Raw genomic sequence first — 72,089 nt, forward strand, 5'->3', positions numbered from 1 at the left:
ATAACATATGCATTTAATTTTATATTAAATGCATCATTTCATGCAGTGTATGTATTGAGAGGAAAAAGGTTAAGATAATACTTACTTTCTAGCTGTCTGGGTTATCGGCAATATGAATATATTGTTTTGTTTTATTATAGCCTATGTATTGAGGGGGAAAAGGTTAAGATAATACTTACTTTCTAGCTGTCTGGGTTATCGGCAATATGAATATATTGTTTTGTTTCATTATAGCCTATGTATTGAGGGAAAAAAGGTTAAGATAATACTTACTTTCTAGCTGTCTGGGTTATCGGCAATATGAATATATTGCTTTGTTTTATTATAGCCTATGTATTGAGGGGGAAAAGGTTAAAATAATACTTACTTTCTAGCTGTTTGGGTTAACGGCAATATGAATATATTGTTTTGTTTTATTATAGCCTATGTATTGAGGGGAAAAAGGTTAAGATAATACTTACTTTCTAGCTGTCTAGGCTATCAGCAATATGAATATATGGTTTTGTTTTATTATAGCCTATGTATTGAGGGGGAAAAGGTTACGATACTACTTACATTCTAGCTGTCTGGGCTATCAGCAATATGCATATATTGTTTTGTTTTATTATAGCCTATGAATTTAAGGGAACAAGGTTAAGGTAATACCAAATTAATGACCGGTCCACATCATAACAAGTAAAAGGGTAGGGAGAAAATATCAGATATGTTAAGTTCATTATTTTGCAATAACGAATAAAAATTTGTCAACCAAAGTTTTGTTATATTTTCATAAACATATCGTTTCATATTGATATAATTTTTGGATCTTTCATTTGTGTATTTAAGGCAATAGAAAGTTTGGGCTTCAAAGTCTACATTATTATTGACTTTATACAGAAAATTCGCCCTTTTAAAACATTAAATGTTTCAACAATAATACGTGACCACAAAGTAAAATCATTTTTAAAACAATGCAAAAAAAAAAAATTACAAAAAATATTCAGATTAGTATGGTTGCATTTCCATAAAAGAGGGACGAAAGATACCAAAGGGACAGTAATACTCATAAATCTAAAACAAACTGACAACGCCATAAAGTGCATTGAAATGATCAGTGGTATAGCAAACATCGAATCCCCTCACAAAATGTTATCACATACTACTATATATAGTTATGCTTGAAAAAATTAAAGAATTCAAATACTAATTTGAAGTTAGTATGTCATAGTACTGTAAAGCGGGTGTAAAATTTCGCGATTAAGGGGCAACAAAGTATTTTGGCGAATGCTTTAGTCCCAATTAAGTACTCTGTCGTACAATAAAATTGTTGCAGTAAACAATTGTACAAATTGACAAACAAGTGTCTTCATAGTTAAATGATTGTTTTTCCTGTATGAAGTCATCTTTATTGATTATATATTAGATACAATGCAAAGATACATGTAACAAAGAAACGGGCCGGTAACAACCATTGCCGAAAAGTTTGTATGCAGTAATAGTCAGGTGAGTTCGATAATCGAGGACTTTGACCTTACAACGAGTGCAGACAAACTATACGGCAGTTATTTCCTTCCTGTTTTGTTGTTACCTTTGTTTTGTATCTGATTTGTACGACATTTCAAGAAAGAATTCGAAGCTGTACATTTTTCATTTAAAAGAGGTATCAAAATTAAACAGATTAGAAACTTAAATGACCAAATACCGGTTAATTAATGAGTGGCTATTATTTATTTTGAATTTATTGAACCATATTATTAATGTTTGACTCTTCACATTGAATAATCCGTAAATGGTTCTATCAATTCAAAATAAATTATTTCCATTCATTATAAATAAATTTCTATCAAAAATAAGGCTGAAAGAACTTTTTATAATGTTTATATTATTAACAATAACAACGTACACACATGTTGGCGTATGAATACACAACATCAGAGTTGGCGTGTCGCCATCAAAATTGCCAACATTGAAAATACAAGTAATACTTTTAACCAATCAGAAGACAGTATATACACCAAATTTATTTATTGTAAGTTACAGTTTAAACAAACTTACGTTCACCTCCCTTCAGTCTATAGTTTTTTCTCAATAAATTCAAGAATAAAATAATTGCATAAAAAAACAACATATGAAGTAAAAGATGAATATCGTACACATATGAGATATTTAAAATGCAACTTCGCACGTAAGTAATTTATGAGAAAAAAAAAATCAGAAGTAACTTCATGCTTATAGGTTTTAATATATGTTTCTAATAGTGATGGTGAATATCAAACAAATGTAAAAATATGATCAAATCGCAGGTTACCGTCCAAAATAGAGGTATTTCTATAGAACAGAATGTTTGATGGTTTGAAATATAATGATAGAAAATTGAAAAGATGCGCAAACAGTTGTATATAGAGACTGTTTGTATTTCTTCAAATTAGTGAAACAAAAAATACTTTAATTTGTCATAAAATACATTTTTGTATTTAAATTTTTAACATGTAATTTAAAGATCGCAAAATACATGCATATTAACAATAGGACAGTATACAAATCATGCGTTATGTTTTATATTTGAATGATACAGATTAAAAACGGAAGGAGAATGCATTTTCGGTAGGATATTTTTCAGAGTATGAGGGAAATACATTTTCTCCTCAGGAGATAAGTACGTGTGATGGATTCAATATTATTCACGGAATACTTATTTTCGTTGATTTCGTTGGTATATATATGTTGTGTACAAGATGTAAGTTTGTACAAATTATAATTTGTACAGGATTTTTTAACACCTACCTTCTTGTAACAGGTGATACAGGTTTAACTTATAAAATGTACCAGTGTAATGTTTTAAATTAAAAAAAAAAAAATATACGTCAACCTAACATTTAGTGCTATTCTCCTTGCCTTCAAACTGGAAATGAGGATACCTGAATGGTTTAAATTTAAATTTTATCTTTTTCCTTATACCATATTCATATCTATACAAAATCTTTGTGAGGTCTTATAATGTTTTTGTATCAATGCTCAGTATTAGACTGTATCATGAAGTTGTGAAAAATTGACAGAAATATGCGGAGCAAAAGACTGTGTGCTTACATCATCCATTTTTGTTCACCAGATCATAAAACACTGATAACTTGTACAAAAAATCTGTACAAATTATAATTTGTACAACATTACAACTTGTACACAACATATATAAACGACCAATATAAAATTAAAGTTGAACGAAGTACGAAAATCTATTTCTTCTTAATCAACGAAAATTTATAAATCGACAGTGTGTGATTTTGTTATATTTCATTATAAGCTTCAACCAAGGCTAGGCTTCTATTTGACCTTTTCCCAACTTTAGTCAAGTCAAATTTATTTCGTCATGAGATAGGGGTTCGTTGGACTTCTATTCTATCATAGATAAATATTCTGTACTTGACTTTTATCACTCTATCCAGCTCTTTATAACATCGCATAACACTTCTTTATGTAAAAGTGTAATCCCGTTGCAAATGTTTGCACCTGTCCTTAGTCAGGAATCTGATGTTCAGTAGTTATCGTCTGTTTAATATGTAGTTCATACGTGTTTCTCGTTTCTCGTTTTTATATAGATTAGATCGTTCAGTATCCCGTTTGAATGCTTTTACACTAGTAATTTATTTGGCCCTATTATAGCTTGCAGTTCGGTGTGAGCCAAGGCTCCGAGTTGAAGATCGTACCTTGATCTATAACGGTTTACTTTTATAAATTGTATAAATAGTAGGCAACACTTCGATGTTGACATGAATATCTATAATGTATAAAAAAGAAGATGTGGTATGATTGCCAATGAGACAACTATCCACAAAAAACCAAAATGACACAGACATTAACAACTATAGGTCACCATACGGCCTTCAACAATGAGCAAATCCCATACCTCATAGTCAGCTATAAAAGGCCCCGATAAGACAATGTAAAACAATTCAAACGAGAAAACTAACAACCTTATTTATGTAAAAAAATGAACGAAAAACAAATATGTAACACAAAAACAAACAACAACCACTGAATTACAGGCTCCTGACTTGTGACAGTCACATACATAAATAATGTGGCGGGGTTAAACATGTTAGCGGGATCCCAACCTGGGAGAGTGGTATAACCGTACAACATAAGAACGAACTATAAAAATCAGTTGAAAAAGGCTTAACTCATCAGATGGACAAAAATGCAAGTGGACGTGGCCGGGTACTTATACATCCCGACACAAAAAGACACAATGCCCAGATCTGAGAGTACTCGCAGTTATCTGACAGCTAGTTCAAAGCCACTAACAACTAATAAAAAAATTATGCATCTAAGACTAACCAATCAATCCTTACACATCCAACATTTAATGGATTTAGTGTAAAGACGTCAAAAACAGCCAGAGAAAAATATGACCTTGTGCAATGCCAATTTACAGGTATCGACAGATTGTAGATCCATGAATATGTATATGCATATAACATACTAGTAATATTTAGTTGGCTCTTAATTTACTGATAACAAAATCAATATTTATACCAATAAAAACAATATTCAATGATCTTATTACAGTGTTGAATAGATAACCTTTTAGAATAAGTTTATTTAAAGGCGCGACAACTTTACATGGATCATTTCTAAATTTCCGGGCACGGTTAATAACATTTCCGTAAAAATGAGGATATGCTATCCCGTTTGAAATAAGTTTTCTACAGGTACAACCAAACTTCAAACCCAAATCTTTGTATCTATGGAAAAATTTAGTAAAAGTTTTAAGTAATTTATGGTAACGATATCCCTGGTTTAATAATTTACCAGTAATACATAGGTTGCGTTCGTTAAAATCAAAAACGTCACAACAGACACGTGCATAGCGAACAAGTTGTGAAATATAAACACCGTAAGATGGTGCCAAAGGAACATCACCATCTTAAAATGGAAAATTAACAATAGGGAACGAAAAATCGTCTCTTTTGTCGTAAATTTTAGTGTGGAGTTTCCCGTTTAAAACCGAAATATCTAAATCCAGTAAAGGACAGTTATTATCGAATAAATTCGATTTATTTAAAGTAAGTTCCTTAGGGTAAATTTCAGCAGTATTTTGAGAACATTCTTGATTATTTAACGAAAAAATTTCATCCAGATAACAGTAAGGGTTGTTGAATTTATCAACTAAATGCAATTTCCACGGGTCTTTACTGAGTTTAGTCATAAACTGTGATTCGTAACAGTACAAAAATAAGTCTGCTATTAAAGGGGCACAATTAGTGCCCATGGGGATACCTACAAACTGTCGATAAACTTTGTGGCCGTGGTCATTTTAATAAATTTCCTGTTACAAAACTTTGAATTTTTCGAAAAACTTAGGATTTTCTTACCCAAGGCATAGATTACATTAGCCTTATTTGGCACAACTTTTTGGAATTTTGGATCCTCAATGCTCTTCATCTTTGTACTTGTTTGGCTTTATAAATATTTTGATATGAGCGTCACTGATGAGTCTTATGAAGACGAAACGTGCGTCTGGCGTACTAAATTATAATCCTGGTACCTTTGATAACTATTCACATTCGAGGAAAAAAGAAGTGCAGTATGTACTATTGAGTAGAATAGAAACTGTTTATGGGTGCATACATGTTAATATTCCATGAGATACGAAATTGTCGAGGTACGAAATGGTCACGGTAAGAAATGGTTTTTGCCAGGGTACGAAATGGTTAGGATAAAACATGACTATAATTCTCCTTTTCAATATTCTATCACCTTATAAAATATTGTTGGTGTCTTTGTTAAATTCTTTATCAACACACACCTCTTTTTTGTTGGCATCTTTATTTCTTTGAATCATATACTTGAAAGAACTTTGTTATCTGTTGTTATGTATGTTTACACAGGTTTGACTGCTGGATCTCAATTATTGTCACATTCACCTGGTATGTCTGTTTGGTTACTTAACACATTTTATCAATATGATGAAATTATAAACAACTGTCAATTTACAATTATCTGCATAAGGAAATGTCTGTTCCATCACATAAATATTCGTTTGTTTTGGTTGGAATTTGAATTTGTCATTAATAAGGGCTTTTCCTTGGACATAATGTTGAAATTCGTTAAGTTTTCTTTTTTTTATAAAATATTTTACAACAATTGACACATGTCCACCATTATATAGGAAACATATAGCGTTCTTTAATCAGCTACCCTATATCAAGGAAATCATGTTCGGAAATTCAAGCTCTTGTGATTAGTTTTTCGTATCAGCTCGAAGAATATACTCAATGTTTAGGCCCTGTCGGAATGTTGCTTTTAAACATAGAAAAATTCCTAATTGATGTACTGAATCACCTCTTTGTTCTGAACCGATTCACAATTTCAAGACATAAGTAGGAAGACTAAACTATGTCTGTGGTATTCTTTTTTCAATTTGGATGGACTAAATAAGTTTAAACTTTGACTTATTTGGTGAGTGGGTATAATTTAGATGATATACTTGTATCTGTGTATAGCAATGATTTGTCAAACGCGTATAAAGGTCGAAGTTTTATTGATAATGACATAGTGGATCGTGTATAACCTCATCTTTATAATGTTAAAGATAAAAATAGAATCATTAATTAAACGTTCGAATTGCAGTATATCACAAGAATGTGTCCATATTACACGGAGATATCATTTTATATGTTCCGTGGACTGTGAATATGGGGTAAAAGATCATATCACTGGGAACATGAGTACTAAGTTAAAAATTGATTGGACTTCAACTTCATAAACAACTACCTCGACCAAAAGCTTCAACCTTAAGCGAGACAAACGGACGAACAGACGGAAGCAGAAACAAACGAACGGACGCACTGACCAGAAACTATAATTTTTATAAATGGTGGATACTTGTATCTGTGTATAGCTGTGTTTTGTTAAACGCGTACAACGGACGAAGTTTTATTGATAATGATGTAGTGGACCGTTGGTTTTCCCGTTTGAACGCTTTTACACTAGTAATTTTTGAGCCCTTTATACATGTTATAGCTTGTTGTTCGGTGCGAGCCAAGGCTCTGTATTGTATGTTGATATCTATAGTGAGCTGTATTATATGTTGATATCTATAGTGCATGTAGTGTTCTGTATGATATGTGGATATCTATAGTGAGCTGTATTATATGTTGATATCTATAGTGAGCTGTATTATATGTTGATATCTATAGTGAGCTGTATTATATGTTGATATCTATTGTGAGCTGTATGATATGTTGATATCTATATTGTTCTGTATTATTTATATGTTGATATCTACAGTGTTCTGTATGATATGTTGATATCTATTGTGAGCTGTATAATATGTTGATATCTATAGTGTTCTGTATTGTATGTTGATATCTATAGTAAGCTGTATTATATGTTGATATCTATAGTGCATGTAGTGTTCTGTATGATATGTGGATATCTATTGTGAGCTGTATTATATGTTGATATCTGTAGTGTTCTGTATTATATGTTGATATCTATAGTGTTCTGTATGATATGTTGATATCTATAGTGTTCTGTATGATATGTTGATATCTATTGTGAGCTGTATTATATGTTGATATCTGTAGTGTTCTGTATTGTATGTTGATATCTATAGTGAGCTGTATTATATGTTGATATCTATAGTGTTCTGTATTATATGTTGATATCTACAGTGTTCTGTATTGTATGTTGATATCTATAGTGAGCTGTATTATATGTTGATATCTATAGTGTTTTGTATTGTATGTTGATATCTATAGTGAGCTGTATTATATGTTGATATCTATAATGTTGTGTATTATATGTTGATATCTATAGTGAGCTCTAGTATATATTGATATCTAAAGTGTTCTGTATTGTATGTTGATATCTATAGTGAGCTGTATTATATGTTGATATCTATAGTTAGTTGTATTATATGTTGATATCTATAGTTAGCTGTATTATATGTTGATATCTATAGTGTTGTGTATTAGATGTTGATATCTATAGTTAGCTGTATTATATGTTGATATCTGTAGTGTTCTGTATTATATGTTGATATCTATAGTGTTCTGTATTATATGTTGATATCTATAGTGCATGTAGTGTTCTGTATGATATGTTGATATCTATTGTGAGCTGTATTATATGTTGATATCTATTGTGAGCTGTATTATATGTTGATATCTATAGTGTTCTGTATTATATGTTGATATCTATAGTGTTCTGTATGATATGTTGATATCTATAGTGTTCTGTATGATATGTTGATATCTATTGTGAGCTGTATTATATGTTGATATCTATAGTGAGCTGTATTATATGTTGATATCTATAGTGTTCTGTATTGTATGTTGATATCTATAGTGAGCTGTATTATATGTTGATATCTATAATGTTGTGTATTATATGTTGATATCTATAGTGAGCTGTAGTATATATTGATATCTAAAGTGTTCTGTATTGTATGTTGATATCTATTGTGAGCTGTATTATATGTTGATATCTATAGTTAGTTGTATTATATGTTGATATCTATAGTTAGCTGTATTATATGTTGATATCTATAGTTAGTTGTATTATATGTTGATATCTACAGTGAGCTGTGTTATATGTTGATATCTATAGTGTTCTGTATGATATGTTGATATCTATTGTGAGCTGTATTATATGTTGATATCTTTAGTGTTCTGTATTATATGTTGATATATATAGTGTTCTGTATGATATATTGATATCTATAGTGTTCTGTATTATATGTTGATATCTATTGTGAGCTGTATTATATGTTGATATCTTTAGTGTTCTGTGTTATATGTTGATATCTATAGTGTTCTGTATGATATGTTGATATCTATAGTGTTCTGTATTATATGTTGATATCTTTAGTGTTCTGTATTATATGTTGATATCTATAGTGTTGTGTATTATATATTGATATTGTTGATTGTCTTGTCGTCTTCTTTATTTCATTGTAATGGTGTTGACTGTTTTTTTAAGAACTTGTTTTGATATTGACCCTGAAAAATCTGTTTTAACGAATTAAGAGTTGTATTGTCTAATCATGGATTGCCATAAAATTATGACAGTTTGTAATACATGTAACTATTTCAAAGCCCATACATGAAACATATTCAGCCCTTATCACTTTGAATTCATCTTTGTTTTATATCTGTTTTTTGTTTCGTAGGTTCTTATATATAACTAAGATTGAGTGCTGTGTTTTCATGAACATGATGAATAAAATTGAGAATGGAAATGGGGAATGTGACAAAGAGGCAACAACCCGATCATAGAGGAGACAACTGCCGAAAGTCACCAATAGGTATTTAATGCAGCGAGAAACTCCCGCACCAGGAGTCGTCCTTCAGCTGGCCCCTTAACAAATGTGTAAACTAGTTCAGTGAAAATGGACGTAATACTAAACTCCGAATTATACACAAGAAACCAAAAGTTTAAATCATAAGACTAACAAAGGCCAGAGGCTCCTGACTTGGGACAGGCGCAAAAATTGTGGCGGGGTTAAACAGGGTTTTTGAGATCCCAAACAGCTATTTAAAAACATGTGTCTTATATGTAGATGCCTGATTTCAGTTTCATAGATATTTACAATTTTGAACATGACACGATGATGAGTAATACTAGAGAGCATTTGATCAACAAGTGAAAATATAACTAATTGAAATTTTATAAATCTTTAATAGGATACAAATTTGCAAAAAAAATAATTATAAAAAATAAAACATGTATAATATGCAATTTTGATTTGCATCTAATGAACACACACAATATTCCAGTTTGGGAACCACTTATATATACTTTAAAAGACGATTGGTAGATCAACTACAAAACAGTCAAATACTTTGAAATGATAGTTGTTCCAAACCTGTTGTGTCGTACATAAGAACATACAAAACAAACCTAAGAAGTCGTCTCTTTTTTCCCTTAAAATAAAATTTTGTCTTAAATTTCCTTTTTAGATGCTTGATTTCAATTTCAACCAATACACATTGATGGTAATACATAAACTTAAAATATGATTTATCAAATAATATAATATTCAATATATCCTATATAAGATAATTGTTATTAATTTAAAGTAGACGGTTTATAAAACATAAAACAGATTCTATAGATATATGTAGTCCAAACCACATGGCCAATCAATGACCATTTTTTCAAATGGTCAAAACTGGTAAAACTGTTGAAAGAATATTGATAAATGTCTAAAAACAGACCAGCACAACGACTAAATACAAGTAAATCATGTAAATATTAAAGAGAAAAAAAAAACTAACAGAACAGCTATATCGTAACAAAAAACTAATTAAGGGGCTCGAGGGTATAAATCTATTTTTTAAGATATAGGATTTCGCTATTTTTTCTTCTATAAATGAATTTGATCATGCATTTACTAATTTGAAAAATAACATACAAAATGGGGATACTGTTCATTTAACTTTAATCTGTCTTCGAAAAAAGCTACCGTTTTTGTACTTTTTTCTGATGAACTCATAGGAGAAATAGAGGTAATCGCAGAGAAAAAAAATATGCAGAAATCGCTTAAATTTTACAACTATTTAGTTTAAGTACAGCTTAATTAAAACAAATAATAAAGACTATAAGTCACCGACGAGTGAAAAAAAGATATTTCGAATTCAATGCCAAAATATGACATTTTTGCACCAAAGGGAGATAATCTAGAGCTTTTTCAATGATATAAACATAAAGCATGGGGAGAAAACGAATTGGTTTTTAGGTTGATTTATGTAACATATTATAAAATTAAACTACTAGTGTAATAAATAAAATGTGTAGTGTAAAACAAAATCTGAAATTTTTGTACCCTCGAGCTTCTTCTAGAATTATAAAAAAGACATCAAGAATTATATTCCATCATTCTGTTCATTTGTTTGTAATGCTTAAAACAGTTTACATTTAATAAATTCTATTTCAACAGCATCAGACACAATAATAACTGATTATTAGTTTATCAAGCCAAAAATATGTTTACGACCACATCTGTATGGATGTGAGTAAAACATATTCAACATGAGAACATTAAAAACATGAAATGAAAGAGTCTTGCATATTGTATGTATTTCATGCAATTTTCACTGTATATCATTTGATTAATGTATAATTAACTTCATACCTTCGTATGCACATTTGATATTGAATTCAGCTCTATACAATTTATATTCAAAAATCAGATTTTTATAAAAGAACCCCAAAAGAACGTCAAATTGACGTATGTTCACTATAAACCTTTATTTACGAAAAGTTCAATTGTACTACTATTTTGACTTATTATATATAAGTTTGGATCAATCTAGTCTATAAAAAGAGGGGAACAATATCACTGAAATGTGGTCTGTATATTGTCTGCATTGCATTTACTACATAAACTACTACTTTTAAAAACTTATGTATAGAGTACCAACATGACTTAGTTCAATAAAACAACAAACATACAGCACTCCCCAAAAAGCACATTTTAAAATACAAAACCCTTAAGATAGTTTATGACATAAAATTTTGTTTTAAATAAGAAAATGATGTTTAAGTTTAAAAACAACATGTTAATAGAACAACATTGTTCATTGTTGTTCTTAGCATTTCAACACCTTTCACAAAATGAATGAAGGTACAAAACGATCATTAAAAATTACTATCAGTTATTAACGACGATAATCTTATCGCGACCGAATCTAATAGATAGATAGATAGATAGATACATAGATATATAGATATTAAGTTTACTTGTTGGTAGATTCTTATATGCTCTAGATATAAAAATAGATAGATATATACATGATATATATAAAGATAGATATATAGATAGATATATTCTTTATTCTCTGAACATATTAAAACTAAATACAAGTTTACAAAGAATATATGAAACACTTTCCGCTGTTTAAACAGTGTTAATATAATTAGATAAATAAAGACTCTGAATCGTGATATAAAAGTGACAAACGTCCCAGTTTCATATACGTATTTTTTAGCTTTAATAATCGAGTTACTTCATTAAGAAGTAACTACAGTAACCTCTTTCTTCCTATAATTCAATATCTGCAACTGTAACAAGTGTTCCATACATCTATTTTTTTTTAACATCACAACCGTTTGTTATTATTCTATCGTTTCATTTCGTCTAGTACAAATTTACAAGCAGTTGTCAGAGATTCCTGTCCCTTATACCCAGGAATGTTAACATATTTTTTTTTATATGTCTGTAACGGTTTTAAATTTATCAAATCCCCATAATTTAAGCATGTGTCTCTCCCTTAACATCAATCTCGTTAACATTATACCCTTTGCATATTAATAGCTGAACTATATTTTGATGTTCCCTGCTTCTAGCAACTGTCAGAGGTGTATCTCTCATAATATTACCCTGGTTAACATCACTTCCATTGTCTATAAGTAACTTTGCTATCTTCTCATATCCTCTCCAACAAGCAGCTATCAGTGGTGTCTGTACTAATCCTGACTTGTTAACATCACATCCCTTGTCTATAAGTAACTGTACCAATTTCAAATTTCTGCTTTCGACAGAAGCTATTAGAGTTGTCTGACACATACTATCAGCCATGTGTACATCACACCCTTTATCTATAAGTATCTCTACTATCTTCTCATTACCTACCAAACAAGCAGCTAACAGAGGTGTAACTCCTCTACCATTAGGCTGGTTTACATCACATTCTTTATTTATGAGTAAGTGTACCAAATTTTCATTTCCACTACTGCAAGCAGCTGTCAAAGTTGTCTCCAACAAACCATCAACCTGGTGAACATCACATCCTTTGTCTATGAGTAACTGTACTATCTTCTCATTTCTTCCCTTACACGCAGCGATTAGAGGTGTATCTCTCATACCATCATCCTCGTAAACATTACTTCCGCTTGCTATAAGTAAATGTATTATCTTTTCATATCCTCTCATACAAGCAGCTGTCATAGGTGTCTGTCCTATACTGTAACCCCGGTTTATATCACATCCTTTGTCTATAAATAACTGAACTATCTTCAGATTTCCCCCCTTACAAGCAGCTGTCAGAAGTGTCTCGCCCAGACCATTAACCTGGTCAACAGCAGATCCTTTATCTATAAGTAACTGTACTATCTTTTGACTTCCACTTTTACAGGCAACCCTCAGAGGTGTATCTGTCATACCATCAATGTTGTTAACATCACCTCCTTTGTTTATAAGTAACTGTACTATGTTTTCATTTCCTTTCTTACAAGCGGCAGTCAGAGGTGTCTCTCCAATACCATCAGCCGTGTTTATAGCACATCCTTTGTCTAAAAGTAACTGTACTATTTTCTCATTTTCACTGTAACAAGCGACAGTCAGAGGTGTCTGTCCAATACCATTAGCCTGTTTAACATCACCTCCTTTAGCTATAAGTAACTGTACTATCCTCTCATTTCCCCTTTTACAAGATACTGTAAGAGGTGTCTCCAAACTGCCAACATGGTTAACTTCACATCCTTTATCTATAAGTAATTGTACTATCTTCGCATTTCCATTGTTACAAGCAGCTGTCAGAGGTGTATCTCCAATAGCGTTTACCAGATTAACGTCACCTCCATTATCTATAAGTAACTGTACTATCCTCTCATTTCCATTGTTACAAGCGGCTATAAGAGGTGTATCAAACAAACCGACAACCTGGTTAACGTCACATCCTTTATCTATAAGTAACTGTACTAGCTTCTCATTTCTAATGTTACAAGCAGCTGCTAGGGTTGTATGGTACGAATATCCTTCATTTAAATCAATATTTTTGGACATCAAGTATTCAACTATTTCATAATATCCTCGGTAGCATGATGTTATAATGTTTTTTTTTATAATGTGATTATCAATGAAGTAATTATTGTCTAGTGACTTTAACACATTAAGAAATAAAGATCTATAGTTTTCATGCTTCATCTGTGCATTGCACAAACATTGAGTCAGTTTTCCAAATTGTAAATCATTTTTAATTCTCTCAAAGTAAGCATTTTCATACTTCCCCGATATTATAATGGTAAATTTTCCATATGGTTCATTAATCGATTCTAATTGTGTCCGTTCATTGAAAACTTTAATATCTGCGTGACGTAATATACATCTGACAAATGCATCATTATTACCGAAATAACAACACAAAAAATCAAACATTTGGTCATGTAAAACCCAATACTGGTTTTTTGTTTTCTGTAAGTAAGTTCCAACTAAGCGGTCAAAGACCTTCTTCATTAAAATAATAGATGTATCACGACCTATTGTACAGATTTCAAAACAATGTTCCAAGACTTTTTTATCTATGGTATTATTTTCATTATAAATATCAAATAATGACTCTTTTATAATACCATTGAAAACAACACATAACAAAAGTGCGCAATATTTGTATGGATCAATTGATTGTAACGTTTCCCATTCTTGTCGGTATGTATCGTAAGGACTATGTAAAAAATCAGTCAAACAGAAATTTTCATTTTTACAATAAAGATAACACATCAGAGGTGTAAATGCTACATTTTGATCTCTCAAGAGCTGAATATTAATTTGGTTTAAGTACTCTGTACATATCGCCAATTTGTCCTCTTTTGAATATTCTACAGACACATTAAAGATTGATTTAAAAAGAGAACATAATTTATGAAATTTTTCATCATTGTAAATATCTAATCTGCAGGTTGCGACTATTTTACTTTCCCCCTTTTCCAACATTCGTTTTAAAGAATCCTCGTTTTTTTGCATATATTCAATATCATTTAAACTAACAGTAAAACGTCCACAAATATCATCTAGAACAAACATTTGCCTCATGTCCTTTCTAAATTGATAACGTATATCCTTGATTTCAGAACATGGAATTATACTATATGCATTCTTGTTATGTAGCTGTAAGACCAGATGATGCATCAACATACTTTTACCAATTCCAGGTTCACCTACTAGTAATACACTCTGATTTGATTCTAGAATCTGTGTAATTCTTTTTACAACAGGCGTTTCAACAAACATAATGTCTTGATCTTTCCAACGCTCAATATCGACGTTGTGAAAATCTGAAAATATCAAACTTAAAGGTAAACTTTTACTAGAAACAACAAATGGAGAATACCGAGCAACTGAGTCCAATAAAAACATACAACAATATTGTATCAAGTAAGATATATAAGTAGTATATACAAATAAAATGAAAAAAACGAGAAAAAAACATAAATAGAAAACAAGACATACCTACCCAATCTAAGGATGATCTCCACAACTGTCTTGAATGATAAGATGATCTCGACATGGGTATATAGTTATTTTATAAGTTTTGCTGGATTTGAAGTAGTTTAGAATAATTTCGAGAAATCTTAGTTCGGTGTGTTCTGGAAATTTAAGTTTTTGGGGATCTGTTATAAATTTGTTAAGTTAAGATTTTTTACACTGATATTTAAGCATAACTAGCCAAAGGGACATTGGAGCCTTTGCAATCACGTTGTGATCGTCACTTTTCAATGTTGAATAGGAGCTATCCTCTCTTTCTTCTCCATCAACTGTTCTCTAAATCTACTGGTCTAAGTTTCATTGAACTTGCCAACAGTTATTAGTGGAGTATCAACAAACATGGTCGATATTGCTAAACTTAGTACAAATGTGCTCCTTTTTTACTATTGTATTGAAAACCGCTTACGAAAGATCTGCATAATGTCTCCTAAACCACAATTTTCTTTTTTTTTCTTTATAATCTTTATAGTCGAAAGATGAAATAAATAAACAGAAACTTTAAACAACACAAGTCATCAGTTTGACAACATCTGCAAAAAAGTTAAATGGTCGACATTGGTATCAAAACCTTATGGAAGCTATTGTTCTATAAAGCAAACTTCCCCCTTATTTGTTTGAATTGTGTTGGCAATAATCTCTTTAAAAAGGCAACAATTATCGACAAGACATGCCTTACATGTCAAACAGAAAAAATGTATTAGTCCTTATTGTACACGAAAAAAGAGCATGGATAGGCAAAACATATCCTTGGCATAGTAAAAAATGTCCAAAAGTAAAATGTGTTTGTGATTAACATGATTTTGCTATCAAATAAAAGCTTGAGGAAATCTTACTGAATGTTTCTAATTCACAATATAAATAAAGGCAACAGAAGTATACCGCTGTTCAAAATTCATAAATCAATAGCGAAAAAATCAAATCCGGGTTACAAACTAAAACTGAGGGAAACGTATCAAATATAAGAGAACTACGACACAACAGAAACACAATACCGAAACGTAACACACAGAGACACGAAATATAATGTAACACTGGCATTTTATGAAAAAATGGTGGAATGAAACTGGTTTTGTGGCATGCCTAACCTCCTGCTTTAATGGCAGTGTTAATTATAACATTGAAATTACAACATTATACGACATGGTTACAATAAATAAACAGATAAATTGGAGAAAATATAGGACAGAGAAACAAACGAATAATAGCCATACATTTATGAAATTACTACAATATAAAGAAGACAAAGAATTACAGCAGAATTGATCAGCAAAACAAGATTGACGAATAAACCATACTGGTGGTCATGTTCTTTTTTAGCATGTAAATCCCTTGAAACCAAATTATTGTATTGGTATGAACTTGAGTGAAAATTTATAAATACTATGACATATATATATTTAACAATTTATACTTCTATGTGTCATACTTATTGGCAGATAGACTGCATTTCTTTTTTTATATTATTGTGGTTTCCTGAATAGATTGAAAGTTAACCATGTTAACATGGCAACACTTTATTTGAGGTCATGAACATTTTTACTTTGTGTTAGTTTGTTGAAATATCAAATAAAATCTAACAAATGTGTGATTTTAACTTTCCCATACAATCTTTCAATTTCAAAGCACTTCATATTATCATTCCCTCTTATATCAGTACTATGAAATAATTATAACTGTATGGGGTTTTTCAACAAGTTTTCGAGTAATAATTAGTTTTCATTACACAAACAATGCTTTAACAGGTTTACGAAGAAGAACAATCAAAACCGACACTGAACATGATTTTGTATCACTATCACACATAAATAAGGTTGATCGATGCGATCTGATTTTTTTTCAAATTTTCATGACATTTCTATATAGTGTGGACATGCATTGCATAGAATGCAAACAGAGCAGGAGATAACTAACTTTTTGTACATATCAAGATTCTGCCTTTTGGTATTTATTTAAATCCCTTGGTTTTTGTTTTGATAAATGAAATCCAAATTTTCGTATGAAAGCCAAAATTTCTTCGAAAAACTCACCACGACAAGCGCACTTACTAACGTCTTCTCTCAATTCCTCTGGAAAATATAAAAAAAAATCATTTGTTTATCAAAAATCCGGAATTTTCAAACTTTATCAAGATAGTTGACAAAAGCACATTGACCATATAAATGTAGCATGACAAGAATTGAAATCTGAAATGATAAATCTGTTGATAAATATATACAGATGGGTGAAAACCAAGCATTACATGTAGACGGGTGGAAAAAGTAAACGAGGCGTTACATGTAACTGTGTGTAAACTCTAAAATTTCAGTAGACATACAGTAAACAGGCATTTATTTTCGAGTTTACCTCTACGTTAACGCAAAAAAGGCGCGTCTTCTAATCTTTTAAAGAGTAAACGGGCGTTTACTTTTGCGTTTACTTCCGCGTTAAAGTGAAAAAAGGCGCGTCTTCTATTTTCGTCAAAATTAAACACACGTTTACTGTTTTAAGTGAACGCGAGTTAACACAAATTATCAAAGTATCATGGATACACTGACATTGAATAGCAAATGATAAGGTTCGTCAAAATTAAAAAATTTACTGGTCATTATCGATAAAAATATTGACGATTACAGATAATTAATAATGTTATTACAACTCTTTCATCATTTGAAAATTAATTATAGTAAATTTATTATTCTTCAATATGTCCTTCTCTTATTCAAATAATTTAATAAACCACCAAAATCCAACAGTTTTCACATCTCAGAGTGGCTGATTCTGGATGACTCGTAAAACAAAATTAGTTGAAGTCATTAACCAAAATTTACCATATTTACACTTTATCAAGGAAATCTATATAGTCACATAGAAAGTCAGTTATATTCGTAGGTCAGAATGAACTGTATGCAATATTGGAACACTATGACTACAATATGTTGTTCGCATCAATTAAGATTACCAGCATGTCCTCTTTTTATTTAAAATACTGAATCGTATATAAATTTCAGTAGTTATTTTTACCTCAGACTGAGTCTTTTGTCAACTTATTTGTCCGCCTCAACCAAAACTAATCAATCATATTTGCACTTTATAATATAAACAATATTATACAATACAAAATGCATTTTTTGCCTTTTATATGATTTATATAGCACCAATATAGATATTATAAGTCATGTACTCATACAAATTTATCTATTCTAACAAAAAAGAAAAACGAAAACAGAAAAACCGAATAAGATACGTCATGAACAAATAAGTATGCTTACGACTTATCTTAGTCATGAGTTTGGTTTTTTTTAAACTGACTCGAAAACATTTTTTTTTGCGCACTCGTGTCATATAAGAAATTTTCTAAACTCGTTTTAGTTCTATAACTTACCGATTTGTGTTGCGTGTTTTTTCAGCGTTTTATCTTGAGTTGAAAATTTCTACAAATATAAAAAAAAAATATACATAGAGTGTGTTTCGACATATATATATATATATATAAATATATCATTCTCACCATTTAAGATTAAAAATATAAGTTTCCAATGAATATGATCATCAGATTAATTATAAACTTCTTATCTAAAAAAGGTATTGTTATGAATGAATCGCTTATTAGAAGAATTGCATATTTATTTAATCACATTTTAAGTCTTCAAGTTAAATTTAAAGACTGAACAAGACATGTATTATAACCAACAGTCGCTAGAATTCCAGAATTTGCGAAATAAATTTCGATTTGACCTTTCAAACGTTTTCAAAATAATAGGAAAAAAAGAAAAGAAGTCAACAAACATTTGGAAATTATTGTCTTTTCAGGAATTTTAGGGCAGTACATCCTAAAAAGACGACCAATCAATTTTCGTCATTTTGACTCATATGAAAATCTTGTTTATAGTTTTTGCTTCATAAAGACGTATATGTCTATTAAAGTTCTTGTAAAAAATAAAAGTGCGAGATGACCCCGTTGAGTCACTGATTATTGTAATAACGCGACAGTAACGGACAGCAACAATCAGTTGCAATGGTAGCTGTGCTAATATAATACATGCACATAATGAAACGTTTATCTAACAAGGCAACCAGTAAGATTCTTTCCTTTTCTTCAATCTCTTTGTCCTTTAATTTGTTAGTATAATGAATGGACTAATGGTCCGTAAATAACCATCAATGAACTATTATTACAACTAATTAACCTGCTTATTGTTTTACTACATACTTGTATCCCATTTGTTAAATGGTATATACTCTGTTCAAAGGCTAATTATTGAAAAAAGAACAGCTGGAAAATTATTCTGTAAAACAATTACTAGTACGTATCTAAACAGTTTAAGATTCGATTATTGTTAAAGGACTTACGGTGAATTGTAGTTCATATCTGTGTTCCGCGGTTTTGTGAAAACGTGTCAAATATAAAACTGATTCTTAATTGTTATTGGAATTAGATTTAATAAATTCATAGCTAGGTATTATATTTAGAATGAATTACTGGTTTGATTCAGTATTCTAACATGAGGTCCTTCAAACGTTTTAGTACACACCCGTGGTAAAATATTAATATATTGCCAAGGCTGTTCCGATCGTACTCCCACGTCATATGTTATTTTATGAATGATGTATCCGACGTCATAGAACGATGACGTAAGAATATAAGCATTTTCCTGGAACTTACACGCTTGTGAAACCTAAGATCATCACAACAAGGAAACGCAAACAGACGATGATTAAATGTGGTATAAGCCAATTTGTTTGATACATTTAGGGCAGTACATCCTAAAAAGACGAATCTTGTTTATAATTTTTGCTTCATAAAGACGTATATGTCTATTAAATTTCTTGTAAAAATAAAAGTGCGAGATGACCCTGTCCAGTCACTTATTATTGTAATAACGCGACAGTAACGGACAGCAACAATCAGTTGCAATGGTAGCTCTGCTAATATGATACATGCACACAATGAAACGTTTATCTAACAAGGCAACCAGTAAGATTCTTTTCGTTTCTTCAATCTTTTTGTCTTTTAATTTGTTAGTATAATGAATGGACTAATGGTCCGTAAATAACCATCGATGAACTATTCTTACAACTAATTAACCTGCTGATTGTTTTACTACATATTTGGATGCCATTTGTTAATTGGTATTTACTCTGTTCAAAGGCTTATCATTGAAAAAAGAACAGTTGGAAAATTATTCTGTAAAACGATGACTAGTATTTAAACAGTTTAAGATTCGATTATTGTTAAAGGACTTACGGTGACTTGTAGTTCATATCTATTCTTTTTTATGAATGATGTACCCGACGTCATAGAACGATGACGTAAGAATATAAGCATTTTACGGGAACTTACACGCTTGTGAAACCTAAGATAATCACAACAAGGAAACGTAAACAAACGATGATAAAATGTGGTATAAGCCAATTTGTTTGATACATATAATACATATGAATAAATTATCATTTAAATTCATCCAAAATTATCTAAATACGTTATTGTAAATAGTTTAAGCATGTAACTAATTAAGTTTGCTCCGTTCATTTACGCCAATTTAATAGTGCGTTTATTTATGGGAACGGCAAATGTATGCCTCCACCTAAAGCGCGTCGATCCAAAAGAATTGCCGCATTTGTCTTATTAGAATCGAAATATTTCATGGTTGTTTGAATGTATTGTGATTTTACCACGAGTTGTCCCTTTATGCCGATATTCACCCCTCGCTATCGCTCAGAGTAAAATATTTGTCTTTAAGAGCCAAAATCACGATATATTGAAGTCCCTATGAATTATTTTTTAATTTTAAATATCTTACACATAAGTCATGGTGATTGTCATTGATACAAAATAAATGCATTGTTGTATAACATGTTCCCTTTTTTCAAATACTATGACAGTGGTTACTAAAAATAACAGGACATTTGCTGTACTCAACCCGTATACATTGAACCATAATGGAACATGGACAAATATTCAGGGAAACCTTTTCCAGGTGTTTGTATAAGGAAAACATTTTTTTCTATGAAAACAGGTTGAAGATTTTCGAGCAAAATATTGAGCTTTGGGAATGCTATTATACACATTTCCACATAGTTTGACTTAATAGGATTTTTGTTCTCCTATTTTTGTTTTTTTTTTACTTCTGAAATAAAGCGTAGTGGACCACATGTGTAATTGCATGATGTAAATAAAGACATGTTTAATACACTTAAAAAAAATAATTACAGCCGTTTCAACGAGTGTGTATGCAAAGGTAATATTTTTGATTAGTTTGCTTACCGTGAAATTATTGTTATATTAGGTTAACTATCCTTCTTTAAGAATAGACTAGTCCAACATATAACCAATTTATTTTTCTGAAGGACTAGGCTTCTACGAAAGGAGGATAGTAAACATTTACTAACAATGACTTTGCGATTTAGCTAGTCAGCAATCTAAACAAAGAACTTACCTTTAACTACACACTCATTGAAATCGGCTGTAATAAGATAAGAAGATCAATAGAGGTTTCAATTGTTCTGATTGACGGACCTCGACGCTCTTAAACTTTGTACTTTGTCTAAACTTTTACTTCTTTTTCAAAAGAGGGCGACTGATAAGTCTTGTGTAGAAAAACGTGCGTCTGGTATACACAATTTCAAGCCCGGTATCTGTTACGAGTTAATTTCTAATACATTTTTATACATTAGTACTTACTTTGTCTATATCAGAAAATCCCTTTTTCATGCCTTCATCTAACTGTGCTATTTCATTCAAGATAATTTCAAATTGTTTTAATTCATTTTTGATCCTCACAAATTGATCATCTGTCCCTTCTGCTACCAATGTGGCATATACAGCAAGAACATGTGTTTCCTGGCGAAACTCGTTGAGTAGTTCGAGACCATGGGTTGTTTCGCTCAAAAAGTGTTGACCTAAACATAAAACAATGTTAATAGTGATTTATTTCCCAACACAAATATAAAAAAACTGCAGCTGATGTAATAATTTATTATTACCAGACAAATTTCTTGCAATCCATTTGTTAACGTATAAACAGCACACCGTTTCGCCATTCCGCATTTTTTTTGTGCTTTTGTGAATATCTATTTGTATACCGTTGATTAAGTTGTTTTATTTTGTGATAATCACAATTGTTCCATCAGTTCAATTGGATTCCAAAATCGTGCTAACTCTGGAATCAGTTATCCTAAGGTGCCTATGAGTGCATCCATAAATCCTACTGAGGGTAATAAGCTATGTTACAATGTAGTGAGGCCAATAAATAAGAAGCTAGTTTAAAGCGCGGAGTGGGACGCTGTAAGTTGGTTCACCGACTGACAATTTTGCACACATAATTAAAATGTAGGACAGAAAGTCACAGGACAAAAAGTCAAGGAGAAAAAGTCACAGACAAAAAGTTACTGGACAAAAAGCCACAATTCATTTTTTTCGGATTATTTTCTAAGATAAGAAACGCTTATTTCTACAAAAATATTTTTGTATTTTTCTTGAACTATTGTATCTAAACCATCTTTGTAAACAAACTTCATCCAAAAAATATCAAAGATGACCAAATAATTGTTAAAAAAACAAAATGTCAAAGTGGCTTGGCACTTAAATGGCTTCATTGTGCCAAGAAATATATCCTTTGCATGAGTAAAATCACAAATATTCATTTTTCAAGTATAATGACACTTAACTTTAATATGAATATATGTATTAAAAAAATAATATTTCAAGAGATTCCTCTTATATATTCAAAAAATTGTCATCAAAATATTTGTGACTTTTTGTTCGTGACTTTTTGTCCTACCAAATTTGTGACTTTATGTCCTGTGGCTTTTTGTCCTGTGACTTTCTGTCCGTTTACCCATATTTATACTACAACCTGCCTGATTTCCATCTAAATTTGTTTCAAAAATATGAAGCAATGAGGTTTTATCACTTATTCAGTGTTAGACAAAAACCAGGATTAAAGATCATTAATAAAACAAGTTCATAATTTGACCATTTGTCACTCAATAGAAATTTAAAATATGTTGTAAATAGCTTAACTATGTTTGGTGTAAATCCCCAGTCCCACTAGACCATGATCGCACCACGCTCACCGCGATCTTAAATAAATTCAGATCGTGGTGAGGTCGCGGTATGAGCGGCATGAAAATGTAAATTTCCGTTACTTTCACGATGCTACTACGTTCTCATTACGCTTCTGCAACGATCCCGCTAAGATTATACCACGTTCTCACCGCGCTTATTCTGCGACATCACTACGCTTATAAAGATCTTTCGCACATCACGTTCTCACTACGACCATACCACGAGTTATCAGATTGCAACATGACCTACCACGCTTCTACTGCAATTATAGCACGTTCTTACCACGATTATACTACGTTCATACCGCGATCTTATCACGTTCTCAGCATCGTGTTTCATAGCAATACAGTTCCATTCCTTCTATTTTTGATTAATACGTATATTTCGCGGAAACAATACAACCGTGGCACCAAAATCAACTAGAACACGTGGACGTGGTGGTAGAGGCAGAGGGAGCTCTGATAGTACCGAATCCTGTTTAAGCAGAGATGTCGGACCGATCATTCCAACCTAAATTACAACCTATTGCTTGTCCGTCAAGCTTAAATGACGATATTCTAGTGAACGATAGCAGAAATGACACAGATGTGTCAATAGATATAGAAAGATTTGGTATGACTGTTAATGAGACAACTCTCCATCCAATTAACAATTTATAAGAGTAAACCATTATAGGCCCAGGTACGGCATTCAACACGAATCCTTGGCTCACACCGAATAGCAAACTGTAAAGGGCCCAAAAATTACTCGTGTAAAACCATTCAAATCGGAAAACCAACGGTCTAATATATGCAAAAACGAGATGCATGGTTGGGCCGTTGGGGAAAATGGACAAGGAGTCTTATTACATACAGACCAACAAAACCTGGAGAGATTTAATATATTTTATGTGCTATTGACAATGAGAATGATGGTCGTAGTATGAACGTAGTCATGTCGTAAGAAGAGCGTGGTGAGGACGGCAAGTGCGTGCTAGAATCGTACTATGGTCCTGAACAGCGTGGTGTAAACGTAGTATAGTCGTAGTGGAAACATACTTTGGTCGCAGTGAGAACGTGATGATCGTAGTGAGGTCGTAACAACGTCGCTGTGAGATCGTAGCGCAGTCTCTCCGAATAGAATCACGCTTTCGCTACGGTTTCTCTATGCTCTCACTACGATGGTACAGCGACCTTTGCGATCTTACTACGACCTTAGTGCGCTCTCAATACGCTTCTACTGCAACACAGATCGTAGTGCGATCGTGGCCTAGTGGGACTGCGTAATCAGTGTGTGCAAATAAATTTAGAATACATGATATATCTTACGAAATAATATAAATTAAGTAAAAATGTGCAGACTTAGTTCCACTCCTTAATATTAGTAATAAATAAATAAAGAACGTTCTTAAGTAAAATGTGAATTTTATTTGTTTTACACATGTAATTAGGTTTTAAAATATTCATTTTCTTGAAAAGCACTCAGTCACACTATCTATTTAGCAAAAAAAGAATTAATTAACCAAAACAACACATTTGAGCATTACCATTTATTTCCCATTTTTCCATTTCCTCTATAGTTAGTGTTTCTTCATTGATACTTAGTTTGAGGTCTTTGACTAATTTCTTCATCTGTTGAAACGAATTGGAATATTTTGCAGCATCCCACTCAGAAAAATGACAATGCGCCCAAGGATTTCTTATAGTTTTCCGTACCTGTCATAAAACAAAATTCTTACTACATGTAACGTATTTTTAAAACTACATTTCTTAAATGTATTCTGCTTCTTGTATTCCACAACAAGGGTATAATATATCATTTTTTAGGATAATACATTCTGCTCACGTTGAGTATAGAGATTTGAAAGCATCTTGATGCTATATTGTCATGTTTATTTTAAATTTCTAATGAGCTGATGATGATACATCAGCATTTCAAACAATCGGTTTAAATAAATATGGAACATATCAAAAAAAATAGAGGATTAAAATATTGAAATTTTGAACAAGTTGAGAGTCAAAAGTTTACACATATAATTACATACATCATCAGCATCTGACTTTATGACTGGATCGAACCTGGCAATGTTTATTATCAACCCCAGCAAGGCGGATGAGTCACACGTTTCATCAAAGCATGTATAGTGTGCCATATGTGTCTGTAGAAATAGCTTAGATAAATCAACTGCATTCTTGATAGTGTAGTCGTACTTTGCAACGTTTTTACAATAACTTGCTTTGTTGTTATTGACAGCTTCATAGTTCAGGAAGATACCTGTTTGAGGATCTCTTTGTAGATGTCCTGGATATATTTGCGTATCAATCTTATAATTATGAATTAATTCATTATAACAGATTGTTAAAATTGAATCAACATATTTCCTCAAGGCTGGTGATATAACACTATGGAGACATATTCCAACAACCAACCACCTTTTTTGGTCGTCGTCTAGATCTGATGATATTGCTGTAAATAAGAAATATAATTCATTAGCCATAAATTATATCGAGTACAAAAAATCAGGACACATTTCCAATGTTTTTTTTAATTTTTCTAATTTTTTGTTTGCTGATCAATAAACATAGTTAAATATTGACTGAGTCTTAAACAAATAAAGTTGTTTGTGTTATTGTAGTCGTACAATTATTTATATTTATATAATGTAACTCTTATAAATAATCTTATATTGTTTATGGTTAATTTATATGTTTGTATCCTATAAGATGTTCTGCTTTTTGAATAAAGTTCATCATCTCAAGGGAAGTGATACTGTTTATTGCTCTATAAATATGTGTTCTATGCTCAAAGACTTCTAATTTGTCAACCTTTTCTATTAATATGTCAAATTTTGGAAACTTGAAAAACAGGATTTTAAGTTAATCATTGTTTAAAAGGCATACTATACATTTTATAACAAAATAAAGGTTTACAAATGGTATTAGTGGATACAGTTAAAAACCCTTAACCTTTTGAGTTTTGGCAAAATACTTGTTACAACTAAGCCTTTGTTGAACACTTACATTGTCATTTTGATGTGACTGTGTGTCATTTCACCAAAAGGCATTATAAATCACAATTCAGTTACAAGTCCTAAGATAATCATAACTTAAATTTGTATGATGTAATAATACCTGCTTCACGTGGATGTTTTAGAGCTATTTCGTCGATCTGGTTCTGTAATTCCGGTGGTATTTGAACCTTTATACCAGCTGAAGTGGAAGCCTTTTCATTCATGCTCTTTAAGTAAGTTTACTACTGATTTGATTGTCACATTATGCGAATCTTATAATATCAACTTCAATTCCAGTACTTCAGGTGTTGTTGCCTCGTGGGAAGCTATCTTGTCATTGTGAATTCATACTGGAAAAATAATATAAAGTCCAAATTTGTTAAACTACTTTGCTTATCATTTTATTATTTAGAAGGAAAAATTCTCAATGCTTCGTGATTTATTTGGTCTTTTTACCTTTTTGGATTCGACCGTCACTGATTAGTCTTTTGTAGACGGAACGGTCGTCTGGCGTAAATACAAACTTTGATCCTGGTATCTATGATGAGTTTATTTATGATGTTTTATAAACATACTTGTAGTAGTTACCATGAAAGTACTTTTATTTATTTTGGGGGGAGAGGGTATCATGGTTTTAGCAAAAGTTAGTTTTCTGAAATATTTTGAGTTAAGAATCATGTACAAAGATTCTCGAAAATAATGATATGCTCACAATAGTTTAATAATGATTTTAGATGAAGCTATGAATCGTAAACACCCAACTAAATTCATTGACTTGAGATTAAAATTGAAGTGAACCATCTTTGAAAGAACATTTCCAAGAAACAATTGGTTTTTTTTTGTTAACAAAAAATGCATACAGATTTAACATGTTTAAGCACATATATGTCACTTGTCATTTTTTTTTCATGTTAGTACAAAACCAAAGTTATTGGTTAGGCCATATTCTAGTAACGACAAATGAAACACAATCATGGTAATCTGAGCATCAGATATTACATAACTGTCAACAAACTTGTGTTCGTGTTCGTTGAAAAATCGAATAGTTGATATCTTCAACTTCACTTGGAACTCTTGTTCTAATAACGTTCTATCGAGCAGTATCTTTTTAACACGGAAGTCATGATCTGACATTGTAGCATCGGAATATTGTTCTAACTGGAAAGTGTGACTCTTATTCGCAGGCTCTGCTGGAATGCTGCTACATATTAATGAAAAGTTTAAAACTGTTTTTTGTTGTCGTTATGTTTGGTTTGGTTTTTAAATATCTTTATTTATTACAGCAGAATGGTATATTTAGAATCTGCTTGGCTTTCGTTGTCTTTCGAAAGGCTGCTACAACTGTAGGCACACTTGTCCTATTTATGTTTTGTTTTATTTATTAAATAATAAATGATCTTTTGAGCTGCCGAAATAGAATATAAATATATTTATCAAAGGTATTGGTCACATGAAGTAGTAACGGTCAAGTGATTGTTTACTATAAACACGTGTATTTTTGTGTATAGCAAGACCATGCTGTGTGTTTATGTTAATTTGGTTGGATGGCATATACCCTCAATGTCAATTTTACGGGTAAATCCGCTCATGAAATTCCTGAAAAGCATGATTAAGTATTACTTAAGGGGGTTAGTTTGAGAAAATAAAGTTATTCAAAATGTGCCTATAGTTAACGTAGCAGCAGTTTTTTTATTGTGTGTACCCACACACCCAGCCTTACTGTACATGCTATTATATGATTATATTTACACAGTATGCTTGTCTGAATTTATAGTGAGGGACTTTAGTATGAGGAATTATAGTGAATGTAATTAATATTAAAGACTGCAACATCTGTAGACACACTTATCCTATTCATGTGTTATTTTCATTTAAAATGTATATTCGATTGAGCTGACGAATTAGAATATAAATCTCAGTTGATGACAGTGTATATGAACTTGATTGAGTGTTTTACTCGATATTATTTTCGTTTAAATTTAAGCAATGGCTTTGTAAAAACTATGTAATACAGTTCAATAACTATAACGCACCACTCTGTCGATATGCAGTTTTCATGAACCGTTGCATGCATCTTTGGCTCGTTGAACTATGACTGAAAATGGAAAAAGTAATTTATCTGTTTATTTTTCTGAAATATTAAGAAAGTTATCCTTCAAAATAAAGATGCATATTTGTAAAGAAATCACATTAAAAAGGCTGAAAACGTTCTTACATTTGTCTTAAAAGTATCAAATCGCCAATGACCAATGAATAGATTTTTATCCAAATTAGAATAAATTGTCGATAAACATATTTCCGTTTAAAAGATTAAAAACAATTACACGGTTCAAAGTTTAAATTTAGAAATGTCGGTATCTCTACAATATACTACGTGTATGATGAGGGGTTTCCGCTTCTCCGGAAATCACATCTTTGCCTTTGTCATGAATTGAAGTAACACACATTTTGATAACTAAACAAATCTTTTGACAATCATGTAACTTTCCAATTTTTGACAAGGTCTAAAAAATATTCAAAAGCTTGATTTATGCCTTATCTAATAGGAGAGGCTTCAGAAGAGTACTTCATTCTTTTCTGAAATATTGTCTTCAATGAAGTCTTCCGTTTTTTTTTTTGTATTTCTGTCTAATTAGAAAATCATTAAAATATTTATTTCATTTATATTTTTGCTCTAGAAACCCGTTTTATGATCTTTCCTAGTTTAGTATCTCTTTAAAGACGTTTAAAAAGAGTACATGTTTAAACTTCCACTTTTTCCACGATTAGAAAAGGCCTTCACTTACATTTCTTAGACTGAGTTGAAAAAATATATATCCATAGTGCAGAAAAAATATCATGCTGTCATATAACTAATCAAATTTACATCTCTTAGCAGTACGTTAGAAAAATGGCCTTGCTGCCTTAAAAGGCCTCATCTCGTTTAGTAATGAACACAGGAAGAGAGAATATGTAGTGAAAACGAGGCAACAGTAAAAGGACAGACGTACTGTTAACTCATTGTTTATTTCTTGGTCTGTCTACACCCATGCATGCCACTTGGCATTCATAAAGTAAAAAGGGAAAAGGAAGGGAGATAATTGTCTATATATACATGTAGATATATTTTGTAACTTTTAGAAATATTAAAGGACTAGTGAGATCATACAAAACAGTTTTTATTGTTAACCAGCTATTTTAAACATATAATGGTACTAAGGCACGGGTTTCAACAGCTAATATACGTACAAAAATATAGATTGCTACACACACAAGATATTAAGTGTTACATTTATGTTTGTGTCTTTTAAACAAGGGCGTATTTTTCAATTACTATGTTAATCATGTTAATTTTCCTCTTAAGTATCGTTTAGTATTTGCCCTTCAAACCTTGTTTTTATTTCAAACATTCAAAAAATAAAATAAAATATTCGTGTTTGAGAACTAACATGTACCAAATAGGTTTGTATTTGGTCACGTCTTTCCGACACGAGAGATGTACCGAGTCCCTATTGTAAGACACTTAATCAAAAGAACTGACTGATCAATGTATATTAAGAGTAATTACACCTTATGTAAGAATCCTGGGTTTTGATTGGTTGATAGCCAGTGTATTTTTCACCAATTCACTGTTATCAAACGAATATCGTTCATTTTTTAACTCAGCCAGAGTATTTGTCAAAAGGATTTGCCTTTTTTACCCTCTCTGCCGTGGTATTTGCCAAAAAAAGACTGGACGCTTGTAACGTCACGATCATCAATACGTTTTAGAACATTAACATTCGGTGTAATTAAACAGATATATCATGTTCTTGAGGGGTATTTGCGAAAAATACCAGTCTTGAGAATGAATTTCCCTCGCCTTACGGCTCGTGAAATTTAACATTCTCTCGACTGGTATTTTTTGCAAATACCCCTCCTTAACATGATATATCTGTTTATAACACGACGGGATTTCCATGTACTGTCTCTTTACCATTCCGGAACACTCGGCCCCCGATTTTTGTATTTTTCTGTTGATATATTTTCTGAAATATTACATTTTCAGGAGTGATTCTTTCAAAAGAAAAGATGCACAATTGTATAAACAGCATTTAAAATCGACTAAACAATTCTTATAATTGCCATACAATAATAAAATATCCAATCTACAATGCATAGATTTGTGACTGTCTTTTAAATTTATATAATGTGTATTTATAAATTTCCGTTTAAATGATTTAGAATAACAAATCAGTCCAAAGTTAACGTTTTAATTTTGATATCCGTCCTGTACATACGTCAATGAGTAGAAGTTTCCGCTAGTCCATGAATCAGTCCTTTATTTGTGTTCAAATTTTGATAACTGAGAAATTATTATATCAATTATGTATACCATACCAGTTTATGACAGGGTTAAGCATTTTGTCAGAACTATACGCGTACAGCTGAAACCTTACGCCCCTACCCCTTTGACAAGAGAGGTTTCTTCATAATAATTCATTTTTTACCTGTGGGTTTAAAAAGAAATACAAGTGTTTGGATATGTATTATAAGTGATAAACAATATTTTTCTTTTAAATTCACAACACAACATTTGTCCTGGTCTTTTTGAGTTTGTGAAATTTATTTCAGAATTGAAATATCTGACACATTGTCGTTATTTTCATTCCCCGGTCGAGCTTCATTGTGATTGTATATTTTGGAAATCATTTTAATAACTTTTTGTTGTCATTGATATCAATTGAAATTCGATTTATTGAGTAACTTAGTGAAGGAAAGTTATCACACTGTTATATAAATAATCATCTTTACCTTTCTGAGCAGTGTGTAAGAAACCTTGCTGCCTTAAAAGGCCTCAGCTCGATTAGTAATAAACAAAGGAAGAGAAAATATGTAGTAAAAACGAGTCAACAATAAAAGTACTGACGTACTGTTAACTCGTAAGACCTTATACAAATGTTATAGCTCTTGGTTTATTTCTTGGTCCGTCTACATACATAGCGCTCGGCACTCGTCACCCAGAAATAATTGTACTTGACTATATTTTAAAGAGAAAAAGGCAGAGAATCCGTTGTTTTCATATATGTTTTTTGTAATTTTTCTCTTAGTCTACGTATACAGTTATTCTTAACCTAAAAAGGTGTGTACGCGATACATGTATTACTAAGGCAACATTTAATCTTATTGGAGACATCAGTTCACGTTCGTTTAGTTTGATTCATGCTTTTATTTACTTTAGTTTCCAGTGTTATTTCGTGCTACTTTAGATTCTAAAAATTATGTTGCCTTTTGGTAAAGGTATATGGTTAATCATTTGTTTTCTAAAACCTTTTTTATTCCAAACTTTCACATTCAGTCAAGTCTATGGACAGGATAATTACCACATAAACACCGAAGGTTTTTTTATTTGGTGATGTGTAAGGTTTAGTCAAGACATACGTATCAAATTGATATTGTAAGATACCTAAGCAATGCAAATGAATGTTTAATTGAATTTATTTTCAGAGCAGCACGACGGGAATCCCATATGTTACAGTATCAGCTTGTCCTTCGAAGGCACTCCCGATTTTTTCAATGGGACAATAACTGTTGTTCACATTTAGTTTTCTGTGCATTGATATGCTATTGCTTTTTGGCCTTTCATCGTGTTAATGTTTTTAATAAATATCTCCTTAAGATTGGTCTCTTCTCTGCCTATTCGGGGATGGGGTGGCGGGGATGATGGAACAATCTACAGCAAGTTATTTAGTTTCTGAAAAGGTTGATACAATTATTCTTAATGAATGTACCCTGAAATAATTGTGACTCCTCCCTGCTAAGCACGCGGAATAAAGGAGTAAGATAATTAAATCTTCGGTTCTGTTCTTCAGTCACCAAGGATGGAATTTGGGACTGTAAACAGGGGTAATCTTTGTGAATAAATTAAACAGTTACTTAATTTGCAATAGTCCAAGCTTAAAATCGCCCAGAGAACAATTTTAAATTATTATAGTTGAACTGATATGTTTTTCGTTTATTATAGTACTATACGGTCATATATCGGGTCCTTTTAGAACTTACATGGCGAAAGAAACGGAATTAGTTTTGTTCATTGTTAATCCGTTGGTCGCCGGTGAATAGATGTCGTATTGACAATTACAGCACATTTTATATTTGTTTATCGTTCATTATTTTGAACATGAATCTGACCATTAGTTTTCTCGTTTGGATATTTTAACATGTGTCATTTCCGGTTAATATATACCTGACCATGCGGTATGGGTTTTTCTCATTGTTGAAGGCCGTACCTTGACATATAGTTGTTAATTTTTATCCAACTTGGTCTCTTGTGGAAAGTTGTCTCATTGCCAATCATATCACATCTTCTTATTTTATATATTTACAGGTGTCCTAATATTTATCTCTTGATTTCAACATATAATTGTACTTTTTTAGTCTTTGACAATAGCCATCTAGGTGTTTATGCAATATGGTAAGCACTACTATTATATCTCACCAAGTCAAATAATGTAAAACTGCTAAAAGGAAATTTTAACTGGTGCTGAAATTATTGTTTTCGTTGGTATTCCTACAAAGTACTTTCACAATTTCACAACAATAGTAGAAAATATTTGAACTTTGAAAATTGTTAGATTCGAAAATGAATGAAAACCATGTGACATAAAAAGATGAAATCACAAGACGGGAGTATGTGTGGGGTTTACAGAAAAAAAGACTGATGAGGAAAAACACTTAAAAACAGAACAGATAAACATATTGCAAGCTAAACAAAGAATAGAGAAAAATAGTGAAATCAAAATAAAGAATAGAAACAAAGTACGGATTGTTTACACTTTTCTCAACGTGTTTTCCCAAGTTCACATCAATTGACTGAATTATAGACAGTACTTGAACTTTGACAAGTGTTTGATTAAGTATGAATGAAAATCATGTGACAAAACATTATTGAAATCACAAGATAGATTTAAAAACGAGGGTCTGTGTGGGGTTTACAGAAAATAAGACTGATGAGCAAAAACAGAAAAGACAAAAATATTACAAACTAAACAAAGAATAGAGAAAAACTGTGAAAACAAAATAAAGAATAGATAAAATGGGCGGATTGTTTACACTTTTCTTAACGCATTTCCCAAATTTATAACGATTGTAGACAGTACTTGAACTTTGACAATTGTTTGATTAAATATGAATGAAAATCATGTGACAGAAAACACGGAAATGTTTTTTTTATCCCCTAATGAATGATGAACATAATATGTGTTTCCGTTCAATACTATCTGCGTTCCGCATTTGGTTTTTGTTAAAGTATTTTATCAAAAAGGTTGGGTCACATCCACTTGAAATGTAGAACAATGTGTATATTATGTTGCTGATATAGCTTCTGATTCCAATACAAGGAAAACTGAGAATAGAAATGTGATAGTTTGGAATGAGTATATTACCAGGTTAAAGTTTACCATGAAGTTTTGGTCACACTAAATTGTGCCCGACCTTTTCTTAACAATATTTCTCCTTTTTCCTAATTCATGTATTTTTTCACGTAAAAGGTTAAGGATTTTTCTCGTATTATATTACCCGTATATTTTTCCGTATTTGGTGATATTTTTCCCTTATTTGATTTTGGAATTTGAAAAAAAATTTCGATATTTAGAAGAGAGCTCTATGCAGTATTACAAAGTTTAACTGGTTTATCTGAACTTAAATATCTGAATGATGATTTAATAAATGATTGTTCTTAACATGTTTAATAAACTTGACTTTGTACCAATGGGACAGCACACAATATACCACTCCTTTAGCCCCCCACAAAAAAAAAAAAAATTATCTTCAATTTTTGACCCCCCCATTTTAAAGAAAAAAAAACCCTTTTTACATCCAAAATAAAAATTTTACCAACATTTTTGTGTGATTTTTAACTTCAAAATTAAGAAGAAAAAAAACACACTTTGTATTTATACCCCCCATAAAAAAAATAAAAATTTTTTTTGTAAAGAGCACACCAAAACCTTAATCCTGGGTTTTTTTATAAAACTAATTTTTTCCCCTAAGGGGAGTAGTATAGTACTTGAACGACTCCAGCACCCCCCTCCAAAAAAAAAAATTTGACCCCCAAAAAATTACCCTCATTTCAAGTAAAAGAGCCCTAAATTTTCATAAAAAAAAACAGCAAAAAAACACCCCAAAAAACACCAAATTTTCTTACTCCCAAAAAAAAACCGGGATAACAGGCAGAGAAAAAATTCTGTGGGATTTAAGAGAAAAAAAAAAAATCAATTTTTACTTTAAAAAATGAAACAACCTACAGCTCCTGATTTATATCCAGAATTACCTATAGAAGATGGACAAAACTATAGATTACAAAAAATTTCAGAAATAGAAAATTCTTTAAAAAATGAAAGAGACAAAAGAAATTCTTTATATAAAAAATATAAAAGAGGAGTAAACTTTACAGATGGAATAGATACAACTTTAATTTCAGCATCAGTTATTTCTGCAGGTATAGGTGTTGCTATTCCTATTTTATTACCTTTACAAATAACAGCAGTCGCATGCGGAAGTATTGGTGGTGTAATAAAATTAATAAGAAGAAAGCTTACTTTAAAAGCTAAAAAACATTACGAAATAAAAACTTTAGCAGAATGTAAATTAAATAGTATTAAAGATTTAATTTCTAGATCTTTAACTGACAATAAAATAAGTGAAGAAGAATTTAAACTTATTTTAGAAGAGCAAGAAAAATTTAATGAAATGAAAAAAAATTCCCAAAAAGGAAAAATGGAAAATTTCCTAAAAGGAAAAAGTTTAACTACTTTAGGAGAAGATGAAAAAAAAAAACTTATAGAAGAAACAGAAAATAGAGTAAGAAACGAAATAAAAAAAAAAATGGAAAATCTATAATTTTTATAAATAAAGTTATAATTTCTTCTATTCCCCTTAAGGAAAATCCACCAAACTATGAATCGATTTTTTAGACACAGGGTGATTTTTTTATTAAATAAATGGAAACTGAAAAATCGAAATGCGCTAAAAAAACAATTCAATATATTTTAGAACAAGAAGATTCTTCAGATGAAGAAGAAGAGCGTCAAGCGAAAATAAATGGACTTACAAAAAAACAAAAAGATAAAATTATAGAAAATCTACAAATAATGGTTGATAATGAATTTAAATATTCAAATATCTTTTTGTTAGTAGAAAAATTAATATTAACAGGTAGTTTTTATTGTTTATTAACAGAAATATTTGGTTAATTAAAAATGGCATTTTTATTTTATTTAATTAAAAATGGCAGAAGGGGGTTATGAGTTTAAAATAGATGATTATGATGATGATGATTATGATGATGAAGAAAAAACACCATTAATGGATAATGATGATGAAGAGTTTCAAAATTATATAAATAAAGAATTTGAAAATTCAAAAGCTTTATCAGAAAATGATGCTAAAATTCGTAAAAAAGAAACTATAAAAAAAATGATTAAACAATTTTATAAAAAAAATGGTGAAACAACACGTAATGAAGTAGGTTTTTTTGTTAGGGAAGATCATAATGAAAGACAAATCTTATATGTAAAAGATGAAAAAGGTAATAATATTGCATTAACGTATTTTAAAAAAGGAGTATTAAAGTTTTATAAATTTAGTACTCTTCAAAAAGAATACGGTGTTAATTTTGTCAGAGATGTTTTAGGTGTAGATGATTATAAAATATCTGATTATTTAAAAGAAGGTAGATCAATGTTTCAAGATTTTCAAAGAACGATAAAAGCACCAATTCGTGAACTCGATAATATAGAAATTCCATTACAAGAAATATCTACACAACAAGAAGGACAAGAATTATTAGAAACAGCAAGTAATGCAGAAACATATGTGAAAGAAATAGAAACTTCATTTATTGAACATGGAACATCTTTAGTAGATAATGAAACACAAACAAAAATTACAAAAAGAGAGATGGATGGTGTAATCAGTGCAATGACAACAGTAAAAGAAGAGCTTGAAAATAATTTAGCAAAACTGAATGAAACAAATAAAGACTTAGCAAAAGAAAATGCCAAATTAGAACAAGCTAAAGAAGACAATGATGAATTTCAAATAGATAGAATAAGTAGTCGAATAAGAGAGTTAGAATCTGAGAGAAGTGCAAGAATAGAAACAATTAATATTAATAGAGAAAAACTACGTAGTCAATTAGTTAGATTTAAACAAACAATACATAAAATGTTAAACGAAGACAAAACATTAGGTGAAAGAATAAGAACATTATTCAGAGAACAAGGAATAACAATAGTTAGTGTTTTAACTGCTTTTGGAATGATTATTGGTGTTATTGCTGAGGCATTTACTGGTTCTCCTGCTCCTTCTCCTTCTCCTCCATCAAAAGGTGGTGTACAAGACTGGATAAAAAAACAATTAAAAAATCTTGGAAAACTATTATCTTTTCTTGCAGGAAAATTAGCAGCTGCATTACCAGGTATTATAGGTTCTATTTTATCTTGGTTATTAACTGCAACAAAAGACGTAGTAAATTGGTTTGCAAACAACTTATGGGCATTGCTTATTTTAGTTGTTAGTTTATTGTTTACTGCTGCTAGAGATTATTTGAAAAAATAAAGTGCTGTAAATCCTATTACAATACTTACAAATATTATTGCTTGTTTATTATCTTCATGATCTTCATGTTCAATTTTTTTTATTGGATCTATTTTTGGTTCTTTAGGCTTTTCATGTTTTATAGGTTCTTGTGGTTTTACAGGTTCTTTTGGTTTAAAATCAACATGATCAAAATTTTTATTATTTAAATCATCATTTAACCCAAGTGTTTGATTTTCTGTTGCAATTATAATTTTATTATTATAACCAACAATACTTCCAATTTGTAAAACCATATCACTGGGAGACATATATAAACCAAGTCCATAAACATAATCAACTTTACTTCTTGCGTATTTTAAAACATTTTGATAATTTGATATCTGAGTGGGTAAATCAATAGGACTATTAATAACATCTTGTACATTTGCTAAGAATTGTTTTTGTGCATCAAATCCTGTTCCTACTTTTAAAATTTCTGTTTTTGTTTGAGATTGAGCACCCAACAAAGCCCATACGTAAATTTTAATACTTTCATTAATACGTTCAATACCTGCTCGTGTAAAACCTTCTGATTTATCTAAAATAAATGTTGTCCAAGCCATACTTATATCTTTTTCATGATAAATTGTATCATGAATATTAAAGAATGGACCATCCTTTTTATGATTTTGTCTATATTCACCACTTGGTTTATAATATTGCTCAAAACTTCCTAATCCTTGACATGATGATTCTAGTTTTTGTCTCCAATCTGTATTTGGAGAAATATTAAATTCATCACATAATTTCTGGTATGCAGCTTTGTCATATGGGTTCTTGTAATAACAGAAAGAAGAATCTGTTGGTAAAGGTGATTTAAGTTCTTTTAAAATTCTGGCAATGCAATAATATAAATGAAACATATAAAAAGACTTTGTAAGATTTGCGTCAAGCGAAGTATTTTGTATATGATCATTATAAGAAACACCACATCCTGTACTTGCACACCATACTGCAAAGTTTAATTGGCATTGCCACCAATCAAATGAAGAATGAATCCAGGCATTCCATGGTTCGTTAGTGTGTATTGATGGGTTTTGATAGTTTTGAAATAAATCAGGAAAAGATGTTTTAAAGTTCTCTTTTTGATTTACAAATATTGTTTGATTTACAAGATTTGTTTTTAATTGATGATCTTTTTCAGAATATTTAATACCTGGATTATATGAAACATTAGGATTATATTTAAATTCTTTTGTTATCATTTTTTTATATTAAAAATGTTTCATACTATTTCAAATATTGATAATACAATAAACTTAGAACAATACATAAATAACAGAAATGGAAATAAACGTATTGGTTTGAAATTTATAAGATACAGTATAGGTTGGTATAATGTTTATCATGGGTTTATAACAAAAACCGGAGAGGAACAACAAAGGATTATGAATGGTTATTATAGTTTTCAACAAATAGTGGATGAATTTCAAAAAGAAAATATTGTATTATCCGTAAATGAAGCAAATGGTATCGCTTCATTAAACACTACTACTGAGTTAAAGATAAGTAAGGGTTTGGGAAATATGTTAGGGTTTAATAATAAACGTAAATTCGAACCTGATGAATTACATTATGGAAACAAATTTGTGGATTTTGCTATTTATAAATCATTATATATCCATTTGGAACAAGTTAGCACTTCTCATAATTATCTTGATGGTAAGCCAAGTACATTATTGGCTGTTATTCCAGTCGAGAATAAAGAGTTTGGTGAAGTTATAACAGCGAGATTTGAGCATCCGGAATATAAGTGTTTAGTAAATGATGTTATAACAGAATTGAAATTAGAAATCAGAGATGAAAATAATAACAAGATAATTTTTTATCATTTACCAATTAATTGTGTTTTAGACGTTATATAATTTATTTAATAAAATGAGCATACTTGGTGTCAAAAAAAAAAACGTAGAAAAAGAAATATTAAATATGAAGAGTGAGCTTCAAACAATGGATACTAAGGATAAAAATTTACATCGGAGTGTCGCTGCCCTAAGCATCAGAGTTTTAAATGTTGAAAATATAGTTAGTAATATTGAAAATAAACCAGACAGAAAAATAATAAGTATATATGCTGGAATTGATGGTCCAATACATGGAAATAAAAAGTTTAATTTTGGTGATGGTGGTGGTTATTATGTAATGAACTTTCCAGGACAAATATTGGGTATTAGTTTAGTAAGTTTAAGAACAAGCACAGATATTATAGCCATTAAGATGATTGTTAATGATAAGTCAACTAGTTACAAAATGAGTTTGGATAATGGTGTCACACACGGTTTTAATAACTTTTATACACCTTTTGAAGTTAAGGCTGGAGATTTAATAAGTTTTATTAGTATGACTAATAATTATACATGTATCAATACTCTAGTATCAGTGGTAATTGAATTATTTTTATAACAAATTTAATCCTTAAAAATGTCGGCATACGGAAACAAATTAAATCCTTACAGAAAAATAAGAGAACCCCGTGGTGTGAAAGGTATTCGTCAAAGTGTATCAATAACAAATAATCCTTCAACTATTGATCAAAATCAACAGCTATTAGTGAGATTCCCCAATCTAAGCAATAATGATGTTATTGTTCCTGGAACAACCAGATTGGCATTTGAAATAGAACTCACATCTACAGACGACAATGCAACTATATATCAAAACATAGGAAGAACAATAGTTAAAAAAACAACAATTCGTATAAGTGGAAATGAAATTATGTCAATTGATGATAGTGATATTTATCATTGTTATGTTGATTTATGGAAATCTACATCTGAACGTTTAAATATGGCATACCAAGGTATTGGTGAAACAAACATGTTAAAACACAGAGTTGGCGCGGATGATAAAGCATCAGACACAGGCGATGAAGCAATTGCAACTGCATATGGTGCAAGATTTTGTATCCCACTTGATTTTGAACTATTAGAAACTCATATGCCTTTTTATCAAGCAGGTCTTGGTGATAGACTTGAATATGAACTTACATTTAATAATTATAGCAATGTTATTAAATCAACAGATACATCTGCAAGTTATACAATCAAAAACATTTGTTTAGAATTTGATATGGTTACTGATGCAGAATTAGCAAGACAGATAAGACAACAAGTTAATGGTAAGATGGTTATTTTGTACGATAGAATACTAAGACATAGAAAAATAACCAAAAACAAATCTGATACATTGTGGAATATAAATTTAAATGTTCCAGCTAGAAGTATGAAAGGAATTCTAATGTTGTTCGAAGATCCTGAAAGAACAAGTACCGAAACTTATTATAATCCTAACATAACAAAAGTAGAAATGACAATAGAAGGTGTTCCAAATCAACTATACAGTCAAGGAATGAAAGCATATCAACAATGGGATGAAATAAATAAATTCTTTGCTTTAAATTCAAAAAGAAATAAAACAACAGAAGAAGTTTTAAAGGATTTAAATTTATCCTATACAACATTAGAAAAATATCTTACAACTAATTATGCATTATGGTTAGATTTACGTTCAACAGATGACAATTCGTTACACGGTTCAGGTAGAAGAATTGAAAATGCTTCTGAAGGTATTACTATCCAAATAACTAAAACAGCAGGAGCAAATAAATTAATAAATGTTTATCTGTTTGTTATACAAGATGCACAAATTAATTTTGAAGATGGAAGATTTAAAGAAGTTAATTACTAGAGGTTCCCCTTTAAAAATGGAAGAGATACACTCCGATTCCCTTTATGAATTACCAAAATATCCCCATTGTGCTATTATATGTGGACAAACAGGATGTGGAAAAACAGAGTTTGTTCTTGATTTATTAGAAGGAGAATATAGTGGAGTTTTCAAATATATAGTCATACTTTGTCCAACCATCCAATGGAACAAAGCATACAAAAATCGTGAATGGATTGATGATGTTAGAAAACCAAAAACAAAAAATCTAATAATTGTTAATCCTATTGTTGAAGTGAGAGAAGCGAACGGTTCCCTTTATAAAGAAGAGAAGCTACAAGAACTACTAAGAATGTTCTTTAAAAAATATGCTGGTCATCCAACATTATATATCATTGATGACTGCAGTGCAACAAAAGAACTAACAAAGAAAAAAGATATGCTGTCCGAGCTTGCATTTTCAGGAAGACATGCGGAACAATCAGTGTGGGTCATTTCACAGAGATACAACTCTGTTTTAAAAGATTTAAGAGAACAAACAAAATGGTTATGCATGTTCTACACAAAAGATAGAGATAGTTTTGATAATTGTCTAAGAGAAAATGATGTTATTCCTACTTTGGAAGAAAGACAAAGAATAAAGGAAGAACTTAAAAAAAAGAAACATCGTAAATTAATATTAAAGACAGATCAACCTACTGATTATTGGTTACTTAATTGATTTTTTTAGCAATTCTCAAGTAATGCTTAAGTAATGCTTAAGTAATTCTTAAGTAATTCTTAAGTAATTTAACCAAAATAAGTAATTCTTAAGTAATTTAACCAAAATAAGCAAAATAATTCTTAAGTAATGCTTAAGTAATTCTTAAGTAATTTAACCAAAATAAGTAATTCTTAAGTAATTTAACCAAAAATAAGCAATAAAAAAAGCAATGCTGTTGGAAATACTAACAATTGCAACAAACACTGCAGTCTTATCATTGGTTGGATATGTTGTATTTAATTTTTTTAAAGTTAAAAATAAATTATATCCGTTTTTTGAAACGTATAAAATGAATGCTGAAGAATTATTAAGCGAGCAAATTGTGGAACACATAAATATTGATGATGAAGCGAGCGAAGTGAACGGTTCCCTTCAAGAAAAAAAACGCGAAAGATTATCAGCTGTTGTTGCTGGTGGGAGTAGTAAACAATATCTGGGTAAAGAATTACAACTGTCGGATATTGATAAAATGACAACAGAACAAATAAACAAACTATACTGCAAATATGAAGCAAGATTGGGAGCTAGTATGACCAAGACATTAGGAAACTCTTTTATAAATTTATATGTTATGGGTGTATCAAAGTTTTTCAAAGTTGTTAATCCACCAATTTTGATACAAGACTTAGAGGAAGATCCTTTTATCAATAATGCTTTAACTAATACATGTTGTGAACTGTACTATAGATATGGAATGTATCTTGCTCCTTTTACTGCAATATTAACAACAGCAAGACATATCGAACCACTCGCTTCGCTCGATTTCCAAAAAAAAGATGAAAAAAATGACATAAAAAATGATGAATGAAAATCCTGAACAAAAAGAAAACAAAGAAGAAAAAAAAGAAGTATTTAAAAAACCCAAACCAAAAGACCCAAAAAGAGTAGCTGCTGGTAAGAAAGGTGCAGAAGTAAGAATAAGAAATGCAGAATTGAGAAAAAAAGAAGTGGAAAAATTAAAAAAAGAAAATTCAAAAATCAAACAAATAACAAAAGATTCTGATACAGAAACAGATTATGAATCAAACGAACATATTCCTTCGGTTGAGAAACACTCCAGTTCCCTAGTTGATTATAAATTTGTACTTTTTTCTATAAGTATTGTTGGATTGGGATTGTTTTTTTACAACCAAAGTAAGAAACCAGAAAGAATGATTAAAGAAATAACAAAACCAGAAAAACAAAAGAAAGAAATTGATCCTTTTGAATTTAATTAAATTTAGTACATTAAAATGACAACTCAAAAAGACGGAAAACAAATAGCAAATATGTTATATCATGCTGGAGTGGAAACATTGTTAACAGTTGGATATGCAGAAATAGGTAAAAAGGTATTAAGGAGGCCAGCACCAAAAGTGGATTTTAATATGAATGATGTTGTAATGTTATCCATTGATATATTACTTGCAATGGCAACAAAAGATATGTTGATTAAGCAAGGTATTATACCTGCTGATATTATGAAGTAATTTTTGTTTTTATAAAATGGCAAGTGCTTTAACAATGATGCTTGGTGGGGCAATAACAAATGCTTTTGCATTTTCAGGGAGTAATTATTTATTTTCACATATGGGTAGTAATGCAAATGAAGAGAAAATAAGACATGATAAAGCTATAGAAAAATTAGAAAAAGCACAAGCAGAATGGAATAAAAAAAGAATACAAAGATTAGATTTTATAAATGAACAATTACAAAAGGAACATCATGCGGTTCAGACTTTTGATGATGTTGACCAGGCAATGAAACTATACTATCGTGTCACGAATAAAAAATTTACTTCATTATCACCTAAACCTACATTAAGTGATTTTTATACTCCATCAGAAGACCAGAAAAATAGAGAGATTGCATTTGTTGTTGGTGGTATGGCATTAACTGGTTTTATTGTTTGGAAATTAAAATAAAAAATTGATAAAAATTAGAATCCCTAATTTCTTTACTTTTCCTGGTAAAAACAGCAAAATTGCAGAAAAAAGTATGTACTATTCCTGTACTTTTTCTGTTTTTAGGGGGTATAGAGAAATAATAAAATAAAATAAAAAATTAAATTTCAGGACATGGTTTTTCAAAAACATATTCATAAACTTTATCTGGTCTAATAAAAGCATCCCAACCAGGAGGAAACTTAGATAACTTTTTACCATCAAACTTTTCCATTACTTCCATTTGTTTTGGAGTCAAAGGACATTCTCCATCATCTCTTAAACAACATATCTGATAATCTGATAACATTATTCTTCCTAATATAACTTTAGCGTCAGGATCATCTTTCTCAGTATAAGCTTCAATCATTTTTTAGTCTTTTATTTTTTAAAATAAAAATTTAAATTATATATTTTTTAATATCCATAAGGAAAACTTCTAATTAGATTTTCATTTTCACAATATACCATTCTTTTATCAAACATATAATCATAAGCTTTAACTTGTTTAACTGTTTTAAGTTGATGATCTTTTCCTATTTTTATATTATTATATTTTACAGTTTCATATTTTTCATTTTCATCAGTAACTATTTTTATTTTTTTATCTAATGTAATCTTTTTTTCAACTTCAGCATTTAATCTAAAACCTTTACAACAGCTAACTAGTTTTTCTGTATCTAGTTTCATAGAATAATCTTTTGGACCAGCAGATATAAATTGTTTTATATGATTAGCGTTATGTTTTGAAACAATTTCATCTGTTAAATCTCCTAATTTATTTCCCATCATACTTTCTATCTTTTTACAAGCTTCAGAACCATCATCATTATAAATACAAGAATCTGTATCCATGTATAAAACTCTTTCTTGTAGAATATCCAATAGTTCGTATAATTTTAATCTAGCATGTGCTGTTGTAAACAAAGCTATATAAACATTTACACTTGGATTAGGTTTAGAGTATTCTTCTTTATTTTTATATTCTGTTAAAACAATATCTTCATCTAATATCATAGTACTTATATCTTTATATTTTTCATTAAATACTATTTTAGTTATATGTTCTAAAGTAAAACAATATTCTTTTTGTGTAAAATTATCTCTCATACCAAAATGTCCCCATAAATTATTTAAACATATTTTAGCTATAAATCTTAATCCTGAATTGTACTTAACTTTGTCAATATCTAAATCATAAGCAGTATTATCTATAATGTATTGTATTTTTGTTTTACATTCTTTATCGTTTTTACAATCATTTTTACAATATTTAGGATCACATTTACATCCTGAAGCTTCTTGTTTATATTTCATAAACGTATCTACATAAAGTTTAAATATATCTGTAGATGTTTTTTCAAAATGTTCTAGTTCATATATTTTTTGTAATTCATAACCTTTTTCTATTGCTTTATCTATTTCTATTGTAGACCATGTACCTACTATAACTCTTTCCTCATCAGAATGTATACATTTTTCATTTTTAATATTTTTACATTCTTTACATCTTTTTATTTCATGTATTTTATCATGTTTATTTAAAGTAGGATCATCTATGTGTTTACATTTAAAAGATATTTTATTCATACATGTTCTACATAATCCAAAAAGTAATTTATGTGTATTATCACTAGTTGATTGTTTATAAGGTAAAACAGGGTGATACAATCCTTTAGGTGGTAATATTTTACATTTCATTATTCCGAAATAATTATTTTTTATATAATCATCTACAGAAACATCTGTATATGTAATAGGATGTCCTATAGGATATTTACAATATTTATTTACTGATGGATACAGAGAACAAAAATCTACATATCTACCTTTTAAATCAGAAAGATTATTGTATAATTGAATAGTTTCTGTTCTTCCTCCATAAAATGCATCTCTTTTATCAATAGGTTTTAAATGTGGATCAACTTCAGGATATTTTTGTTGATCAAACTCACATTCCCATATTGTATGAATTTTTACATTTGGTTTTAGATTATCTTTAATAATTTTAAGTCTTTCTTTAGTTTCATTATATAACTCTTTCATAGTTTTTTTATTTCTATCTTTTTTGCATATTTCTTCAGGACTATAACATTTTGGACATCCATGCCAATAACATCCAAAAAATTCATAAACATTACGCATTTTATTTTTTCGATCATAATAATAACCATCGACTTTATAACATTTATTATTAATGAATAATTTCTTTTCACCTCCTCTTTTAGCATGTTGAATCATTATATTATATTCTAAAGAAATATACTCTAACCATTGTATTGATTTTTGTGAATGTACTTCTTTAATTGTCATCTTTTTGTGAATTCCAATTGTTTCATTTGTCAACATTAATGTTTTAAATATTTTTGTACAACATTGAGCAATTGTAATATATTGAAATGGATCGATACAATTATTGAATATATTTAAAAATAATTTTTTATATAAGGTACAACCTTTGGCAAGAATTAAAACATCCAATAGACAATAATAAAATATTTCTTTATAGAATTTAAATTCTTTTTCTTTAACTTTATTATACCATTCATCAAATAATTCTTTATTTTTAATTGTCATAGTATTATAACCAAAATATTCTTTATCAGGTTAAATTCCCTCATATTTTTGATTCTCTGTTGTATTAAAATAATGTGGAAAATAACCTTTGTTACCCACAAATCCAAATGTTTTTGGGAAAGCAGCTAATCCAAATAATGTAAAATTTATAGAATCTATGAATCTTAAATTTATTCCTTTAATAAACATAGCTGTTAATTTTAGTCCAGAAGAAATTATGTTATGTTCAATTTTATTTTTTACAATATATCCTAAAATCGGTTGCATATCATAACCTTTTCCATAATGTGAAATAAAAGTGTAGTCTTTAAATTTGTCTCTTATGAAATATTTACAAAAGTTGTTTATTACAGAATTTGTTTCATATTTAATTTTTTCTACATCACTAAAACAATCATCTATGTCTAATTCTAACAAGTTTAAATCATCAATATTGAAATCACATTTAAATACTTTTACATAGTTATTTTTAAAACAATAAATATTTTCTAAATCGTAAGCTATACAAAAATTCATTATATGTATTCCTGTTTCTTGATTTGCTTCAAAATCAAAATATATATATTTATTATTTTTTACTTGTTTTGGTACTGATGGTTTCATATAACATAAGTGTTCTTCATTACTTTCCGTGTATTTTTCATAACATATTAAACATATTTTTTCACCACATTTGTGATTTTTGCCTGTATATGTTTTGTTACATTTATCACAAATATGTTGTTTTCTGATAGTTGTTACTGTGTTATCTTTGCATGTATGTTGTTCAGTATAACCAATTAAACATACTTTACAAAACCTACGTTTAGCTAAAAATCCTGTTATATTTGTTATAGTGTCAAAGTGTTCATCATGATAATATAAATATATTTGTTCATTATATTCTTCATTACCATTATATACAATATATTCTGTACTATTTGATGTAAAAACAATTATCCTAATATTAAGATAATTTTCAAAAGCTTTTAAATCATCTAAATTATTACCTTCTTCTTTTATTTCTACTCCTGATTGTTCATGCAAATCTTCAGCTAATCTTTTTTGTAATGGTCTACTTTCATTGATATGTTTTAATTGAGAATCTGTAAAATCTTTTAATAACTTATTTGAAGCTAAAGAAGTTACAATTGCCCTTGATAAACATATTGTATCATCATTTTTTATTTGGATAATACTTCTTTTATTTGTGACATCTAATATTTTTAAACCCCTACCTTTTCCTTTTCTATTAGGTATAACAGTAACTTCAAAAATAACTTCTTCTAAATTTAATTCTTCAGCACTATTTAATAATCTTTCCATTTGATCCATGAATAACTTTTTAACTGTATTATATGTTCTTATAGGCCAGCTTTTATGTTTAGTAATTATGATTTCATGAATAGGTACTATTTTAATTCTTCCATTAGGGTAATCTTTTATGGAATAGTCTACCATGTGTTCAAAAGCATTTGTAAATGTTTCTTGTTTTTCATCCTTTAGACTAATTTTATAATTAAATACATAAATACTTGCTTTATGTTTATATTCTTTTGTCAAAACAAGTTTATATGAATCTCCTCGCTTGGATAAAATTTTATCCTTTTTTGCCTCCATTTTTTAAGAAAACATTTTAGTTACTTAAAAATGTCTAAAACAAATCTAACAAATAAATTAGCAAATGAATTACATCATAGAGTTGTAAAATCTTTTCCTAAAAGACGTGTTTATGTTAATTCAATAGATCAAACATGGGCAGTTGATTTGATAGATATACAACAATATTCAAAACAAAATAAACACTATAAATATTTATTAGCAGTTATTGATGTTTTTAGTAAATATGGTTGGTTGATTCCATTGAAAAATAAAACAGGAGTAGCAGTAAGTGAACCATTTAAAACATTATTTAAAGAAAGAAAACCAATATATATTTGGTCAGATAAAGGATCTGAATTTTATAATCGACAAGTAAAAGAATTGTTAAAAGATAATAACATAAAGTTATATTCAACTGAGAATGAAGAAAAATCCAGTGTAGTGGAACGCTGGATAGGAACAATGAAACAACATATGTATAAATACTTTACTGCTAATGAAACTTTTAAATATTATGATATACTAGATAAATTAGTTAAAAATTATAATAATACAGTACATTCTTCAATTAAAATGACACCTGTTCAAGCAAGTAAATTAAAAAATGAATTAACAGTGTATAAAAATTTATATCCAGAAAAAGAAGAGAACATTAAAAAACCTAAATTTAAAGCAGGTACTAGAGTAAGAATAACAAAAAAGAAGGGTAAATTTGAAAAGGGTTATACTACTCGTTGGACTAAAGAAATATTTGTAATTGAAAAAGTTTTAAATACAATTCCTTTTACTTATAAAATAATTGATTTAAAAGGCGAAGAAATAACAGGTTCTTTCTATGAACAAGAATTACAGATGACTAAGTTTTAAATCTTTATTTACTTACGGTTAATTTATTACCAAAACAATAATCAGTTTCAAAATTTTAATTTGAAAACAAAAGTGCAATGAATACATACAAATCAAACACTATAAACATAATATCACTGTTCAAAGTTAGATCTGTCACATCCACTAAAAGTTACCCGGTTATGAATAACCGTTACAATGTCCCACCTACTGATCATGTATGATCACTCCTTATATGGAATAAGAAAATCAATAGTAAAGAGTTGTCCCACCTACTGATCATGTATGATCACTCCTTATATGGAATACAATATCACATACATATCAAACTTCTTGTGACGGAGTAAGTCCATCATCCCATGGAATAAAGTCTCCCTTTCTCCAAAAGGTGGCAAACTGATCCATTGCTAACATTTGTTTGATAAGTTCTTGTTTTGAAAGAATATCATTGATTGAAACATTAATGTTCAGAAAACCTTTAAATCCTTTAAGTAGATTAGAAAGTTGTCTTAATTTCCGAGCATGAGGTATAGATATATCTATCTGAGTTGATAACCATGTGTCCCACGTTGTATTGACCTTTGCCAAAATAAACCAGTCTCTCAAAGCATTAAGGAAATCACCGAAAAGAATGTTAAACAGCATACCTTGGGCGTTATGTCTTCCCAAGTGTTTGTATGCTTCTTGTAACTGTTTAACAGGGTCGCCTTCTATATTAAAACAAAACTTCTGCCTCGAAATTGTCTTTGTTAAATCCGCCTTTCTGCTTATTAGAAAGGTGTGAAGTTCTTCAGGGGTCGTGATAGTTTGTTTTTTTTCTTTCCCAGTTTTTCTTTAAATAAGTCCTGCACCTTTCTTTTCGGAGCTTTTGGAAGTTTAACCGGTCCCAAACTCTTAGCTCTTTCGATTGTCTCAATCATTTTCTGATAGTAACTGATATTTTCTATCAAAATGTTACTTTCTTCTAAACTCCATGACCAGTTCTGTGGTTGAGGCTGCACCTGACACTCTTGAATTTCCATTTGTATTTCTTTTGTAGAATTACTTTCTTGAAACATTAATTCACGTCTTCTCACCACTGTTAATTTGAAACGAAAGACCGCACCAGTCTGCTATATGTTTACATGTGATGACAACATTGTCTAGGCAACATGTAAACATACTCTTGACAACCATGTAAATATTTCCAATGATCGATTTAGTCTATTTAAAAGTCATGTCCTATTAAATAGCAAATGTAAAAAGCAATTTAAGTTGTAGTAGTATTGATCCGTTTTATTACTAGACTATATTGATAAAATTAATTAAAAATCAAGGTTGGGGCGCACTGGGGAAATTATTTTTTCTCTTAAATCCCACAGAATTTTTTCTCTGCCTGTTATCCCGGTTTTTTTTTGGGAGTAAGAAAATTTGGTGTTTTTTGGGGTGTTTTTTTGCTTTTTTTTTTTATGAAAATTTAGGGCTCTTTTACTTGAAATGAGGGTAATTTTTTGGGGGTCAAATTTTTTTTTTTTGGAGGGGGGTGCTGGAGTCGTTCAAGTACTATACTACTCCCCTTAGGGGAAAAAATGAGTTTTATAAAAAAAAACAGGATTAAGGTTTTGGTGTGCTCTTTACAAAAATTTTTTTTTATTTTTTTTATGGGGGGTATAAATACAAAGTGTGTTTTTTTTCTTCTTAATTTTGAAGTTAAAAATCACACAAAAATGTTGGTAAAATTTTTATTTTGGATGTAAAAAGGGTTTTTTTTTCTTTAAAATGGGGGGGTCAAAAATTGAAGATAATTTTTTTTTTTTTTGTGGGGGGCTAAAGGAGTGGTATATTGTGTGACAGCAACCAAAAGATATTAATTTGTAAATTAAATCGAACTGTCTATGCAATATGTAAAGAGCTATTATTATATCCTACTTAGTTAAACAATGTAAAACTAATAACAGGAAATTTCAACTGGTGGGAAATTATTGTTGACATTTGTTCGATTACAAAGTACTTTCACATTTTCAAAACATTGTAGTAAATACTTGAACTTTGACAATTGTTTGATTTAAAACGATTGAAAACCACATGACAGAATACACATGTAACCACGAGATAGTTTTAATAAACAAAGGTGTCTGTGAGGTTTACAGATTAAGACTGATTGGCAAAATCTACAGAAAAAAATAAATAAAATATTACAAACACAATAAAGAATAGAAAAACATAGTGAAAACAAAATTAAAATAGACAAAACGGGAGGCTAAAATTATCTGCCTGTGATAAGAAAATCATTAGTTTTTCGAAAAATTAAAAGTTATATAAATTAACAGGAAATGTATAAAAATGACCACATCATTGATATTCATGTCAACACCAATGAAAGTGCTGACTACTGGGATGGTGATACCCTCGGGTACGAAACGTCCACCAGCATAGGTATCGACCCAGCAGTGTAAATACTTATCAAAGGTACCAGGATTATAATTTAGTACGCCAGACGCGCGTTTCGTCTACGTAAGAATCATCAGTGACGCTCATATTAGAATAGTTATAAAACCAACAAATACAAAAAGGAAGAGCATTGAGGATTCAAAATTCCAAAAAGTTGTGCCAAATACGGCTAAGGTAATTGATGCCTGGGATAAGAAAATCCTTTGTTTTTCTTAAAATTTAAAGTTTTGTAAACTAGAAATTTATAAAAATTACCACATCATTGATATTCATGGTAATAGGTCGCGGTGATATGTATGTACAATTTGTGTTTTGTGTTTTGTGTTTTTTATCTACCGTTTGTTTTTGTTGCACTTTGTTGCATTTTGGTGTTTCTGTTGTTTCGTTGTTTTCTTCTCATAGTTGATGTGTTTCCTCGCGTTTAGTTTGAAATCCGGATATGTTTTCTCTCAATCGATTTATGACTTTTGAACAGTGATACATATATGCTTTTGTTGCCTTTATTTCTCAGTTGATTTTTCTATTTTGTGTTTTATGTAGCAAATTCAGGAACACGTCCTTTACCGGACTGAAGAAAGAAATAACACGACGGGTGCCGTATACGTTGCAGGAAATGGTTACCCTTCCGATGAACCTGATTCCACTCCCGGTTTTTAGTGGAGTGCGTGCTGTTTCTTATTTATTATTCATAACTATTGATGTCAATGGCCTTTGGTTTTTTTAGTCTTTGTGTACTCCTTGGTTTCGATTGTTATTGTCTTTTATGTCTGTTAGCCTTTTTTAATTATGGTGTTTTTAGTTTATTTACCACTTATGAGTAGTAATGTCCATCTGGTTTGTTCGGCTTCTCTTATATATCCTAAAGACAAATTTACGTTAATCAATGAACTATGCAATGCATTTAAATGAGGCAAAGATCAGATAAAATCTATCAGACGGATATGTACACCAAATTACACAAATGTATAATCGTGTATGCAAAATATATAATTGAAGATCTGCTCAAAGTACCTTTTTACCAAAAAGTACGATTGACCAATGAACATGATGAACCTTTTAAATAACGTCATTCTTATATTAAAACAAAAGAGCCGGATTGACATGGTCGCGTTACTACATGTATAATTTATTTTAAGAGATACAGTCTTCCTACTGCTTATGAGATACACAATGTACCATACAATCTACTTCATATTACATGTAACTAATAAACCATTACCACGAAGAGCAGGTCAATGTCAGCTGAAAGCTGCAAGACGAACATATAATCTTACGAACGTTCGATTTACAAAATTAAGCTAGCTATTTATTTTTCTTGAATTCTCTGCTGTTTAAAGTGATAGATTTGCTAACTACACAACTAGGTTTGAAATCGTTTAAAACAAAACGTTTAAATCCGATGCATTTCTTTGCATCTATACTTACCAAGGAACCCATTGATCAGTGATTGTCGGCTATTGGTGTGTTTCATAAGTGTGTCTCGTTTCTCTTTTTTTATATTGATTCCTGTTTGAATTGCTTTACACTACTAGTCATTTTGGTGCCCTTTATAGCTTGCTGTTAGATGTGAACAAAATTTCCGCGTCGGAGGCCATACTTTTATAACCACTGGGTCGATGCCACTGCTGGTGGCGGGTTACACCAACCCAGTAGTCAGCACTTCTGTACTGACATGAGTTATCATTGATATGGTCATGTATATAAATTGATTGTTTACAAAAGAGAAAAACTATATATTTGAAATACTAAGGTTTTTCTACTTCAGGAATAGATTACCTTAGCCGTATTTGGTAAAACCTTTTGGTCATCAATGTTCTTCAACTTTGTATTTTATTTGGCCTTTTTAATTTTTTGGATTCGAGCGTCACTGATGAGTCTTTTGTAGACGAAACGTGCGTCTGGCGTAAATTCAAAATCTAATCCTGGTATCTTTGGTGAGTTTCATTACCTATCCTTTTTTACAAATTATACTTGAATGGAAAGTTGTCTCATTGCACTCATATCTCATTGTCTTTTTTTATAATGTTACAAAATTAAACATTCTTAAAAACTGTGCGCAAACAATGTACACATATTTTGACAAAATTGTGTTTAGAATATTATAAAATTGAGAATGGAAATGGGGAGTGTGTCAAAGAGACAACAACCCGACCAAATAAAAAACTACAGCAGAGGGTCACCAACAGGTCTTCAATGTAGCGAGAAATTCCCGCACCCGGAGGCGTCCTTCAGCTGGCCCCTAAACAAATATATACTAGTCCAGTGATAATGAACGCCATACTAATTTCCAAATTGTACACAAGAAACTAAAATTAAAATAATACAAGACTAACAAAGGCCAGAGGCTCCTGACTTGGGACAGGCGCAAAAATGCGGCGGGATTAAACATGTTTGTGAGATCTCAACCCTCCCCCTATACCTCTAACCAATGTAGAAAAGTAAACGCATAACAATACGCACATTAAAAATCAGTTCTAGAGAAGTCCGAGTCTGATGTCAGAAGATGTAACCAAAGAAAATAAACAAAATGACAATAATACATAAATAACAACAGACTACTAGCAGTTAACTGACATGCCAGCTCCAGACTTCAATTAAACTGACTGAAAGATTATGATTTCATCATATGAACATCAGGCACAATCCTTCCCGTTAGGGGTTTAGTATCATACCATCATAACATATATGAGAAGAACATAACCCGTGTCATGCCAACAACTGTTTTTAGAATAAATGTGTTTAGTTCCGATGCAAAGACCTTATCAGTGACTCAATATTAACGCCAAAATATGCAATTTTTAATGACTTGACAACAGTATCGTAATTATATCCCTTTTTATTAAGTCTATTCAAAGGTTTTGTAAGTTTCTGAGGTGAATACTGACACCTTTGTGCTTTATAAAGAATATTTCCATAAAAAATTGGATGTGAAATACCTGAACGTATTAGAAGTCTGCATGTTGAGCTATATTTACGAATGATGTCTTTAAACCGATGATAAAATTTAGTAAATGTTTTGACTAGTTTGTGATATCGAAAACCCTGGTGTAATAATTTTTCAGTAATACATAAATTTCTCTCGTTAAAATCTAAAACATTGTTACATACACGAGCGAATCGCACAAGTTGAGATATATAAACACCGTAAGATGGTGACAAGGGAACGTCTTTTATACAGTGTATATGTCGAAAGGATAACGGATATCGAATCTTTTGGATGAGTTCATATAAATTTTGATAAATAAAATTTGGCTTGGTCTATACAACAGAACTTGAATTCATTCTTCACATGTATAATATACAAAATAACACCGAACTGCAAAAGGGTAGTCCATAAACACTGACAAAATCAAACGCTATCAATTAATGGGACAAGTAAAACATATCTGCCATAAAATACAATTATGTTTGTTTCACACTTTAGAATTTTAATTTCATAAAATATCTCAAACGTTTATTTTGACAGTAATCAGTGGGCTAAAACTGCTGATTCGTGTATAATGAAAGTTAGTGTTTCAATAAAGACACACGTAATTTAAATATCGCATACCTGGTATTTAAAAATCCAATATGGAGGAAGACACCATATCTACCTTAAGACTTAAATTGAGATTGCAAATCGGGAATATGCCAAAAAGACAACAACCCGGCGAAGAGCAGACAACAGCCGAAGGCCACCAATGGGTCTTCAACACAAGAAAATCCCGCACCCGAAGTTGGTCCTCAGCTAAATCCTACATAACAGAATGTACTAGTCACCCTGAACTCCAAAACATATAAATGAACTACATCCGCACTTTAGTTTTCTATGTTCAGTGGAGTCTGGAAATGGGGTAAAACTTGTCATTTGGTCTGACAATTAAAAAGATTATACCATAGGTAACATGTGTACTAAGTTGCAGGTTTATTGGACTTCAACTTCATCAAAAACAACCTCGAGAGCAAACACTTTAACCTGAAGCGGGACAGACGGACGGACGAATGGACGGTCGAACAGACGGACGAACAGACCAGAAAACATAATGCCAATAAATGGGGCTTAAAAAACATAATAAAAGACAAATAAGGGGGATCCCGACTTGGGACAGGCGCAAACATGCGGCGGGGTTAAACATGTTTTGTGAGATCTCAACCCTCCCCCTATACATCTGGTCAATGTAGAATAACGAAACACATATAAAAACGTACAGTAAAACCCAGTTTAAAAGAAATCCGAGTCCAATGTAAGAAAACGTAACAACAAAAACTAAGTAAAATGACAATGATATATAAATTACTACTACCAGTAATTGACTTGCCAGCTCCAGACCTCAATTAAACTTATTGAAAGATTATGTCTTCATCATACGAAAATCAAGTACAATCCCTCCCGTTAGGAGTTAAGTATCACATCATCATAAAATATATGACAAGAACATAACCCGTATTACGACAACAACTTGTTTGAGAATAGCAATCAGTACGTGGTGTTTATTAAATGATCTGTTTGATTTTTATGCCAAATATGGAATACAATTAGTGTTTATTTTTTTTCATGAATTCACTGTTAAATGAATAGATAAACTTGGGTGTCCTGTTTTCTTTCTCAGTTAAGAACAAGATACAGTGAAGTGTCTTTTTTTTAAATAAATAAATTTTGATTCGAAAGAAAATATTTAAAATATATTGTTTAAAAAACAGTGTATAAAGGAATAATCATAAGAATAATTTTGTAAATCCGTTTTGGAAACCTTGTCAAAGTCTGTTTAAATGAACTATATTTACACGAGAACAGTATTTCTCCAATTAAAGTGTCGACGGAAGGGAACAGGACATAGTCTGGGACGATCGAAAGACTTTAGGTGTCTCAACATCACAAGGATAGCGATACATATGTTTGTAATAATGTTACCAAAATGTAAACTAACAAAAACCCATGAAACGAATAAAGAACAACTGTCATTATTCTGACTTGGTACTAATGTATAAACTGGCGGATAAAACAAGGTTTTGACTGATTTTTAGATATGTTACCATATAACCAATAATACGCCAACCTAATATATTTCTAAACATGTATACAATCTGCAAAATAATGTTTCTTTAGATTGGACCTTATTTTGAAAGTAAAATCACTTTTAAAAAAATTGTTATTCAAGGATAAATCAAAGCTTTAGTGTATATTTTCTAAACAATCAATTTCTTTTCCATCAATTTTTTTTCCATCACATTTGTTTGAAGACTGTATTGTTCCTCTAAAAATTCGTTTATCAAGTGTTTGAATGCTCTCATTGTTTACAGACTTGTTAAAATGAATACAGGTAGACAGAGATATTTGTGACCGACATTTTTTTGTATTAAAAGATACTTGTTTATTTCAAAATAATCTTGTTTACAATTTCCTCAGTTGGTCAGGATGCAGCATACCATTATAAGTAAACCAACTGCTCGGTAATAAAAGCTAATTTTACTTTATACTTTAAAATAATACAAATGCAGTATTTATTACATGAAAAATTAGTACATTAATAAAAACAAATATTCTGAAATAATATTCTATTATAACACAATCGATTATTTTTTGTCTATTGTATTATTAGATACATGTATATGCATGTGTAGATATCATATTGATTATCATGTTTTATTTCAAACAAGTCGAAATATATGTACATATTTTGTTGAAAATCAACAACAATTTGATTGGTACACAAACTACAACATTTACAATATAACTAAATACATAAGTGTTATTTCTATGAATTAATATTAGTTAAATATACAAACCAAAACTAAGATGTCGTCTCTTGTTTCTTTGAAAAAAAATAAAAAAATATTTTATCACATATTTGTTATGAATACATTGGGTTTTGCATATGTAATAATCTCAAAATTGCCCGGGGCTAAAACGAATTTATTGGTTATTGTGCCCTGATTCCAAATGACGTGACGACATTGCGTCCTTAACGACTTTTTAATTGCTTTTGTGATACAAAAAAAAAATCAAGATGTACCTGTTATGTTTCATTAAATTGTTTTAATTGAACTTTTTTTTACCATAAACTAAAAATATTTTTTTTTTTAAAAGTAAATCATGTTTTATTTATAGTTTTTCACATTTGTTAGTGGATACATCAAATACCGGTACCTTATCCCGGCCTTGTTAATCGTTAGTAGTATATAGTACATTTTGTTAGTACTTGTTCGTTTATTTTGTCTGTAAAACATACATTTATAAATTATAATATAATCCAACTAATTGCTAGTCAATTACAAATAGAAAAAAATTACAATATGCATGATATACAGTCAATTACAAATAGAAAAAAATACAATATAAGCATATATAATTGCAAATCATTCACATTTATAATTACGTAATTTTGTTCCGTATTTGACATTTACTTTACATTCTCATTATTGGATACAGTCTACCTGACACATATTGCTCGTTTAGAAAAATCGTGCAAGGGTTAGTGTGATCAAATAATCGTAACCTGACATGATTGAAGAATAATATAGTTCGTGTGTTAATCTTTTCGCTTTTGGATTATTATCAAAAGGTAAGATATTATATGTTTATTATTATCATAATATGAATTTATTGTCTTTCCCCATAATATGTACCTTATTGTGTTTTGATTTAAAGTTTTAGAATAGGTGTAATTTAAGGGTTTTTCGTTACGGCCGCTGAGGTGACAATTTTAATTTTGCATTTACAGGATTTCATTTTAAAGATACTTGAGTAAATATTTTGTACGTTATGTTTCGAAACTATATATGAATATTATGTTTACGTATTTTATAATCTAACAGTTTAAAAAAATGTATGAAATTTGCGAATTAGATTATTTTTACGTTTTTTTACACATCTGTTAACTTCAAAATATAATTCAAATTCTTTTTTAAAGATGTTGTATATGTCGGCGGATTTTGTTCTTTGTTCCGACTTGTAAAATGATTTGTAAATTGAGAAACCTATCAACCTATCGAAAAATCAAAGAATACAGAAATGAAGGAACAACCATGAAGACCCTCGTATATTTCACTTTTGTTGAATACGGTATGAGGGAACCATCATATTGTGTTCTGTAATTGTCGAGACTTTGACGTAAGTATTATTGCCGAATTTCGTATTAACAATGGAACTGTTCCGGAACGGTTTCGGCAAAGACGGTTCGCATTTGGCAAGATTTTGATGCAATCTGGACTCAATTGGCAAAAATACAGCAATGACAAATTTCTCCAGAGCATGCAAGTTCTACAGGACACTGTACATAAAACACAGAATAATGTTACGATTTTGATCTGATATAGATAGAAAAGCCTAGAAAATATACATACATTGGTTCATGATTATTTCCATAACAAAAAGAAACTCGTCGGTCATGTATATGACTTAAGATCAGAATGGAACGAAGAGAAAAGGGGGGATGAAAGTTGGCGGGACATAGTATCAAGAGCACTATCATTTGATTTTTTTGGGGAAGAATTTGACAATGAATATACTGACCTGGCCATGGTAAGAGCTGATAATTAATAATCTTGAAAATGACACAATGACAATGAGTATTCTGAAACACAAACTGTATACAATTGAAAACATATTTTTGCACAAAAAAAAAGCATGCATGGCAATAATTAATAATGCATATTCAATCCACCTCGCAGAATATTGCCTGATAGTTCCCTCATACCGTATTCAACAAAAGTGGAATATACGAGGGTCTTCATGGTTGTTCCTTCATTTCTGTATTCTTTGATTTTTCGACTTATTTTCTTTATCTTTAAAAAAAATAAGCATATTTTATAAACATCTCATAGTAATCATTTTACTATTTAAAAATGTAATAGTTATTACATAATTTATTTTATTATGTATATGGATCATGTTTTTTAATCAGTATTTTATTATGTAATTCTTAAATATTTCACAGTTATTCTTTTTTCTTTTATTGTGACTTTTTTTACACCCCATCATTCTCTTCTTTATTTGTTGACTCAATGTTAATGATACTCTCGATTCATTTTTGTTTTGGTCAAGACTCTCTTTTGTGTAAATACCAATCCAAACCTCCGTTAGGCATTACATAGGGTCAGCTACATAAGCATATGTCCAAAAGTTACATTTTGAGGTGGAGAGATTCGACGAATAAAGATGTGTCAATAGCTGAAGGTATATCGGATTGACTTTCCATGTATGGAGCCAGAGACTCATGAAAGCTGCAAAACTCTTAAATAAACTAGGAGTAAAACCTCAGATTCGAAAACAAGTTCAAGCTATACTTAACAACAAAATTGCAATGTATTTGTAGCAGGTTTAGCGGCACTTGGAATTTAAAAATAAATTGCGTCGTTTAAAATGATTCAAGCGTCATGAGTTTACTAGTTGTACCTTTGCTTATAAGTTTGACTTACCCCAACATGATATGAAACTTGCAAAATGCCATTTATTTACCCTGACAAAAACTCATCTGACAAATTGTTAGTCAATGTATTTTAATGTCACATGCAATTCCCCGAAATGAAGGTATTTGCCAATAAGACGGCCATTTTGAATGACGACCATTTGTCAATGAATAACACATGAAATACAAAGACAAGAATTCCTAACCTTTTTAGTTTACTACATTAACAGAAAGTACTGACTGTTAGGCTTAAATATTATAAACTGTTTGTAACAGAATATTTTAAATGTAGTACACAATTGGATTTCCGTGTGCAAAGCATAAGAGGTCCTGAATGGGATTTACAAAATATATCAATTTTGAATTGAATAAACAAAATCACGGGAAAAGTGACTCGGGCTTTTACCTTATATAATAGTTGCATTAGGTAGCAATACACAGTTAGAAGATTAGTTTCGCATTATGGCCCCTGTGATTTTTTTAAATATGAAAGTTTATGTACAATAAAATTGATTTTTAGATACTTGAAGAATAATATAGCCTTCTTAGTGGGTTTATATAAACATTTAGATTGTTTTTAACATGTTTTATAGGCCATTTATATGATTGACAGTCCGTATTTTCATACATAAATTATTGTAGTGTTTATCAACAAAGATTTTGCGTTCGATCTTTTCAATTCAATTTTATGGAAAAACGAGCAGAAAAGCATATGATTTTTTTTTTACCACTTGAAAGATATAAACCTATGGATTCAGGAAAGGTATCACTGTAATTGATTGAAATTTTGGAGACTTTTGTGACATGTTCACCCCCCTTTTTTGCTATATTTTGTATCTAAGAAATACAGATTGTTGCCATGGTTACACCCAAAAGGGATTATATTTCACCCTTATGACCATTAGAAATCAAATTTATGGAAGATTCTCTTTCTATAAGTAACACACATATAATATAAAGCCTTCTTTGTTAGACAGGAGGGGAAAGAGGGTGTTTAAAAATTATGAGTGTCAATTTTAAGTTTTTTTCCTAACTGTGTATTGCTACCTTAATATCATTTGGGTCTCAAAATGAAAGAAAAGAAATCAAAAACCTACTTAAATTTGTAAATGACTTTTCATCATTTATTAAAGTCTTATTTGAAAAGAAAGAAGGAAAAAGTTTGCCCTGTTTGAAGGAAAAAACACCTGACACAAATTCCTAAACCTCACATAAGTACATCCTTAATTGTGTTTTACCTTCTGTTGAACTGGACAAAAACTATATGGAGATTTTGTAATGCAATAAAACATTTGTTTTGAAAATTATTGTTCTGATAAGATGTTGAACAAAGTTGAAACCTTGGTCACTGTTATGAAAGATCTTGTCTCTCTTATAATTACTTTTCTAAAAGCTAATTATGGCCAAGCTGCGTGATATCCTTTTTATAAAGGAACACTGCTTATCCCTTTGACATATATGATAATAATGAACTTTTCATGGATACCTAGATTAAAATTTTGTATACAAGACGCGTGGTCAACATCATGATTATAATGATATTCTTTGAAAGATTATTGAAGATATTTTGTTCAAAGCACTGACAAATGACTCCAATTAACCTTTCACTGAACAAAATCGCTATACAATAAGAAAAGAAATTATAAAACTCTGATCCCAATGAAATAGCCTCGAACTTTTAAAGTACAAAAAAAATGTAAGGTACACTAGAAATACTGCAAATGTTTTTTTATGCATGAATTTTTGGCAGAGATATAAAAAGATGAAGGATGATTGCCAATCCGACAACTCTCTACCAAGTCACAATTTTAAAGAAACCATTATAGGTCACAGTACGGCCTTCTACACGGAGCCCTGACTCAAACAAAACAGCAAGCTTTAAAGGGCCAAACAAATGACTAGTGTAAAATTATTCAAACAGGAAAAAATCAACGGTCTAATCTATGCAAAAAAAAACGAGAAACGAGAATCACTTATGAACCACTTTACCAAACGACAACCAATGAACACGAGGCTCCCGACCTACATGTAGAATAGGTGCAACACACGTAGCGGGTTTAAACGTTTCAAATATGCGCCAACCTTCACCCAACCCGATTTATAGTGTAACATCACAACATAGAAAGACTGATTATAAAATGTCAATTGAAATGGCTTAACGCAATCAAAAGACATATTAACAAAAAACAAGTGAACATACACTGAACGAATAAATTTGATCTATCATGACACAATGTAAATACAAAATTAATAAAACAATAGGATTAGATGTGAAGCAATATCAGAAAGACAATCGTAACCCTGGACAAAATACCGCCAAAGAAAATAACGTACACAGGTAACTTTAAAAAATTTTGTAGTATTATACTATGGAGTACGGAAATATGTATTACAAAATAAATAATTTTGTTGTTCAAAGTACGAGAACAGAAGTTAAAAATTATCGTCTTCCCAAACACTTATCAAAGGTGTTAAATATTAAAAATAGTGAGACAAGATGTACAATTTGTAACCCATAGAAAAGTGCATGTATTTCAAGAAGAATTATAGGCTTCATAACGAGTGATAATGGGATATCGCTTGATAGCAACTCCAATTATTTAATTTCAATATCATAATAATAAACGAGCTTCGGCAAGTTTATCATTACTAATTTAAATTAGATAACGAGAGTTGATATCAAGCGATATCCAATTTCCACAATTAGTTAAAGCTATTTTTCTTATGGTCAACACTCTGAATGTGGTAAACTAAAATTCCGCGAAATGTTGATCTAGTCTTTTGCACAATCTAGTTTGACGTCATATGTCCTTTTTCAGTGGTAAACTTTAACATCAGACATTTTAAGATATTTATACGCTTCAAAATGTAATACAATTTGACATGATTGCCAGGTGAAAGGTGCGAGTAATTTGTAAATCCGTGAAGAAATCACATAGATGTATGTTGATATGGACGAACTGTACATCTTCTTAGTGCGTAGCTAAATTTCAAAACATTGCCCAGAAACGGGTCAATTTCAGTAAAATATACCACAAACAGTAAATTGTTATTCACTCATGAATAACAGCATGTTAACTAAAATATTTGAAGAATTACTAAGCTAAGAGTCAAGATGTTTATTTTTTTCAAAAAATAACTTTATTCATATGACATAACATAACGTCACAATTGTGATCACGTTACGTCCTAATAAGGAAGTTTCGCGTTATTCAATTTTCTAACGTCAAGCACGTTGCAGTGGTTGGAAGAAAGCGTTCAGTTTTTGCAAAACAACACTATACTTTAAAAAATTTCAAGTCACTTTTACATATTGTCGGTTGGTTATTTTAAATCAAATCAAAAAAAAATATTGGATAAAGCACATAAAAATATATGATATTGCTCAATCCAATTAATTAACGATAGGAAATGAAAATCATCTCTTTTATCATAAATTTCGGCTGTTGTCAAGCTCCTGACTTGGGACAGGCGCAAAAATGCGGCGGGGTTAAACATGTTTTTGAGATCTCAACCCTCCCCCTATACCTCTAGCTAATGTTGAAAAAAACAAACATACAACAATACGCACAGTAAAACTCAGTTCAAAAGAGGTCCGAGTCCGATGTCAGAATAGGTAACAAAAAGTAAAATCACAAAAATACTGAACTCCGAGGAAAATTCAAAACGGAAAGTCCCTAATCAAATGGCAAAATCAAATGATAAAACACATCAAACGAATGGACAACAACTGTCAAAAGAGACTAAACAAAATGACAATGATACATAAATTAACAAAAGACTACTAGTAGTTACTGACATGCCAGCTCCGGACCCCAATTAAACTGATTGAAAGATTATGTCTTCATCATATGAGTATCAAGTACAATCCTTCCCGTTAGGGGTTTAGTATTATACCATTATAAAATATATGAGAGGAACATAACCCGTAGCATGCCAACAACTGGTTTTAGAATAAATGTGTTTATTTCTGATGCAAAGACCCTATAAGTGAAATAATATTAAAGCCAAAATAAGTAATCTTTAATGACCTGACAACAGTATCGTAACTATATCCCTTCTTAATAAGCGTGTTTAAAGGTTTTGTTAGCTTTTTAGGTGAATGCCGACATTTTTGTGCTTTGTAAAGAATATTACCATAACATATTGGATGTGAAATACCTGAACGTATCAGAAGTCTGCATGTTGAATTTTATTTACGAATGATGTCCTTGTACCGATGATAAAATTTAGTAAATGTTTTGACTAGTTTGTGATATCAAAAACCCTGGTGTGGTAATTTTTCAGTAATACACAAATTTCTCTCGCTAAAACCTAATACGTTGTTACTAAACGAGCGAATCATACAAGTTGAGATATATAAACACCATAAGATGGTGACAAGGGAACGTCACCATCTACAAATGAATAATTAACGATAGGAAATGAAAAATCATAAATTTTGGTATTGAGTTTCCCCGTTAAAGATATAGATATCAAGATCCAGGACAGGGCAGTGTTCATTATTAGTATTAGCTTTATTTAAAGTAAGTTCAACAGGGTAAATTTTTTTAGTATACATACTGAAGTCGTCATTATTGAGAGCCAATATATCATCGAAGTATTGTTTAAATTTAGGTAGGTTTTTGATTTCTTTTCTCTCATTTTGAGACCAAAATGTTATTAATGCAACTATTAAATAAGGTAAAAGCCCGAGTCACTTTTCAATTCCAAGTGCCGCTAAACCTGCTACAAATACATTGCAATTTTGTTGTTAAGTATAGCTTGAATTTATTTTCGAATCTGAGGTTTTACTTCTAGTTGATTTAAGAGTTTTGCAGCTTTCATGAGTCTCTGGCTCCATACATGGAAAGTCAATCCGATATACCTTCAGCTATTGACACATCTTTATTCGTCGAATCTCTCCACCTCAAAATGTAACTTTTGGACATAATGTTGATGTAGCTGACCCTTTGTAATGCTTAACGGAGGTTTGGATTGGTATTTACAGAAAAGAGAGTATTGACCAAAACAAAAATGAATCGAGAGTATCATTAACATTGAGTCAACAAATAAAGAAAAGAGAATGATGGGGTGTAAAAAAAGTCACAATAAAAGAAAAAAAGAATAACTGTGAAATATTTAAGAATTACATAATAAAAAACTGATTAAAAAACATGAAACATTTACATAATAAAATAAATTATGTAATAACTATTACATTTTAAAATAGTAAAATTATTACTATGAGAAGTTTATAGAATACGCTTATTGTTTTTAAAGATAAAAAAATAATAAGCCGAAAAATCAAAGAATACAGAAATGAAGGAACAACCATGAAGACCCTCGTATATTCCACTTTTGTTGAATACGGTATGAGGGAACTATCAGGTAATGTTCTGCGAGGTGGATTGAATATGCATTATCAATTGTTGCCATGCATGCTTTTTTTTCGTGCAAAAATATGTTTTCACTTTTATACAGTTTGTGTTGCAGAATACTCATTGTCATTGTGTTATTTTCAAGATTATTAATTATCAGCTCTTACCATGGCCAGGTCAGTATATTCATTGTCAAATTCTTCTCCAAGAAAATTAAATGATCGTGCCCTTGATACTCTGTCCCGCCAACTTTCATCCCCCCTTTTCTCTTCGTTCTATTCTGATCTTGTCATATACATGACCAACGAGTTTCTTTTTGTTATGGAAATAATGTATGTATATTTTATAGGCTTTTCTATCTATGTTAGATCAAAATTGTAACATTATTCTGTGTTTTATTCACAGTGTCCTGTAGAACTTGCATGCTCTGGAAAAATTTGCCATTGCTGTATTTTTGCCAATTGAGTCCAGATTGCATCAAAATCTTGCCGAATGCGAACCGTCTTTGCCGAAACCGTTCCGGAACAGTTCCATTGTTAATACGAAATTCGGCAATAATACTTACGTCAAAGTCTCGTCAATTACAGAACACAATACGATAGAGTCCCGACAGAGCCATTTGCAATGCGGTACAGCAGACTGCGATAGGATTGCGTTCCGACAGTACCTGCTCATTCCGAATATGGCGACAGCTTTCTCACTGATATCTTACGTCAGTGTCGTTTCACTGTCTGATCTTTGTCGGATCACATCCGGTAGAATCGGAACTCATTCGGGACAGATTCAGTCGTTTTTAATCATGCGAAAGATACCAATCGGATTAGAGTCGGATTGAGAAAGTGGATAATCGGGACAAATTCGACTAGAAAGGGCAGAATTAAGACATTTCCTGAACAATATCTGATTTTTGTCGTGATTAAATAATTGTTTTTACAAATTTTAATCAAAGTTTGTATTTCCAGACACGATTAAAGAGATCTTGATCAGACTTTTTACAAATTTAAATCGGGAATAGTCCAGGCCGGCTATAAAAATCGTGCATGTGTGACCCAATCTTTCTGTGTTTACTATACCTCTTATTTCAATAAGGGTTTTCCCTCGTATTTGTGCTGTGTGGTTGCTGAAGAACTAACGAGAAGTCTCGTGGTTTAGCACACTTCTTATCTTGGCCAGCTATCAGCGAATTAAAGTACGGGTAGACAAATATTCAATAGCAGTACATTTATTTTTAAATTTGATAAGATTTTCTTTTAAAAGAGAGGCCATGTACACGTGTTATATGGTAAAACTTAGCTTATACTTGTTAAAAAATTTTTTCACTTTTTCTTTTAATTTTAAGAATCTAATGAGTTTAAATAGTTCATCATTAATTGTTTAATCGATATTTTTATTGTGTATGTACATGCATGTTTGCCGTACTGGTATTATTACTAGACTGAAGATCATAAATTATTAAAATAAATTGTATACATATCACAAATTTATTTTTTAAAGCTCAAACGTCACCCACACATAATGAACTATTTATCAATGCTTTGATCTTTAAATAAATGTTATATTAGTTTTCTTTTGTCAATCAAATCAATGTACAGTTTAACACTTATAGATCAGTTGATACACAACTAAATAGTTAACATCTTCAACTGGCTCCGTATGCATAAATATACTTAGGTAAATATTTGTTCTGAACGAACGTATTTTTTTCTCCATGTCCAATGATAAGGTAGTATTACGCTTGCATTTCTTAACTTAAGTTGATCCGCATTCCGTCCATCGCGTAAATTAAATAATCTGGGCGCTCTTTATGGACTCAATATTGGCCTTTGGTGTAAAATTATTATAGTTAGTTTGGATTCATCTATGCACTGTCGGTCGTGTATTCAAAGAACAGACTAGGTAAGCTTGCATATAAGTCTACAATAAGTTGATCATGGAACCAATATGTCTAGTTAACGACTAACGACTTCACTCATTTCAAATTAAAGGTACAAGAAATCATAATTCCTATCAATTATCTCAAAATATTTCAAAGTCGCAAAGATAAATAATGAGCGTTTAAAAATAATGTTTAAAAAAATATACAGTGCAAATTCTAAATTGTATTTCTTATTCAAAATATTATAGACTATTATTGGGCATGCTTTTATTTCTTCAAAAATTACCACTGCACCAGTCGGGGATCTTATTAATAAGACTTCCGTCCTCTTCACTGGTATTAAACTAAACATCGTAATTGCAGTTACGTTGGTCCCAACATGGCGGAGTCTAAAACAGGTAAAATCGTCTTTTTGTAATTTCTCCGTGTACACAAGTTGTTTACTCAGCCGCTAGGTTGATATGTACGGTATTGTTGTATGTGTCTGTTCTTAATATCATATGTGACCTTGTTACCAAAATTATAGCCATCGAAAAATTTTCGAAGATCATCGTAACTCCAAAAGAAGATAGTCGTAACTTGTAGACAAATTACTTGAAAGATAATCGTAACTGTATAAAATATGTCTATGATCATAGTAACTGATTTTGTCAGAACCTTCTGCTAATATTTAATATAAAAAAGATGTGTAAAGATAACAACAAACGCGTAAACAACATTCGTGGTCGAAATATTTTTTCAACATAAGGTAAGTTTGCAAAATTTCATGATCATTTTTACAAATATTGGTACACTATTCGGGACAACCACATGTTAACGATATTAAGAATATAATGCCTCCTTATGTTAAAACTAGACTAAATTATAGTTTCCATCATATCTTTATTTAACACCCATAGTTATTTCATTTATTTTGTAGGTTATATGTGCTATATGTGTTCTTTTGTGTCTAGTGCAGACGCAGTATTGGCGCACACCTTATATACCCACATCAAAGGAACTGATACAATATTCAGTTTAGGAAAAACAGTGTTTGAGGAGTGGTTAGGAAATTTTGCATTTCAGTCACTGCATTTTGCATGGAAAATACAAACTCTTAAAGAATATGTAGATCGATGTATTATACTAAATCTAGATACAGAAGGAAAGATAACCATCAAAAGAAGAAATCAGAGTTCGAATGATGTGAAACTTTTTATCAAATACAGAATCAGAAGCATTAAGACACACAACAAACATTGACAGTTCATTGATTAATTCATTCATAGATGCATGTGCTGCTCTAAAGAAAATAAATTGATATGAAGATTTTGTATCTGTTCTCAAGGGTATTGGGTCAAATACCTTAACCAATAGCAATTGCCTTACTTCTTTTATTTGATGTGGGTAATTTTTACTCAAGCAGAACAATTCAAAGTGTACGATATAATAAAGAGACAATTTCCATCTGGGTGACTGTCAAGAAGCTATTTAAATGAAAGTGAATTAATTTTGTCAGAGGTTTCAAGGTGGAAGGTCTTGCTCAGGAGTATGTTATCCCTACAGACTGTCGAATTTACTTTGCAGTGCCATCAAATCCAATCCTTACGAAAGAATCGGGAAAATTGTTAACAGATGCTGATAAACCAGGGTTACTGAATGTATCATTAGATGCATTTGCTACTGTCAATGTCAAAGAAGACGTGAAAATTTCAATTGATGGTAAAAACAAATTGCTTTGGGCTTAGGAACCATTGGAGACGAAAACTTAGATGGATTAGAGGTTTGTCCCACACTCAAGGAACGAAAAGATAAATTAGACAACGAAGTTGAAAACATTAAAGAAATTAAGAATGTTGTTGAGACATCTATTGACACTGAAATGACGAGTTTGTCTACAGATGTTAACAGTGACATTCTACAACAAGGTCTTGTCATTACTATAACTAACACGAGTAAACGGGTTTAGGAGCTTAGAGAGCTCACTGTTAAACGGAAACTTCATGTAGAAAAGTTGATAAAAAACGTGTTGAAGGAGATTGGAGACAGAATAAATATATGTTTCAAAACAAAACAAGTTGTGAACTATTAAGTACCCTTCCACGTCCGGTCTGTGTTTATGTTAGATGTATTTCTGCTTTGTATCGGTCTGATGAGCACTTTTCAACTAATTTTTATAGTTTGTTCCTATGTTGTACTATTATACCACTGTCTAATTAAGGTTGGGGAAAGGGAGCCTGCGGTTCAGTTGATTTCATTTGTTACTGTATATCATATTTGTTTTTCGTTCATTATTTTGTACATAAATCAGGCCGTAAGTTTTCTCGTTTGAATTGTGTATATTTGGCCTTTTATAAGAGACTATGTGGTATGGGTCATTGTTCAAGGCCGTACGGTGACATAAAGTTGTTAATGTATATGTGTCATTTGGTCTCTTATGGCGAGTTGTCTCATTGGCAATCATTTCACATCTTCTTTTTATCAAAATACGCTGTGCTTCAGAATAGCAATTGAGGTTTTATCTGGTTAAACATCCCTTTGACAATAATTAAATTCCGAGACCAAATGTCTAATGGGCAACATGTGTATGTTATAGAATGAAGGGTAATTATAAAGAACATCAATTAGATAGTCTAGCTGGTCATAATAAAGCGCAAAAATGGGGTGTACAGAATAGAGCATATTATGCAAAACGTGCAGCATACAGTATTAAGAAAAAAAAGAAAAATAGGCAACCTAGTAAAGAAAAGAGAATAATGGGAAAATGAATAAAGAAAAGACAATAGCCGACAAAAAATTAAGGATTAAAAAAAAAGAGGACCCCCATCAAAACCCACAAAACATATGCATGATAGGGACTCATGTTATCTGAGATGGAATAAGCAAGGGAACTACAGACCACTGCGTTGATTCGTAATCGGATCATGAAATTACAATATTGTCTGAAATATGATTTGTACTTTGTATATTTTCCACAGTGAGTATCGATTTTTAGAGTACAGGTAATTTTTTATTGGTTTAAAAGACGTCTATTTGACTCAGCAGAAACTCAACAAAGCTTTTTTTACATTTATTTGGTTTATAAAAATACATACATATTAAGGGAGTACAGAACATCTAAGGGGGTTAATGTTTTAAAAGTCAGCAGAACATTTTAATCACACACTATTAGTAAAAAGAAATATATAAAGCTTCTTAATGATCAAAATTGTTTCTGATATATATCTAATGAAATTATTCCTGTAAATTGTGGGGTTCAAATATTTTGAAATTTTATTTTTATTGTTAACAGGTCAAAGTAAAATGTTGTCAAAATTTTATAAATATTAAACAAGCAAAATCTTTTTAAGTCAAAGTGTTGTGTACCCGTTAATATTACAATCATGCATACTGTACTTTTATTACAAACAAAATTAACATTATAATATTTATACAATACAACTATTCAGCTATGATACATGCATATTAATTGAAGATATCTTAAGGTTAAATAAAAAATAAAGAAATATATGTATCAAGTAAAAAAAAACTGTTTGAATACTTAGACATGAAATTATGTTCTATATTTAAGATATGATTTACTTTTTTTGTAATATCAACTCTCATTTTGATGATTTGTAAACCTCTGTTTTTCACAATTGACCCGAGATTTAATACTTTATAAATATCATCTTGGTAAGTGTTTTGTGGATAAAAACATTAATGACTAACGTAAAGGTATAACCCCATCTTGTTTTATATATGTTTTATAATAAATGGTCCGTAATTCTACAAGGGATGTCCAAGGGTAATAACACCTTTGTGCCAAAACATCACATGCACGTAAATCTACTAAGGATGTCTTGTAATAAATAATTAGACATCCCTAGTCAATAAATCTCCTGGGGACGTCTTATTATTAAAATATATACATCCCTAGTCCATACATCTTCTGGAGATGCCACATTATTTCTTGTATTTATTGAACATCATTATCATTAGTAACATAAGTAAATCAACAAATGCGTTAAAGTGAAGAAATTAAGGTATTGGTGTTAAAGGGGAAATCATTGATAGCCCTAACAACACTTCTGCTGTAACTATCCTATCAAATTCTATTATTATACCAATGTTGTATTGGATGACAGGTAATGTTATTCTGTACATACCATTTCAGTGAAATGAATTAATGCCATTTCAATACATGATTGTTAGTTAAAAGTTTTAAAACTTTTCAACTTAAAATGCAGTACTAAACATTGCTAAATATTTTTTTTTTAAAAGCCGGTTTGGATAATAAGTCCCGTTTTTTAGTTATTTCGCAGGTCAAGTTACTTCAATTTATAAATGTTCATGTCTTTGTTCTTCAAAATGTCAAAATAATTTCATTGGGCGTTTTAAAATGCGTTAATAGTTTGTGTAGAGAACATCGGTTTTTCGAAAAAATGTTTCATAGACTTCGTGGTTTCAATCGATGATGCTGAACGGTCAAAACAACTTACGACGAAATAGCCTACAGATTTTTTTTAATACAACAGTCATGTACAAAACATCGAAATTCAAAGTTACGACATTGTCGTTGTTTGTTCATTTACAAACTGTAAGAAACACAACACCATTCATTATACCACCAGCTGCACCAATAAAAATTGATGCATATCGAAGACACATTAGTGGTTCATCAAATGCAATCCATAATCCTTCGGTCGCATTTCCCCCAAACTGTATTACATGAACTAACACAAACAGTGAGAGTTTAAATGCAAGACGTCTTGAGTTGATTGATGATTGGTTACCAGAAGATGCATTCATCGTCTTTTTCTGTCTTTTGATATAACACCATATGATCAAGTACAGGACTATTATGATGGCAAATGACACAAATGTCACCAGACATATTTGTAGGAAATGGAAGGTAACGAACCCACGCTCTTCTTTTATAGAACAGCTGAAAAATTAAATTGAACAATAAGAAAAAGAAGGGTTTTCACTGATTAAAATTTGAAACATGTCTAATCTTTACGAAAAGAGAGAACAATACAACACTTAAGGTGGCAATTACAAAATATAGATAAAAAAAAGATAAATAAGAAAAAAAATCATCAAATAAACAAATAAGTTCTTCTAATTTCGATTACACAATTAAGGAGATTGCAATTTTACGAAAGAAATGTGTTTATCATGTTTATCTCATTGACGAAAATTATAGTGGAAAGCATACAATTAATAAAATTATATTCGTATCCAATCTTTGTGTTTGTTCTCTATGAAGACATGTCATTTAGCAAGTGAAATTGAAAATCCTTTATCTACTGAAATTCGTGTATTTCAACCCTCTGGTACGAGGAAAATTATCGATGGTGCAAGGCTAGCGTGGAACAATGAATATAAGCATATTTTTTTTTTCTATTTCTTTGTTTTTTTGTTCATTACAAAATTAGTTTTCTTCACATAGGAAACAGCATCAATTCTCAGGGATATTTTTAATCGCTTAGTAAACGAGATTTCTGTTAAATCAGATTTATAAATCACCGATATCTCGATCTTCGTTGTTTTCAAATCATTTGCTACTGTGAATTCATTTATTTTCGTAGGTATCAATTTTCGTGGATAAAAAAAAGACGTTTCGTAGAAAACATAAATTCGTGGATCGCTGATTAAAAAATATTATAAATTCAGATACGTAATTCGTTAATTTCTGTTTAATTTAGGATGTCATATAATAAAACCAAAAAAAAAAACATGAAAAAGGAATTCATTGAAAAAGTTTTAAAATCTTCGCTTGGTCATTCTGGTTTGACTGTGCCTGTGGTATCTTTCGCCCCTCTTTTAAAGTG

The 72,089-nt window shown here is 30.5% G+C and overlaps 3 protein-coding genes across 5 annotated transcripts; 1 reads left to right on the forward strand and 2 right to left on the reverse strand.

Moving 5' to 3' along the window:
- Nucleotides 1-9,643: 9,643 nt before the first annotated feature.
- Nucleotides 9,644-29,229, reverse strand: LOC139498201 (uncharacterized). Of its 3 annotated transcripts, XM_071286555.1 has the most exons (9): nucleotides 29,073-29,229; nucleotides 28,320-28,381; nucleotides 26,408-26,636; nucleotides 25,321-25,742; nucleotides 24,823-24,991; nucleotides 21,912-22,129; nucleotides 18,612-18,660; nucleotides 17,278-17,316; nucleotides 9,644-15,039 (listed from the first exon to the last, which is right to left on the reverse strand). In XM_071286555.1, exons 3-9 carry the CDS (start codon nucleotides 26,508-26,510, stop codon nucleotides 12,239-12,241), a joined length of 3,801 nt encoding a protein of 1,266 aa, XP_071142656.1. In that variant the 5' UTR covers nucleotides 26,511-26,636; nucleotides 28,320-28,381; nucleotides 29,073-29,229; the 3' UTR covers nucleotides 9,644-12,238. The 3 variants fall into 3 exon arrangements, with proteins under 3 accessions (XP_071142656.1, XP_071142657.1, XP_071142658.1); XM_071286556.1 differs by lacking the exon at nucleotides 28,320-28,381; XM_071286557.1 differs by lacking the exons at nucleotides 17,278-17,316; nucleotides 28,320-28,381; nucleotides 29,073-29,229 and adding an exon at nucleotides 28,502-28,604 and having other exon boundaries at nucleotides 9,644-15,071; nucleotides 18,608-18,660.
- Nucleotides 29,230-35,532: 6,303 nt separating this feature from the next.
- LOC139497559 (synaptonemal complex protein 1-like) lies at nucleotides 35,533-36,824 on the forward strand. Its single transcript, XM_071285789.1, has 2 exons — nucleotides 35,533-36,782; nucleotides 36,818-36,824. Exons 1-2 carry the CDS (start codon nucleotides 35,533-35,535, stop codon nucleotides 36,822-36,824), a joined length of 1,257 nt encoding a protein of 418 aa, XP_071141890.1.
- A 6,830-nt stretch (nucleotides 36,825-43,654) lies between these two features.
- On the reverse strand, nucleotides 43,655-45,550 carry LOC139497560 (uncharacterized). The gene has a single exon (XM_071285790.1). It carries the CDS (start codon nucleotides 45,548-45,550, stop codon nucleotides 43,655-43,657), a length of 1,896 nt encoding a protein of 631 aa, XP_071141891.1.
- Between the last annotated feature and the right edge of the window lie 26,539 nt (nucleotides 45,551-72,089).

The sequence above is a fragment of the Mytilus edulis genome, chromosome 12 (genome assembly GCF_963676685.1).
Source record: "Mytilus edulis chromosome 12, xbMytEdul2.2, whole genome shotgun sequence".
NCBI lineage: Eukaryota > Metazoa > Mollusca > Bivalvia > Mytilida > Mytilidae > Mytilus > Mytilus edulis.

Coding starts and splice junctions, on each gene's coding strand:
- LOC139498201 (XM_071286556.1), bottom strand. CDS start 26,510: ATGAATGAAAAGGCTTCCACTTCAGCTGGTATAAAGGTTCAAATACCA. Junction 22,130..24,822: donor GGAAAAATGGGAAATAAATG/GTAATGCTCAAA, acceptor TTTTATGTTTAG/GTCAACACTTTTTGAGCGAA. Junction 17,317..18,611: donor AAAACACGCAACACAAATCG/GTAAGTTATAGA, acceptor TATATTTTCCAG/AGGAATTGAGAGAAGACGTT.
- LOC139497559 (XM_071285789.1), top strand. CDS start 35,533: ATGGCAGAAGGGGGTTATGAGTTTAAAATAGATGATTATGATGATGAT.
- LOC139497560 (XM_071285790.1), bottom strand. CDS start 45,550: ATGACAATTAAAGAAGTACATTCACAAAAATCAATACAATGGTTAGAG.